Here is a 72,089-nt window from a genome sequence, read left to right as displayed (position 1 = left end):
GGTTATCTTGAGTCAAGGAACATTGAATTTGCAATTAGACAACTATCTCTGCAGATATGATCGATCTTTTTTTATTGATATTTATTGAGCTCTACAATTTTCTTTGCTTCACTCCCTGCCTCTCCACTCCCACATTCAACCCTCTTCCAAGGTCTCCATGTACCAAATTTACTCAGGAGATCTTGTCTTTTTCTACTTTATACTTCCCATATAGATTAGATGTGTGTAAGTCTCTCTTAGCATCCTCATTTTTGTCTAAGATCTGGGATTGTTGTTTGTAGGCTGGCTTTCTTTGCTTTATGCTTAAAAACCACCTATGAGTGAGTACATGTGATCATTATCTTTCTGTGTCTGGGTTACCACACTTAAAATAAAGTTTTCTAGATCCATCTATTTTCCTGCAAAATTTAAGATGTCATTATGTATAGCACTCCTTTCTGTAAATGTTCCACATATTTCTTTTTTTTTTTTTTTTTTTTTTTTTTTTGGTTTTTCGAGACAGGGTTTCTCTGTATCTTTGGAGCCTGTCCTGGAGCTAGCTCTTGTAGACCTGGATGTAACACATTTTTCTTATCCATTCTTCTATGGAGGGGCATTTAGGTTGTTTCCACATTCTGGCTATGACAAACCAAGATTCTATGAAGATAGTTCAGCACATGTCCTTGTGTTACGATTGAGCATCCTTTGGTTACATACCCAAAAGTGGTATTACTGGGTCTTGAGAAAGTTTGTTTCCTAATTTTCTGAGGAATTGCCACACTGACATCCAAAGGGACTATACCAGCTTGCATTCCCACCAGCAATGCAGAAGTGTTTCCATTTCCTCACCATCTCTCCAGCAGAAGTTGTCATCGGTGTTTTTAATCCTGGCCATTCTTTCAGGTGTTAGATGGAATCTCAGAGTTTTGATTTGCATTTCTCTGATTAACGATATTGAACATTTCCTTAAGTGTCTTTCAGCTACTTTAGATTCCTCTGTTGAGAGTTCTCTGTTTAGGTCTGTTTTTTTTTTTATTGGATTATGAGTTCTTCTGGTGTCCAATATCTTTTTTTTTTTGTTTTGTTTTTTTTGTTTTTGTTTTTCGAGACAGGTTTTCTCTGTGGTTTTGGAGCCTGTCCTGGAACTAGCTCTTGTAGACCAGGCTGGTCTTGAACTCACAGAGATCCTCCTGCCTCTGCCTCCCAAGTGCTGGGATTAAAGGCTTGCACCACCACCGCCCGGCAGGTGTTCAATATCTTGAGTTCTTTGTATATTTTGAAGATCAGACCTCTGTCTCATGTGGGGTTAGTGATGTTCTTTTCCCATTCTGTAGGCTGTCGTTTTGCCTTGTTAATCATGTCCTTTGCTTTACAGAAGCTTTTTAGTTTCAGGACGTCCCATTTAATTGTTTCTCTCAGTGTCTGTGCTACTGCGGTTATATTTAGGAAGTGGTTCCCTGTGCCAATGCCTTCAAGTGTACTTCTCAATTTTTCTTCTATAATTTTCAGTGTAGCTGGCTTTATGTTGAGGTCTTGGATCCATTTGTACTTGAGGTTTGTGCATGGTGATAGATATGGGTCTATTTTCATTTTTCTACATGGTGATATCCAGTTATGCCAGCACCACTAGTTAAATATGCTTTCTTTTATCCACTTGATATTTTTTGCTTTTTGGTCAAATATCAGGTGTTCAGAAATATGTGGATTGATATCCGTGTCTTCTATTCAGCTCCATTGGTCTTCCTGTCTGTTCTTATGACAATACCAGGCTGTTTTCAGTACTGATTGAAGTCAGGGATTGTGAGGCTTTCAGAAGTTCTTTTATTGTATAGAATTTTTTTGGCTATCCTGGGTTTTTTGTTTTTCATATGAATTTGAGTGGTGTTCTTTCAAAGTCTTTGAAGAATTTTGCTGGGATTTTGATGGGCATTGTATTCAATCTGTAGATTGATTTTGGTAAGAAATATGATGGATCTTGCTTGACAGAGTTATATCGGCTCAAATATTTGAAAAACAGGCCATTGACTAACTCTATGTGTCAGGTTATAGAGCTCAGCAGTCAACATATGTAAGGGCAAAATCAATCTGTCTCTTGTTAGTGACATCCCCTCTCCTAAGAAAGGGTCTACTCTTTTTTAAAGTCCATATAGAAAATTTTATTTAATCTTAAAAGTGCATTTTTTGGTGTATTGAGACAGGGTTTCTCTGTATTTTGGAGCCTGTCCTGGAACTAGCTCTTGTAGACAAGGCTGGCCTCAAACTCACAAATATCTGCTTTCTGCCTCCTGAGTGCTGTAATTAAAGGTATGCACCACCACCGCCCGGCTAAAAGTGCATTATTATCATCACTTTAAAGATCACTTTTTGGTATCAGTTTCAAATACTTTCTTTAAGTGTATTGCTGCTCTTATCTCTGTTTCTGTTCTCCAGTGTTTCTAAGTCATTGATAGTTTCATTTCATTTCTTTCAAGTTATGTTGATTTCTATGTAGAGAGAGCAATGTCTCCTATACATTAGGCTTGCCTCATGCTATGTAATTGAGAATTGTTTTGAACACCTACCTAATCCCGCCTCTGCTGCCCAGTTCTGGGAAGACAGTCCTGCAACTCCTTCCAGGTTTGTCCTTCACTAGTCAGTGAGAAAGGAAAATAGAGCAGTTAATGAGTGTCTGCTAGTCATTCTGGCTTTTATTGGGGACTTAGAAATGAAGAGGGATTGGTATAAGAATTGAACTCAATGATCAACTTTGAAGTTGGTGGAGACACAGTGCAGGAAGTGAGAGGTTGCACTGTGGTTAAGGGCTTTCCTCCTTCAACTGTGATTACTTATGTGGAATCAGTTAGTCAATTGTGATGCTGTATGATTGTCCTGATTGACCATTGTGTGCAGTCCATAGACAATGGCAATCTGGGTATGGGACTGACCTTATCTTGAAATCTAATTGCGATATATACAATATTTCATCAAAAATAGATGATCTGTGTAAAATGTTGTGTCCCTGCTTAACAGGACTGTTACTTTTCTGGATAAGATCTTCATCTTTAGGGAAAATACATGAGAAATATTTATTGTGCTCTAATACAAATCCTTAGTCTCTGGAGCACATGACCATATAGTGTGTTTCAAGTTTTCAAAATAATTTTTGAGATTAAAACTTCATCATGTCCACATTGTCTTTGCTCCCTCCAAGCCGTAACATATCCTGATTGTTTTCTAATTCATGGTCTGTTTTTGTTTAACAACAGTTACAAAATAAGCACAATTACACAGGAACAGTGATTCCTTTATGACTGTGACCTGTGTTTGTCTTCAGGATTTCCCATCTCTGAGGGAATGGGATGGCTGCACTGGAAAGTGAGTGTGCAATGCAATGTGCACACAAAGGACCCTGTGCTTTGGATGAAGAATAGGATGTGCTATAGGGGAGTGGAATAATGTGTGCTAAATACAAATGTTCTAATCTAGGCCCCTGTCTTCTGGGCTGGGAGGGCAGACTGGAAGGACTGTGCTGTCCGAGTCTTTTGATATCTGATCCTTCTATAGGGGAGCGGCTAATATTTTGAGGCCCAGCGATGTGGCCCTAACCATTAAGGAATTCTGGGAAGGGTTAGAAGTGGGGAGTACTAGTAGCAGACAGTTTGTGGGTTCTTTCCATGATTCTATTCTTCCTCTGTAGTAGGAGTTGGAAGGAAGATCACAAGCTATACCATGGCGAGTGTTGGGTGTTCAGGCTTGTTGAACTGTCATTTCTGCTGTGACATGGACTGATCATGAGCCAGCATGTAGTTATGTTGGTCCATGTGGTTCATGTTGGCAGTGGCCCTTGTTCTCTGAGCCTCCCCGTATATGAATTTATTGGGGCAGGGGAGTCTCTGGAAATTCAGGATATGATCGTGATTGTCCAGAGTACACATGTGGACACTGCTCTTGGTGTGCAGTGGGAAGAGAGATTAGAAAACTGAAGGTCTGAATTCCAGAATTTCTCAATATTGCATTCCAATTTCAGGTTTGTGTTATAAGGATTACAAATAGTTTAGGAACTGGTAGGAAATGATGATATTGACCTTCTAGCAATGCATGATCAGAATGCTTTTAATGTCATCCTGCCACTTGCTGCAATGGTGTGATCCAGTGAAGCTTTCTTCCAGGGGGAAAAGGAGTTTCTGATCTGAAGAGATTTCTCAGGTGTGCCTTGTATTGGACAGGTAGATAGAGCATAATCCACATCTTGGAGCATAATCCATGTAGCAGAAAATAAATTTAAACCATTTTTTTTGTTTTCCATAAACAACATTCTCCATGACACATTATTTTAAGAAACCCCATCCCTTTTAAATGAGTTTAAGAAAATAAACAAAATCCAGCTCCCACCTCCTTATTCCCACTTCTTCCCATTCCTTTTAAATAAAAGGGGGAAATGTAAAGATAAAATAAAACAAAACAAGAACACCTGATAAATAAATAAAAAAACACTGCAAAACTTTCCAAAACAAAGTACTGTATTTCTCTAAGGTAAGTAAAATTTACACTGAATCCACTGGGAGTGAGTTCTTTCTGGTAATAACTTGCAAAGAAAGACACTCAAGACAGAAAAATAAACAAAAAAGCAAACAAAATAGTTCACCAAAAAAACTGGAGAGGCTGGAGCTCTGAGGAAAGAAGGGTAGCGTGTGCCTAGACCTGGTAAATCAGAAGCAGGCAGGGACTGCAAAAGACAGAGAGAAGATGAAGGAAGAAAGTAAGCTGAACAGATTGGTGCCCTTCCAGAACTCTGTGTAAAAAGAGTTCTACTACCTGTACCCACCTACCCTTGAGCATTCCCAAAGAGAGTGAAGTGGAGCAGAGGAACAGGAAACAGTTTGCACATTTTTGAAGTGTCCATGTTGAATCTCCATAGGAAATATGTCACACCTGCCCCCAGAGCAGGTCCCTATAGTTAATTTTAGGATTCTCCCCCTTCCACAGCATAACTTTTTTTAAAGATTTATTTATTTTTTTATTGAAAAAAAAATTTCCGCCTCCTCCCAGCCTCCCACTCCTCCCTCCCTCCCCCCACTCCTCTCCCTCTCCCCCCACTCCTCTCCCCCTCCCTCTCAAGTCTGAAGAGCAGTCAGGGTTCCCTGCCCTGTGGAAAGTCCAAAGTCTAGGAAGGTGAACATCCAAACTGGCTAGGCTCCCACAAAGCCAGAACATATGGTAGGATCAAAACCCCGTGCCATTGTCCTTGGCTTCTCATCAGCCCTCATTGTCCGCCATATTCAGAGAGTCCGGTTTTATCCCCTGCTTTTTCAGTCCCAGTCCAGCTGGCCTTGGTGAGCTCCCAATAGATCAGCCCCACTGTCTCCGTGGGTGGGTGCACCCCTCTTGGTCCTGACTTCCTTGCTCATCTTCTCCCTCCTTCTGTTCCTCATTGGGACTTTGGGAGCTCAGTCCAGTGCTCCAGTGTGGGTCTCTGTTTCTATCTCCATCCATCGCCAGATGAAGGTTCTATGGTGATATGCAAAATATTCATCAGTATGGCTATAGGATTTCAGGTTCCCTATCTTCAGCTGCCCCAGGAACTAACTGGGGGCCTCGCCTTGGGCACCTGGAAGCCCCTCTAGGTCCAAGTCTTTTCCCAACCCTAAGATGGTTCCCTTAATTAAGATATGTGCTCCCCTGCTCCCCTATCCAACATTTATTTATTTATTTATTTATTTATTTATTTATTTATCCCTGCAGGCCAGCAGAGGGCACCAGATCTCATTATAATTGGTTGTGAGCCACCATGTGGTTGCTGGGAATTGAACTCAGGATCGCTTGAAGAACAGTCATTTCTTTTAAACTCTGAGCCATCTCTTAGCGCCCCAGTATATCTTTTTTATAAAACATTTTTTCCCATCGAGGTCATCGTTTGTTTTCTATCTTTTTAAATTCTTTTATTCCCTTCTTTCCTCTTTTTCCCTGTCTCTCCTTCTAATACTTTTTTAGTAAGGGGAATACCATGATATCACTCTAGCCTGGCCCTTGTAGACTTGATCCCAGGGCCTGCTGTTAAAACCACTATAGAATCGAGACAGGGAGATGTTGTAATTGGTAGTCTGGGCATGGTATTGGATTTGTGGGAAACCCCTGTCTGTTGTAGTGATGAGAATCATCTTGATTTGTCTCACTCTAAACAGGGACTCACCTAAAGCCAGGGAAGTCCTCACTGACTCTTTGTCTAAGAAGTCTACATCTTCAAACCCTTTGCCAAGGCCACTGAATTTGTCACAGACTGACAAATTAGTAACACGGTTGACTGAACCACAGCCACGAAAGTGAGCTTCCAACTCTTCTGCTGTTGCACCAAAGTCCACATTGCCAACATAGATGGAACTGGCATCAGCCTCCATCTTCTCCTCAAGAGATGACCACTGAGCCAGCATTGTCTGGGGTTGTACTCTTATTTTGGGGTTGTATTCTTATTCATCTGCTTCTTTACCTCATTTTGTAGCTCCTTTAATTTCTCATTCTCTTCCTCTATCTCCCTGACTCCCTGAAGCTTTGATCACTTCTATCTCTGGGTCCTCAATGATGCTGTCCTTGAAGTGCTCATTCTGGCTTCTGGGGACTCCCCAGCTGGTCCCAGAACCTGTAGCTGAAGGATCCTCATTCCCAGCCTCCCCAAAGGCCCCAGGCCCACTTCTCAGGCAGGGATCCCCAACCACCTGCTTCCCCCACTGTTCTTCAAATCATTTTTCTAGGTTGTTTGTGATTGGGCATCAGTGGAGCAGCATTTATCTAAAACAGAAGAAAGCACAAGGGCTTGGAGAGCCATCACAAGCAATCTCTTCTGTTTGCAAAGAGAACATCTATATCATGAGACTTCTGTCCTTAGAAGACAGATAAGTAATTAGAGGTCAGAAACAACAGTTTATGGGTCACTATGAGATCACTGCTTTTTCTGTTGGCTAACACAGATGTTACTCACTGCCATCAAGGTTCCTGGAAGAAGAACAGCAGGCATAATAAAATTCTGTATGATGTTAAAACCTACCTAACATGATTATACTTTCAACTGTAATAAGTAACAAACTACTAATATGCAGTACTTTGTATCTTAATTACTTGATAATAATAGCTTTCAAGGACTAAACATTTTCTTTTTTCTTTCTTTTTTTTTCTCGCAACAAAGTTTGTTCTCAGAATTAGGGATATCATTTAGGGGTTGATTATAATTGGTATAGGGTTGCAAGATGGAGAGAAAATTTGAGGCTGAGGGATCACTTTGAAAAAAATGGGAAAATTGGATGGGATAATAGATTAGTGTGAGCTTACTCACACTAATAATAATAGTGAGTTGGGGCTGGAGAGATGGCTCAGAGGTTCAGAGCATTGCCTGCTCTTCCAAAGGTCCTGAGTTCAATTCCCAGCAACCACATGGTGGCTCACAACCATCTGTAATAAGGTCTGGTGCCCTCTTCTGGCCTGCAGGCATATGCACAGACAGAATATTGTATACATAATTAATAAATAAATATTTAAAAAAAATTAAAAAAATAATAATAGTGAGTAAATAGAGTAAATATTGTGATTTATTATTTACAGCGAATTGCATTGGTATAGATTATTGTATATTGATATAATGTGAAATTATATTGAATATTGTATGCATTCATGCTTCTACCTCTGCTTAAAAACATTTTTATGGATTGATATATATTTATCATATTGCAACATACATTTCTACCTTTGATCAAGATACTTATACATTGTTTACATTTTGAAGTCATTGTCCTCATTTGTTTCAGTTGTTTATTGTATAATATTCCAATATTTATTTCTTTATTATGTATACAATATTCTGTCTGTGTGCATGTCTGCAGGCCAGAAAAGGGCATCTTTGCAGATGGTTGTGAACCACCATGTGGTTGCCGGGAATTGAACTCAGGACCTTTGGAAGAACAGGCAATGCTCTTAACCAGCGAGCCATCTCTCCAGCCCCCTTGTATAATATTCTAATATGAGCCTTAGTTTTTAAGTTTATAGGTATTAAGAACTATAGATCAATAGTCATTTATGGTTTTTATAGTTGGAATAATCAGGTTCTTTAGATACGTAGAGATTATATTCTTCATATATAGGTAATCTTCAACCACTTCAAAGAGCTGTAGATTATGGCATTTAAATAACTTTGAGTTATGTTTAAGTGAGACACAATTGCTCCTAGTAGCATCATTCTATTTCCGAGAGAATGTTGAACACCGGTCACTTCACTTGGAGCTTGTTTTCTTCTTGGCAAAACTGGCCTTTAGGCAAAGACATGTTCGTGTCTCAACTACTGACAAGATACATGATATCCAAAAATGGATAAGCAGGATTGTTAAATCTTGCCAAGATAGGATAAGATGGATTTTAAATTTTTCCTACCTCCTTAAGTGGTCAGTCAGTTATTCTAGGTCTTTGCCAAAGTGGGTTGCTTCAACATTGCAAATGAGACTTTGGATGATTGCCCAGGGAGCCAGTTGTCTCTGTAATTTGTTACACATTTTGAAAGTTGCTTGATTGCACTTCCTGCTTACTCAAGTAATATTATTTCCCTTCTTGGATCTTCGATGGGGTTGAAGACTAGATAGTTGAAGTTACTTTCCTCTCATGACTTGGCCAAGTTATTATACAAGACATAAACTAGTTAGGATAGGATAATTAATGAATATATTGTTCTTATTTATAGTATAGAATTGTGTATTGGGCTTAGAACTCTCTTATTTTTTTTAAAAAAAGGAGAAGGTGCTGTAGGAAATCTTACAGCCAGTGGTTTCCTGACCACTAAGGCATGGCCTCTTATATTATATATACCAGTATAGAGCATGAGTCCAGCCTCTTTCTGGCTGCATGATTCGGTTTCTGATCTCAGTTCGAACATAGGATTCTGATTTGTGAGTCTATCCCTAATAAATAAACATCTATTTCTCAATTCTGAGCTAGTATTGCATTTCTTCTAAGAGTCCTTCTTTAAGAATCATTAAATGTGAATCTTTTAAGTGATGAAATGATTTCCTTCATTTGTTGACCATGGACCAATAGTGACTGGGTTCAGAATGTACTTGATTAAATAAACAACCCACCAGAAAATATCATGTATTTGAAGAACTTTCTCTCCTTATTGGTTTTATTTCAATTTTCTGTGGATCCTTAGTAGGAGAAGCCTTTCTAGATGAAATTCCTCATTGTATGCTATGAATTTCAATAAACTAAAGTAATTTCCTGACATTTATATCTACTGTGTTGTGCTTGACATTAATCGGCAAATTTCGTATTTATACTAAAATGTGTTTACCATCATTATAGGTTCAATCTCTAAATCACAGAAGATATAGCAGAAACAGTTGTTATTCGGTGCTCAAGAGTTTGGTAACCTGCTGTTTTATCTGAGTCATTGTGTGGCTCTAAATTCCTGAAAGTAAAGGGAGGCATCATTCCTGGCTCTATTTGTTGTTATGTTATTGGATGATGGCCCTGGAATGCACGTATTTTTTATGTCAAGTATATGCTGCTGTGCTGAGCTTCATGCTTATCTTGAATTTTAAAATTTGACAGAGGGTATCTCTCTGATTCCCAGGATACCATCCCATGGATTGATAGTGTTAATACTGCCTGAGTATTTTGAGTCATTAAATTACAGTTGTATGAACATCTTTGAAGGTGTAAGTCACAAACAATGCCATACCAGTTTGGAATTATAATTAATAGAGTGGTATTTATTTCAAGGGGGAAAAACTTACAGATCACCGTCCCAGACAACAGCCCTCTGCACAGCCAGGAAGGGAGTCTAGTCACCTGCAGAGCAGGAAGTGAAGAGAGTGAGGAGAGGGAAGTGGCCGCGTTTTTAAAGGGAGAGAGACCACGCCCCAATGGGCTGGTTTCTCAGCAGCTATAGGCTGGAAGAGCAAGAGGACCTCCCGCAACACTTCCCCCTTTAGTTTAAATAAGAGAGTTTTAAACCTACTATGAAATTATATACAATAAGTACAAATATTCTATTCTAACTAGCTTAGGTCTTGTATAATAAATAACTTGGTCAAGTCATGAGAGAAAGTAACTACATTTATATAATCTTCAACCCCATCAAAGATCTGAGAAGGGAAATAATGTTACTTGGGTAATTAGGAAGTTCAGTAAAACAACTTCCAAAACATGCAACAAATCACAGAGACAATTAGCTACCTGGGCAATCAACCAAAGTCATGTTAGCAGCGTTGAAGTGACCAACTTTGGCTAAGGCCTAACATAACTGACATACCATTTTTAAAGGCAAGCAACTTTTCAAAACTATCTTACCCTGTCTTGGCAGGATATGACAGTCCTGTTTTATCCATTGATGCATGCTCTGTATCTCTGTCAGTGGTTGAGGTATGGGCATTTCTTTGCCCAAAGGCCAGTTCTGCCAAAAAGAAAGGCTCCAGGTGGAGTGTCTTTGGTGCTCAACATTCTCTCAGGACTAGAGCGGTGTTGCCTGGAGAAATTGTGTCTCACTACCACAAAACTCTGAGTTAGATTAAAGGCCATTTTCTACAGCTCTTTGAAGAAGTTGAAGATTATCTTTCTATACTGAGTATAATCTCTATATATCTAAAGAACCTGATTAGTCTAATTATAAATGACAAACATAGATGACTATTAATCTATATAATTTTCAATGTCTATCTAACTTAAAGACTAAGAAAATAAATGACTGTGAAACAAATGAGGACAATGACCTCCAAATATAAACAATGTACAAATATACATTGCAGTAGGTAAATATATATCAATACACAAACATCTTAATCAGAGGTAAAAATGTACACTGCAATATGGTAAATATATACTATATATATATCAATACAATATATGTCAATACATAAAAAAATGTTTTAAACAGAGGTAGAAACATGCTTGCATACAATAGTCAATATAATTTAACTTTGTATCAACATACAAGAATCTCTACCAATATATTTATCTAAAAACAGTAACTCACAATTACAAATCTATTATCCAATCATCCCTCTTTTTTTTTTTTTGAAAATTATCCCTGAACTTATAAAATTCCTCCCCCAACCCTCAATTGTATACTAATTATAATCAACCCCTAAATGATGTCCCTAAACCCAAGGGCAAACTTTACTGGGAGAGGGGACGTCGTCCTCTAGAATTATTTAAAGCTGTCATGGGGGCGACATTCTTTCTGGGGGATCCTGTGAAAGTAAAATGATGGTTAAATTTCAAGATCAATGTCTTTTAAAATTGCAAATAGTCTCTGAGTATTTTGTGCAGGTCTGGCCAAAATGTTGTATAAGATGTGCACCATTTCACTTAACCAAGTTGGAACTGTCTTGTGCAGCTGGTACCCAAAGCAGGTCTTGTAGTAGTGCTATCTATCAGTATCATGACGTCATATCAACCAGGTGGAGCTGTTGTTATGGGGCCTCATCTTCTTCCTGGAAACTTCAAATGTCACTTCAGGAAAAATTCACTGTTCATTGTGAAAAACTTAAACATTAATCATATATATATATATATATATACACATATATATATTTATATATTCAATGAAAGGCATGATAGATATATTCATTGAAAAGTATGATAGATATGAAGAAAAGCAAAGATGTTTCCTAAACTCATATTTCTTTTTGTCCCATATCATGACTCTTGACATGAGACAGAAACTCCAGAAACTTTGGGTTTTTCTCTTACTAACAGGCTTGGAATTGGAGAGGGACTGAGCCAGAGTCCAACTTCAAAACCAGCTCTATAAATTTAGAAATATGGTCTAATATTACTTACACAACCCATTCAGTTTTTTGATATTTCCTATTGGGCAGGTATTTTTCCATCTGTCAGTATCCAAACATCCAGGGTCCCTTGAATTTTTCAAAGATGAGTGTTTTCCTGTGCAGATAAGAACAGAACCCTGCCCCCATTTTATATGTTTTTCTCTTCACCTGTATGAATATCATCATTGTGAATGAGTTATCATTTCTCCTTTCCAAGAGGTTTCTCCTCTTCAAATCGAAACTTTATTAATTTTGATGGTATCCACAATTTTCCTTCTCCTGTGGAAACAAGAGCAGAACCCCTTCCCCAATGTAGCACATCTCCTGGCTTCCATTGAGAGGTCAGCATGTCTTTGAAATAAATCGGTTGATTTAGTTCAGCAGACTTTTCCATTATCCAATGTCTTTCTGCTGCTGTCATTCCTTTCTTATTAGCCTTAAGAGAATTCAAGGTTAATAAAGCATTATGTAATCTATTTCTGGGGGTATTTTAGGTCCCTTTCTGTTTGTTTAGCGTATCCTTTATAGTACGATTTGCTCTTTCTATAACTGCCTGACCTGTAGGGTTATTTGGTATACCTGTAATGTGTTTTATATTATAATAATCAAAAAAGCATTTCATTTTTTTAGATACATATGCTGGACCATTATCTGTCTTTATTTGTGCAGGTATACCCATGATGGCGATAACTTCCAATAAATGTGTGATTAATGAATCAGCCTTTTCTGAGCTCAGGGCAGTAGCCCATTGAAAACCTGAATACGTGTCTATGATGTGGTGTACATATTTTAATTTACCAAATTCCATAAAGTGGAACACATCCATCTGCCAGATTTCATTTCTCTTAGTACCCTTTGGGTTACTCCCTGCAGGCAACGGTGTTTGATTATAGAAAGAACATCTCTTTATAATGTCCTTAGCTTGTTGCCAAGTAATGGAAAATTCTTTCTTTAGGCCTTTACTATTGACATGATGCTTCTTATGAAATTCTGAGGCCTGCAACACACTTCCAATCAATAATTGATCAATCTCAGCGTTGCCTTGGGCTAGAGGACCAGGGTGACCTGTATGGGACCGGATGTGTGTTATGTACATTGGACAAAGCCTGTTCCTGATTATGTCTTGTACCTGGATAAACAATGAAGTCAACTCTGTGTCATCTGGTATAAATTCAGCGGTTTCAATATGCAAGATAACTCTTTCTGCATATTGTGAATCTGTAACTATATTAAGAGGTTCTTTAAAATCCCTTAGCACCATAAGAATGGCATATAATTCTGCCTTCTGGACAGAATTATAAGGGCTATGTTACACCTTACTCAATTCATCTGACTTGTAACCTGCTTTCCCTGATTTATTTGTATCAGTATAGAACGTACAGTTATTGGAGCATCACATACAATTCTAGGAAGAATCCAAGAAATTCTTTTTATGAGGTTAAGTCTACCACTTTTGGGATAGTTGCTATTAATTTCTCCCAAAAAATTAGCACAAGCTCTTTGCCACGGTTCATTGTCTTCCCATAACTTTTTTATTTCTTCAGTAGTAAAAGGCACTATAATTTCTGCTGGGTCTATACCTGCTAGTTGACGAAGTCTCAGCTTACCTTTTATAATTAATTCAGAGACTTTTTCCACATAAGTTTTTAATTTTTTACTTGGTTTGTTAGGTATGAATATCAACTCTAAAATAATATCTTCCCTCTGCATTAGAATCCCTGTAGGAGAAATTCTGGAAGGCAATATGACTAGGATGCAGCTCAACAAAGTAAATGTAATTAAATCAATTCCAGAGACGGAACCAGAAACCCAGAATCCAGGGGTAGAGAAGAGCAACATGGAAGCCGCTTATAGTCACCCTGAGGGGTTGCAGCTTTCAGCAACCTGCAACTGCGTGCTCTGGTTTGCGCCACTTAAGAGCTGTGCTTGCAAGGGAGATTTAAAAACGACTCAGAAAAGAGCAAACCACGCGGGCAGAGAATACACAGGCCTGTGGAGTTTAAATCCATGTGGGGAGGCAGATGATAGGGTGTGTGGGGGATGGAAGTCAATCTGAGGTGTCTAAAGGGAAAATATAAAGAACTGCAGCAAGAAAAGCCAGTGCGTGATGATTTATGTTAAGCTGCTGGCTCCACGCACAAGACACAGGCCACAAGGCCGCCACAAGGTCGCCGCCGAGGAAGGGAGGCTCACGCCAAGCTGAACTCGAGGCCGGCAGCCAAGAGGGGGAAGGAGGGGTCCTAACACCAAACTTTGGGTGCCAACTGAAGGCGTAATTCACAAACAATGCCACACCAGTTTGGAATTATGATTAATAGAGTGGTATTTATTTCAAGGGGAAAAAACTTACAGATCACCATCCCAGACAACAGCCCTCTGCACAACCAGGAAGGGAGTCTAGGAAGTGAAGAGAACTAGGAGAGGGAAGTGGCCACTTTTTTAAAGGGAGAGACACCACGCCCCAATGGGCTGGTGTCTCAGCGGCTATAGGCTGGAGGAGCCGAGGACCTCCCGCAACACATCTTCTTGCTTGTTATGCTTGCTTTGATTTTTTTAAATCAATATGACTGTTTTATATGCCTGCATGGATATGTACCATGAAAGTGATCAAAGGATATCAGAAATCCTTACCCTGGAAAATGGATAGTTATAATCCCCATGTAAGTACAGGCAAATTTGTCCATCTCCATTCCAGATCAGCAAGAGTGCTGAATTAATCTGCCCTCTCTCCAGGTCTGTGTTGATTATTTATGACCAACATTTATATTTCTACTGTTTTCATCTGTCCACTTGTAACTGTTTTATACAGGAAGTTCTTTTTGTTCAAAATGTTATTGGTATTGCAGTTTATATTAGGGTACTTCAGGGTCTGGAAGAAGACTACAGAACTGGAGTGAAAACAACTCTTTGTAGAAACTTCAATAAAAGCCTGTTAGTTTTTCTATCCCATTGTTTGTGTTATTGAGGTTTGTAATGGAGACAGAGTCTTAATGTGTACTGCCACCTATCCTGGATCTGATTATATTGACTTGCATGGCATTCATCTCAGAGACAAATATACCCACCTCTGTTTTCTGAGTGTTGTGGCCAAAGGCACAATACACCAATACACCCTTTTTTTCCTTTCTATAATGAGGAATTTTTCATACAATTTTCTCATGCATACAATTTACTGTTGAACTTTTTTCTTGTCTCACCCTGTTAATAGATACTGTTCTTAAAAGGTGAAATCCCATTCAACGTGTATAGAAATGATAGAATTGACTCTCCTTTTCAATTTATTTCTAAAGTAACTGACTATATCACAGAATAAGAATGGGGAGCACCAGAATCATACAACTGTACTTTCAAAGAAGTATGCATTTCCAATGATGTCACTGTCATGCTTACATTGTATACATGTGTGGTATATTTTTGAAGGCAGTGACCTATGATGATCTACATATCAACTTCACTCAGGAAGAGTGGGATTTGCTGAATCCTTCCCAGAAAAATCTCTACAAAGATGTGATGCTGGAGACCTACAGGAACCTCACTACTATAGGTAAAAATGAATTTCCTTCATGTTTCAAAATATGGAGACAACCTTTCCTTGCCTTATAATGTTGTTCTGTAATTTGATTTAGAAAGAAGAAAATGAGATGAATAACACAATCATAGTTCTTAGGTGCACTTAAGATAATGAGCTAATTGTTGTACAATATTAAATAATATAACATACATATTCTGGTACTGTATTTCAGGGTACATTTTGGAGGACTGTAACACTGAAGAACATAGTCAATGTTCTAGAAGACCTGCAAGGTAATTTTCCTGTGCAAGTTTATAACAATGTGCCTCTGATGAGTTTGTAATATGTCCTGGAACAATGAATCAAAAGCAGTAGTGTAAATAAGCACAGCTTTAAATGCATTGATGGTTATTAAATTCTCACAAATCCATATTCCTCAATTTCTCATATGTGAATTGCATTTGCAAGGCATTCGTTTAAGAAAAAGTCAAGGGATTGGGCTACCAGCGGCCCTGTTTAGTTGCTGAGGAATCCCATCAGGACGGGTGAGTGTGTGCTACCCAGGGGCGGGCGGACTGTCCAGGAAGAGAGTACAAACCCCCCTCCCCCAGCTCCTTCTGCAGGGCTGTCTTTCTTTTGCACGACCCAGCACCCCTCCCCAACCCTGCCCCGGTGTATGCTAGGACCAGTGCTCAACTACAGTCTTAAGCTCCTAAACTAAGGCGACCCACCCAGAGCGGTGAGTGCCTGCCAGCCGGGCAGGCCTCAGGGTCCCCTGTAAGGGAGCCGGGCACCTTCAGCTCCGGCGCCAGGCTTCCTGCGCGCTCCTGGATACCACCCCCCCCCACCCCCCCCACCCCCCCCACCCCCCGCTCCATTCATCCTGTTGGCCCTGGATCATTGGGCTACTGGCGGCCCTGTTTAGTTGCTGAGGAATCCCATCAGGACGGGTGAGTGTGTGCTACCCAGGGGCGGGCGGACTGTCCCGGAAGAGAGCACAAACCCCCTCCCCCAGCTCCTTCTGCAGGGCTGTCTTTCTTTCGCACGACCCAGCACCACCAGCACCCCTCCCCAACCCTGCCCTGCTGTATGCTAGGACAAGTGCTCAACTACAGTCTTAAGCTCCTAAACTAAGGCGACCCACCCAGAGCGGTGAGTGCCTGCCAGCCGGGCAGGCCTCAGGGTCCCCTGCAAGGGAGTCGGGCACCTTCAGCTCCAGCACCAGGCTTCCTGCGCTCTCCTGGATGCCACCCCCCCCTGCTCCATTCATCCTGTTGGCCCTGGATCATTGGGCTACCGGCGGCTCTGTTTAGTTGCTGAGGAATCCCATCAGGATGGGACGGTTCCGGAGGAATCCCATCTGGACGGGAACGGTTCCTGCTTCTACACTGAAGAGATATACGCTGAGAGTCAATCACAGCAAAGTCTGGACCAAGATACCAGGCCTCTCCTGGCTCCTTTTGAAGGAAGAGATGGGAAGGCGCCAATACAAGAATTCCTCCAACAATCTGAAAGGCAACATGACACCACCAGAAACCAGGGATCCCGAAATAAGAAGAATTGTACACCCTACTCCTGAAGAAATAGAAGAAATCGACTCAAAAGTAAACTATATGAAAATAATAGAGGACCTTAAACAGGAGGTGAAAAACTGCCATAAACAATTAGAGATTACAAACAAAAAGGTAGAGGAAATGAATAAATCGCTCAAAGACACGCAAGAAAACCAAGAGAAACAAGAAAAAGCAATCAAACAGGTTAGGGAAGCGGTTCAAGACATGAAGAATGAAATGGAAGCAATGAAGAAAGCACAAACCGAGGGAAGAATGGAGATGGAAAATCTGGGTAAACGAACAGGAATGACAGAAACAAGTACTAACAACAGATTACAAGAGATAGAAGAGAGAATATCAGACACTGAAGATACCATAGAAAAAATAAACACACTGATCAAAGAAAACAGCAAAACCAACAAATTCTCATCACAAAACATTCAGGAAATTTGGGACACAATAAAAAGACCAAACCTAAGAATAATTGGAGTAGAAGAAGGAGAAGAAGTGCAGCTCAACGGTACAGAAAATATACTTAATAAAATTATAGAAGAAAACTTTCCCAACCAGAAGAAAGAGGTACCTATGAAGGTTCAAGAAGCATACAGAACACCAAATAGGCTGGATCAAAAAAAAAAAAACATCCCCTCGCCATATAATAATCAAAACACAAAATACACAGAATAAAGAAAGAATATTAAGAGCCGCAAAGGAAAAAGGCCAAGTTACTTCTAAAGGTAAACCTATCAGACTTACACCTGACTTCTCTATGGAAACCATGAAAGCCAGAAGGTCCTGGATAGATGTACTGCAAAAACTAAGAGATCATGGATGCAAGCCCAGACTACTATATCCAGCCAAGCTTTCGTTCACTATAAATGGAGAAAACAAAATTTTCCAGGATAAAAACAAATTCAAACAATACGTAGCCACAAATCCAGCCTTACAGAAAATTATAGAAGGAAAATCACTAACCAAGGAGTCCAACAATGCCCACAATAACTCAGTCATCTAGAGACCTTTCACCAGCGCAACTCAAAGAAGGGAAACACACAAACCCTACTACTAAAAAAGTGACCGGAGTTAACAACCACTGGTCACTAATATCACTTAATGTCAATGGGCTCAACTCACCTATAAAAAGGCACAGGCTAAGGGATTGGATACGAAAACAGGATCCAACGTTCTGCTGTCTACAAGAAACACACCTCAACCACAAAGACAGGCACCTACTCAAAAGAGTAAAGGGCTGGGAAAAGGCTTATCAAGCAAATGGTCCTAAGAAACAAGCAGGTGTGGCCATAGTAATTTCTAACAAAGTTGACTTCAAACTTAAATCAATCAGAAGAGATGGAGAGGGACACTTTATACTCATAACAGGAACAATTCATCAGGATGAAGTCTCAATCCTGAATATTTATGCCCCGAATATAAAAGCGCCCATGTATGTAAAAGAAACATTACTAAAACTCAAGGCAGCCATCAAACCACACACACTAATAGTAGGAGACTTCAACACTCCTCTCTCACCAATGGACAGGTCAATCAAACAGAAACCTAACAGAGAAATTAGAGAATTAATGAAGGTAATGAAGCAAATGGACTTAACAGACATCTATAGATTATTCCACCCGAAGAGGAAAGAATATACCTTCTTCTCTGCAGCTCATGGAACCTTCTCGAAAATTGACCACATACTCAGTAACAAAGCTAACTTACACAGTTACAAAAAAATATTAGTAAACACCTGTGTCTTATCAGATCACCATGGATTAAAGTTAGAATTCAACAACAATGCTACCCCCAGAAAGCCTACAAACTCATGGAAACTGAACAGTCAACTTCTGAACCATACCTGGATTAAGGAAGAAATAAAGAAAGAAATTAAAGTCTTCCTTGAATTCAATGAAAATAAAGTAACAACATACTCGAACTTATGGGACACTATGAAAGCAGTCCTAAGAGGAAAGTTCATAGCACTAAGTGCCCACTTAAAGAAAACAGAGAAAGCACATATTGAAGACTTAACAGCCCACCTGAAAGCTCTAGAAAAAAAAGAAGCAGACTCACCTAGGAGGAGTAGAAGATTGGAAATAATCAAACTGAGGGCTGAAATCAACAAAATAGAAACACAGAAAACAATCCAAAGAATCAATGAAACAAAAAGCTGGTTCCTGGAGAAAATCAACAAGATTGATAAACCCCTTTCCAAACTAATCAAACGGCAGAGAGAGAATACGCAAATTAATAAGATCAGAAATGAAAAGGGGGACATAACCACAGACACAGAGGAAATTCAGAGAATCATCAGATTATATTACAAAAGCCTGTATGCCACAAAACTGGAAAATGTAAAAGAAATGGACACTTTTTTAGATAAATACCATATACCAAAGTTACACCAGGACCAGGTGAACAATCTAAACAGACCTGTTGGTCGCGAAGAATTAGAAGCTGTTATCAAAAACCTCCCTACCAAAAAAAGTCCAGGACCAGATGGTTTCAATGCGGAATTCTACCAGAACTTCCAAGAAGAGCTAATACCCATACTCCTTAATGTATTCCACAATATAGAAACAGAAGGGTCATTACCTAATTCCTTTTATGAAGCTACAGTTACTCTGATACCAAAACCACTCAAAGACTCAACCAGGAAAGAGAATTACAGGCCTATCTCACTCATGAACATCGACGCAAAAATCCTCAACAAAATACTGGCAAACCGAATCCAAGAACACATTAGGAAAATTATCCATTATGATCAAGTAGGCTTCATTCCTGAGACGCAGGGCTGGTTCAACATACGAAAATCTATCAATGTAATCCAGCATATAAATAAACTGAAGGAAAATAACCATATGATCATCTCATTAGATGCTGAAAAAGCATTCGACAAAATTCAACATCCATTTATGTTAAAAGTCTTGGAGAGATTAGGGATACAAGGGTCATACCTAAATATAATAAAAGCTATATACAGCAAGCAGACAGCTAACATCAAATTAAATGGAGAGAAACTCAAAGCCATCCCGCTTAACTCAGGAACACGACAAGGATGTCCACTCTCTCCATACCTCTTCAATATAGTACTTGAAGTTCTAGCAATAGCAATAAGACAACATAATGGGATCCAGGGGATTCGAATTGGAAAGGAAGAAGTGAAACTTTCGTTATTCGCAGATGATATGATAGTGTACTTAAGCGACCCCCAAAACTCCACCAAAGAACTTTTACAGCTGATAAACAGCTTTAGTAATGTGGCAGGATACAAGATCAACTCCAAAAAATCAGTCGCCCTCTTATACACAAAGGATAGGGAAGCAGAGAGGGAAATCAGAGAAGCTTCACCATTCACGATAGCCACAAACAGCATTAAATATCTTGGGGTAAATCTAACCAAGGAAGTGAAAGATCTATTTGACAAGAACTTTAAGGCATTGAAGAAAGAAATTGAAGAGGATACCAAAAAATGGATGGATCTACCTTGCTCTTGGATTGGGAGGATCAACATAGTAAAAATGGCAATTCTACCTAAGGCAATTTATAGATTCAATGCAATCCCCATCAAGATCCCATCAAAATTCTTCACAGATCTGGAGAGGACAATAATCAACTTTATATGGAAAAACAAAAAACCCAGGATAGCCAAAACAATCCTATACAATAAAGGATCTTCTGGAGGCATTACCATCCCTGACTTCAAACTCTATTACAGAGCTACAGTAATGAAAATAGTGTGGTACTGGCATAAAAACAGAGAAGTCGACCAATGGAATCATATAGAAGACCCGGATTTTAACCCACAAACCTATGAACACCTCATTTTTGATAAAGGAGCTAAAAGTATACAATGGAAGAAAGAAAGCATCTTCAACAAATGGTGCTGGCACAACTGGATGTCAACCTGTAAAAGAATGAAAATAGACCCACATCTTTCACCGTGCACAAAACTCAAGTCCAAATGGATTAAAGACCTCAATATCAGCCCAAACACACTGAAAAGGATAGAAGAGAAAGTGGGAAATACCCTACAACAGATGGGCACAGGAGATCGCTTCCTATGTATAACCCCAGAAGCACAGACATTAAGGGCAACATTGAATAAATGGGACCTACTAAAACTGAGAAGCTTCTGCAAAGCAAAGGACACTGTCACTAAGACACAAAGGCAACCTACTGACTGGGAGAAGATCTTCACCAACCCCGCAACAGACAAAGGTCTGATCTCCAAAATATATAGAGAACTCAAGAAACTAGACTTTAAAATGCTAATTAACCCAATTAAAAAATGGGGCACTGATCTGAACAGAGAATTCTCAACAGAAGAAATTCAAATGGCCAAAAGACACTTAAGGTCATGCTCAACTTCCTTAGCAATCAGGGAAATGCAAATCAAAACAACTTTGAGATATCATCTTACACCTGTGAGAATGGCTAAAGTCAAAAACACCAACGATAACCTTTGCTGGAGAGGCTGTGGAGGAAGCGGTACCCTCATCCATTGCTGGTGGGAATGCAATCTTGTGCAACCACTATGGAAGTCAGTGTTTCGGTTTCTTAGGAAATTCGGGATCAACCTACCCCTGGACCCAGCAATACCACTCTTGGGAATATACCCAAGAAATGCCCTATCATATGACAAAAGCATTTGTTCAACTATGTTCATAGCAGTATTATTTGTAATAGCCAGAACCTGGAAACAACCTAGATGCCCTTCAATGGAAGAATGGATGAAGAAAGTATGGAATATCTACACATTAGAGTACTACTCAGCAGTAAAAAACAATGACTTCTCGAATTTTGCATGCAAATGGATGGAAATAGAAAACACTATCCTGAGTGAGGTATCCCAGACCCAAAAAGATGAACATGGGATGTACTCACTCATAATTGGTTTCTAGCCATAAATAAGGGTCACGGAGTCTACAATAGGTGAATCTAAAGAAGCTAAGTAAGAAGGGGAACCCAAGGAAAAACATATAGTTATCCTCTTGGCTAAGGGAAGTAGACAAAATTGCCAGGGAGAAAATTGGGATCTTGGGGTGGGGTGGTTTGGGGGTAAGGGGAGATGGGGAGAGAAAAGTTAGAAGGGAAGGAGGACGGGCCTTGGGATAGCAGGAGGATTGGGATAAAGGAAGGTTGGACAGGGGAGCACGGAACCACAATTCTTAGTTAAGGGAACCACTTTAGGGTTGGCAAGAGACCTGACCCTAGAGGGGCTCCCAGGTGCCCAAGCTGAGGTCCCCAGTTAGTTCCTTGGGCAGTTGAGAATAGGGAACCTGAAATGACCCTATCCTTGAGCAATACTGACGAATATCTTGCATATCATCATAGAACCTTCATCTGGTGATGGATGGAGATAGAGACAGAGACCCACACTGGAGCACTGGACTGAGCTCCCAAAGTCCCAATGAGGAGCAGAAGGAGGGAGAACATGAGCAAAGAAGTCGGGACCACGAGGGATGCACCCACCCACTGAGACAGTGGAGCTGATCTATTGAGAGCTCACCAAGACCAGCTGGACTGTGACTGAAAAAGCATGGGATAAAACTGGACTCTCTGAACATGGCGAACTATGAGGGCTGATGAGACGCAAAGGACAATGGCACGGGTCCTACGTAATGTGATGGCTTTGTGGGAGCCCAGCCAGTTTAGATGTTCACCTTCCTAGATATGGTCGGAGGTGGGAGGTCCTAGGTCTTACCACAGGGCAGAAAACCCTGACTGCTCTTTGGACTGGAGAGGGAGGGGGAAAGGAGTGGGGGGGGAGGGGAGATGGGGGGAGGAGGGGGTGTAGGGGGGGAGGAGGGGGAGGGAAATGGGAGGCTGGGAGGAGGTGGAAACTTGTTTTTTTTTTTCGCCTTTTCTCAATAAAAAAAAAGACTGAGAAAAAAAACAGAGAAGTTGATCAATGGAATAGAGTAGAAGAGCTGGATTTTATCCCACAAATGTATGAACATCTGATATTTGATAAAGGAGCTAAAATTATTCAATGGAAGGAAGAAAGCATCTTCAACAAGTGGTGCTGGCAGATCTGGTCGTCAACCTGTAGAAAAATGAAAATAGATCTATATCTATCGCCATGGACAAAAATCAAGTGAGAATGGATTAAAGACCTCAATATCAGGCTGAACACACTGAACCTGATAGAAGAGAAAGTGGGAAGTACTCTACCACATATGGGCACAGGAGATCACTTCCTAGGCATATCCCCAGCAGCACAGACATTAAGGACAATATTGAATAAATGGAACCTCCTGAAACTGAGAGGCTTCGGTTAAGCAAAGGACACTGTCACTAAGACAAGAAGGCAACCCACTGACTGGGAGAAGATCTTCACCAAATGGCAACAGACAAATATCTGATATCCAAAATATATAAAGAAACTGAATATTAAAATGCTAATAAATACAATTCAAAATTAGGGCACTGAACTGAAAGGAGAATTCAAAACAAAAGAAGTTCAAATGACCAAAAGACACTTAAGGTCATGCTCGTCCTCCATGGTGATCTGGGAAATGCAAATTACAACAAATTAGAGATATCACCTTACACCAGTCAGAATGGCTAAAATCTAAAAGACAATGATAGACTTTGCTGGAGAGGTTGTGGAGTAAGGGGCACACTCATTCATTGTTGGTGGGAAGGCAAACTTGTGCAACCACTTTAGAAATCTGTGCCGTGATTTCTCAGGAAATTTGGGATCAACCTACCCCAAGATCCAGTAATACCACACTTGGGAATATACCCAAGAGATGCCATATCATATGTCAAAAGCATTTCTTTTTTTTTTTTTTTAAAAAACAACTTCTGATCCAGGCAGTGGTGGCGTACACTTTCTTTTATTTTATTTATTATTATGTATACAATATTTTGTCTGTGTGTATGTCTGCAGGCCAGAAGAAGAGGGCACCAGACCTCTTAACAGATGGTTGTGAGCCACCATGTGGTTGCCAGGAATTGAACTCAGGACCTCTGGAAGAGCAGGCAATGCTCTTAACCACTGAGCCATCTCTCCAGCCCAAAAGCATTTCTTCAATTATGTTCATAGCAGCATTATTTGTAATAGCCAGAACCTGGAAACAACCTAGATGCCATTCAATGGAAGAATGGATGATGAAAGTGTGGAGTATATACATATACTATTCAGCGGTTAAAAAAAAAATGACTTCGCGAATTTTGCCTGAGAATGGATGGTAATAGAGAACACTATCCTAAGTGAGGTATCCCTGACTGAAAAAGATGAGCATGGGATGTACTCACTCCTAATTGGTCTCTAGCCATAAATTAAGGACATTGAGCATATAATTGATGATTCTAGAGAAGCTAAATAAAAACGTGAACCCCCCCCCCCCCAAAAAAAAGACATATAGTCATCTGCCTGGATATGGGAAGTAGACAAGATTGCAGGGCAAAACCTGGGATCTCGGGGGTGAGGTGGCTTTTGGCTATGGGGAAATGGGGTGAGAAATGTGAGAAGGGGAGAATGGGAGCATCATGGGAAAATGGGATGTTTGGGATATAGGAAGGGTGGGCACAGTAGCAGAGAAATTTATATCCTAATTAAGGGAGCCATCTTAGAGTTGGCAAGAGACTTGTCTCTAGTGGGGCTCGCAGGTGTCCTGGAAGATGTCCCCAGATAGTACCTTTAGCAACTGAGGAGAGGGAACCTGAAATGACCCTATCCTATAGCCATACTGATGAAAATCTTTCATATCACCTTAGAGCCTTCATCTGGCGATGGATCGAGATATAGACAGAGACCCAAATTGGAGCACTTGACTTAGCTTAAGATCCCAAGGCCAGCTGGAATGTGACTGAAAAAGCATGGGATAAAACCGGACTCTCTGAATCTGGCGGACAAAGATGGGTGCTGGGAAGCCAAGAACAATGACACTGTCAATGATCCTACTTCATGTTCTGGCATTGTGGGATCCTAGCCAGGTTGGATGTTCACCTTCCTAGGTTAGGATGGGGGGGGAGGAGCACTTTGGACTTTCCACAGGGCAGGAACCCTGACTGCTCTTCTGTCTGGAGAAGGAAGGTAGAGCAGTGGGGGGAGGGGAAGAAGAGTGGGATGAGGAGGAGGGAAATGGGAGGCGGGAAGAAGGCAGAATTTTTTTTTCAATTAAAAAATTAGATCCAAATGAAGAGCAGAAGGAGGGAGAACATGAGCAAGGAAGTCAGGACAATGAGGGATGCACCCACCCACTATGATAGTGGAACTGATCTATTGGGAGCTCACTGTGGCCAGCGGGACTGGGACTGAAAAGCATGGAATGAAACCGTACTTTCTGAAACTGGTAGAGAAAGAAGGCTGATGAGAAGCCAAGGAAAATGGCACTAGGTTTCGATCCTAATACATGAACTGGCTTTGTGGGATGCTGTTTGGATGCTCACCTTCCTGGTCCTGGATAGAAGTGTGAGAACCTTGGACATCGGAGCGGGCAGAGAATCTGGACTGCTCTTCAGTCTTGAGAGAGAGGGGGAATGGAGTTGGGGGAGGGGAAAGGGTTACAGAAGTGAGGGAATGGGACACTGTGTGTGAGGATGGGGAGGGTAATGAGAAATGGGAAGGAGGTGGAAATTTTTTGCAATAACTAAAAAATAAAATAAACAAAAGAAAAAAGAAAAAGTCAAGGAAGCAATGACTAAACAGAAATCACCATTTGAATCATAGCAACGTGAGAGCTATGTAGTAGATCTGTCAGTCCATTTCTTTCTTGCTACTTATGACAATAACTGTATACACACTTCAGTGATGAGTGTAGCTGCAAACTTTCTCCTAAATCAATAGCCTATGGTAAGACTTGGATTACTCTTAGACTTTTTGTAACTTGCTAAGTTTAGTGAAAGTGGCAATTAGAGTCAAGGGTCAAGGGGCAGTTGTTGTGGAGAAACCTTAATATCTATACCACAAGTCTATGAGGAACAGAAAGTGAAACCATGAGGATTCAATGTGGAAATCTTTTATTTACTATTCTTCCTTTACTATGTATATCATATGTTCCTCTTGATACAAGCATATGAGAATATGGATATGGAAAGATGTAGCATACGTCTCATTAAGAACAATTAGAAGATAAACTGTACTTCCCATGGAGAATATACTTGTTCAGTTAAGTCCAAGTATACAGTAATTGGTTTTCTACCATCATTGTTAATACATAAACAACTTCACATTACAAAAAAGCCCCATGAGTTCTAAGTCTGCCTATACTTCTTGGTGTCTTTGTTCATTTAGCCAATGTATAAGGATTCATAGTAAAATTTATGAATGCAGTAAAGTTTGTAAGGCACTCAGTGTATGCAGTTCTTTTAAAAAACATGAAAAATATCATAGAAAAATATAGGGATAGGTATAGATGAAATGGTAAACCGTGACACAAAAGAATTGATCATCACAAATATTTTTCCAGATGCAAAATGACCCCTAATGAAAGAAGAAAACATGATTTTAAATGAAGTTATAAGACATTAATATTTTATTCATTTTTACAATTGGAACAAATTATGAAATTAATTCATACAGATCTGAGGTTCAACAGTGTATTGAATGTGGTAAAGCTTTGACATGTGTAAATTATCCTTGCAGGATTAAAACATCAAATTGGAGAGAAATTTTCAGGATGTTCTCACTGTGATAAAGCCTTGTCTTATGACACTCACCTTCTAAGGAATGAAAAAACACATACCAGAGAAAAATGCTGTGAAATTAAGTAATGTGGTAAAGCCTTTGATTATCACAGTCATCATCAAATGCATGAAAGTACACACACTGGAGAGAAACCCTATGAATATAGTCAAGATGATAGAGACTTAGTTCTTTATGAAACTCATCACAGTCATAAAAGAACACAAAATAAAGAAAAATCAAATGAATTTAATCTGCTTGGTAAGGCGTTTGCTGATCACAGTCATCTTCAAAGGCATAAAAGAACACATACTGGAGAGAAACCCTATGAATGTAGTCAGTGTGGTAAATACTTTGCATGTCTGGATTGTTTTCAATTGCATGAAAGAACACATACTGGAGAAAAACCCAATGAATGTAATCAGTGTGGTAAGGCATTTGCTCAACGTGGTAGTCTTCAAAAGCATAAAAAAACACATACTGGAGAGAAACCCTATGCATGTAATCAGTGTGGTAAGGACTTTGCTGAAAAGAGTACTCTTCAAAAGCATAAAAGAACACACACTGGAGAGAAACCCTATGAATGGAATCAGTGTGGTAAGGCATTTGCTCAACACAGTCATCTTCAAAGGCATAAAAAAAGACATACTGGAGGGAAACCCTATGCATGTAATCAGTGTGGTAAGGCCTTTGCTGAAAATAGTACTCTTCAAAAGCATAAAAGAGCACACACTGGAGAGAAACCCTATGGATGTAATCAGTGTGGTAAGGCCTTTGCTCAACGTCGTACTCTTCAAATGCATAAAAGAATACATACGGGAGAGAAACCCTATGAATGTAATCAGTGTGGTAAGGCCTTTTCACGTCATAGTTACCTTCAATACCATAAAAGAGCACATACTGGAAAGAAACCCTATGAATGTAATCAGTGTGGTAAGGCCTTTGCTCAACGTGGTAGTCTTCAAAAGCATAAAAGAACACATACTGGAGAGAAACCCTATGAATGTAATCAGTGTGCTAAGGCCTTTGCTGAAAATAGTACTCTTCAAAAGCATAAAAGAACACACACTGGAGAGAAACCCTATGAATGTAATCAGTGTGGTAAGGCCGTTGCACGTCATAGTTACTTTCAATACCATAAAAGAGCACATACTGGAGAGAAACCCTATGAATGTAATCAGTGTGGTAAGGCCTTTGCTCAACGTGGTACTCTTGAAATACATAAAAGAATACATACTGGAGAGGAACCCTATGAATGTAATCAGTGTGGTAAGGCCTTTGCACGTCACAGTCACCTTCAAAGGCATAAAAGAACACATACTGGAGAGAAACCCTATGAATGTAATCAGTGTGGTAAGGCCTTTGCACGTCACCGTCATCTTCAAAGGCATAAAAGAACACATACTGGAGAGAAACCCTATGAATGTAATCAGTGTGGTAAGGCCTTTGCACGTCACAGTCATCTTCAAAGGCATAAAAGAACACATACTGGAGAGAAACCCTTTGAATGTAATTAATGAGGTAAGGTCTTTTCTCACAACTGTGCTCTTCAAAATCATAAAAGAACACATAATGGAGAGAAACCCTATGAATGCCAGCAATGTGGTAAGGACTTTGCATGTCACAATCATCTTCAATTGCATAAAAGAACACATACTGGATAGATACATGTGAATGGAATCTGTCCTGAATCCTTTTTCCCAATCATCTCCAAATATGTAAAATAAGACATCCTATAGAGAAACTCTGAGTTTAATATGTGTGTTCTTTAAAAACATGAGAAAAATCATACTGTAGTGATACTCTTTGAAAATCAGTGTCAGAATGTTTGTGCTTCATATAGGAGTAAGACTTTTTGTGTGTAATCAATCTGATTAAGTTTGTGGTGCATATTACCATAATCTTTGGACCTGAGGAAAAAACTGAGGGCTTATTGTAAATTATTCTTTAAACAAAAACAGTTATTGTATAGAAAAGAATTTTATAGTGTCAAAAATTTGTTCAAGCATCATGATACCTCTTATTATTTTAGTTTGAAGTAGCAAACTAATGGACAAACATTTTATGAAGCATTATTGGTTGGAGAAAGGGTATTCAAAGAAACATACATTGGTCCTGAAACCAGAGCCAAAAGAAAGTACCTTGTCTCTGAATCTAGAAGTAGTTAAAGAAACAACATCTCTCTGAAAACAGCCCAGCATTAAAAGGGGCCAGTAAACACACACTATTTGGCTCTCAAATCAGATCCATAAAAACAAACTCTATCCTTGTCCAACTGAGCACAAAAGCAACGAATCCCTCGGCATAAAATCAAGCCATCCCTGAGCTTTTTCAGGATCAGGGATTGAAATCCAGCAAAATCCCACCATCAAAATCTCCTTTGCTCTCTGTTATTAAGAAGTCCTATTTGAGCCATATGCTCATTCAGTATGCAGCTGTCCCTTCCACACTTTGCAGAGGTATTCATACTCATGTTTTCTTCCTTCTCAAATAAATCTGATTCAAGATTTATGTGAATACCTCTTTTACTGGAATGTTTCAGAAACTCCTGGAGTTGAGCCAAGATGCAATTGATGCCTCTGTTTAGGAACTAGTTCAGAAGATGACAGAGGAATTGGACATATACTATGAAATATTCCCTTGGGAATGGAGGAGATCAGCACCAGATATTTCTACTGGGAAACTTTCTTTTTTTTGGTTTTTGTTTTTTTTTTCTTCTGTTTTTTGAGACTGGGTTTCTCTGTAGCTTTGGGGCCTGTCCTTGAACTAGCTCTTGTAGACCAGGCTGGTCTCTAACTCACAGAGATAGATCCACCTGCCTCTGCCTCCCAAGTGCTGGGATTAAAGCTGTACACCACCACTGCCCAGCCTGGAAAACTTTCTTAGAAGAATTAATTTCTTTTACTTCAAGTCAATGTTCACTTTTTCTTTACATGAACCAATTTATTGTGTAAGTAAGCTGTACAATGATTCTCAGCTCCTCTTTTACAGAAATGAATGAATGTTTACAGGAGGAAAGTGTTCATGAGTGAAAAACTGTCTTAAAAGTTGTGTTCATTTTAGTTATGTGATGTTTGTGTGTGTCTCTTGTGTGTATTTGAATGTGCATTCTGTATCCACATAAAGATAATACCTTGGATATGATTGCAGAAGAAATTACTGGAAGCTGTCAAACATCTGACATTAGTTCTCACCTAGGCATGACTCTAGTGCCTCATATATTTTTAGTCTATTTATATCTTTTTGAAATCTGGAAATAGGAACACACTCTTAGAAAAAAGAAAGTTCAATTCATGACAACAATTGGTTAATTTCTTTCACAGTTTTCTTTAGCTTTAAGTAAAAATTTTTTATCATAACCTTGAAGGAAGTAAATTACATACCATGGTTAATCAAGACTGGTGGAGATCATTGCATTGTGGTTTCTACATTGAAATATTTGAAGTATGTACTAAAGTGAGCTATTTGTGTGGCAAATCCATTTAGTGAATTCTATTTTGTAGTCTTTATATTACTTCTATGGATTTTGTTCATCTTTTATTGTGCCTTTACCAAGTGATGGGTATTTTTTTGCTATAATGTATAGAATGGTAAACCCATCATACTTGTTTCCCATTGGTTATTGAAGTGTCAGGCCATGTGGGAACATACTTTTTGAGTAAATCTTTTGGGTTGTTTCTGGATTAGATTTTTATCTTTTCAGGAATTCCCTTCAGCTTTTGTTTGTTATTAATCCTAGCTTGGATATCAGTAAAAATTTAGGGATAATTTGAACTCATGGTGCTCATATGTCTGCCCCCTGTATACAAGTCCAAGGGTCGATCATAAACTCCAAATGTGTGTGGTTTTTCAATAGAATTTGACAATATTCACATTAAAATGACTGATAAAATAAATAATAAGAAACATGAAATACCTTATGTGTATTCAAAGAAGTATTTTCATTCATGTTTTATAGATGTAATAAAGTAGTATAATCAGCAATCAACTGTTTATCTGACACCATAATTAATGTTCTTTTCTTTTAAATTTTTTTGATCTTTATTGAGCTCTACATTTTTTGCTGCTCCCCTCCTGCCTCCTCCCTTCCCTTCAATACTCTCACAAGGACCAATCCTCCCAATTTACTCTGGAGATCTTGTCTTTTTCTAATTCGCATGTTTATTAGAACTTTGTATGCCTCTTTAGTGTCCTCATGTTGTCTAAGTTCTCTGGTGCTGTGATTTGTAGGCTGGTTTTCTTTGCTTTATGATTAAAACCCACTTAATGACTAAGTACATGTGATAATTGTCTTCTGTGTCTGGGTCACCTCACTCAAAATGATGTTTTCTAGCTCCATCCATTTTTCTGGAAAGTTCAAGATGTAATCGAGGTTGGGATTCTAGTCTTGCCCATAAGAGTCCTTTCCCACTGAGTCATCTCATTGGTGCTCAAATTCTTCTAATTGAAGTTGAGTCTTATTTTCTTTTCAAATTGTAAATGCAATTTCATACAAGAATAGAGGACCATGGGAAAATTTGAATAGTCAGTCTGCTATGCATGTGAAAATATTCTTACCAGCACAGATTTTTTTAATTTCTTCACTCTGAGAACAAGACATGTATTTATATTTTCTCAAAACCAAAATTACATGCCAAAAAGTTGCATCATTTATTAAAGTTCATTGCCTCTAAGTCTGATAACCTGGCTTCCATATCTTGTTTACCCTAATACTCTTACAAATTTTTTCATATTTGCTGACTTCATCAGTTTTTATACACACTCCTACATCATCTCATTCACAAACAATTTTTAAACGAAAGGAAGTGTCTTTCAGTGTATTTGCAGTCAAATGACTCCCTAGGTTTAAGGACTAAAACTCACAAAGTGGAAGTAGATCATAGACCCCTGTTAATTTTCCTATCTGTGCTACATGCACATCATGTTGCAGGTGTATTCACAAAAACACACTTCAAATATTTTTTTAAAATATTTATTTATTTATTATGTATACAATATTCTGTCTGTATGCCTGAAGGCCAGAAGAGGGCGCCAGACCTCTTTACAGATGGTCGTGAGCCACCATGTGGTTGCTGGGAATTGAACTCAGGACCTTTGGAAGAGCAGGCAATGCTCTTAACCACTGAGCAATCTCTCCAGCACCACTTCAAACATTTTTAAATGGATGGAATTGACAATGCAATAACAATGACTCATTTTGAACATATGAAATTATTTGGCCATTTAAATTATACAATTTGAAGAAATACTGTTATTTATCAATACAATGATGTTCCCTTTTAAGTCTTTCATTATGTTTTTTTTTTTTTACTCAATAAGTCCTTTACAAACATTTCAGCTCAACATAGAGGTGCATGGCTCTAATCACAGAACACAGGAGTGTGGGTGGGTCCAATCTCAGTGAGTTTGACGCCAGCTTGTTCCACATAATGCATACCTGGCATCAATGGCTATGTGGACATATCCTATCTCAAAAAGATCACAAAAGACAAAGACTCCCAAAATATGGAAGTTCTCCTAATAAAATCTGCCTGGAGTCAGACTGATTTCAACCAACCTTTTAAATATTCCCTCACCTAACGAGAACTGTCTTAACAATGAAAATATGAAGCAATATACAAATTTCATTCACATTCCATCCATTGAATCTTTGACAACCATCTCGAGTGGACTTTATCCTTCAAGTGATGAGAGACAGAAGGAACAGTGTGACTACTCTCCCTTAAGAATTATGACACATGTGGGACCTGGAGAGTTGTCTCAGGAGTACTGCTCCTCTTGGGTACCCAAGTTTGACTCATAGCACCATATCTGATTGGACAGAACTCCCTGTAATTGGAGGTCCTGGAAATGGGTGCATTCTTCTGGCCTCTTAGGGTACAAAATGTACAAATACTGAAAAGATAGATCTGTATTTGATTCTATATTTTAAATAGGTTTTCTTCATGTGTCTGTTACCTTAAAAAGGAATGAAATTCAATCTAGATGTAGGAATTTGACCAGTGAGTGTAGCAAGTGTATCTCAGGTACTAGTGATGACCAGAAGACAGTGTCTACTCTCCTGGGACTGGAGGTACAGACAGTTGTGAGCTGTCTTATGGATGCTGAGTATCAAAGATTCTCTGGATGAGTCGCCAATGATCTAAGAGCTGAGCCTTCTTTTCAGCCTCCTGAACATGTCATTTATAACAGTAAGGTATAAAAGGCTGATCTAAGTTCATCTTAACTCATCCTTGGCCCAGAAGAAATAAAGGACTGATAGTATTGGAAACTAACTTAGTCTTTGTTCTTTTTTTGTCTTTGTTCTTAAAGAATTCCTGAGCCCAAATGTTACTCAACTGAGGGAAAAATACAAAACAAATAATCAGGAAACAAGCTGAAAATGTAAGTCTTTAAAAGATAGTTGGTGGCTGGGCGATGGTGGCACACTCCTTTAATCCCAGCAGTCGGGAGGCAGAGGCAGGCAGATCTCTGTGAGTTCGAGACCAGCTTGGTCTACAGAGCTAGTTCCAGGACAGGCTCCAAAGCTACAGAGAAACCCTGCCTCGAAAAAAAATCAAAAATAAATAAATAAATAAATAAAAATAGTTGGCTATTTAACCAAAGCAATTGGCCATAATTGGAACATAAAGACTGACTTCTCAGGTGTACTTTTGCTTGAGTTCATTCTACAAGGTTGTGAATGAATCATTCTTGGCTGGCCAGAAAAAGCAATCATGTTGTTATTTATTGGTGGCACCTACTAATGACAGTAAACACATCAATTTTATATTCAAAGTTCAAAATTTTCTCTTATCCTGATTTTTGTTTATAGACCATAATCAATCATCATGCATTTAAATAACTCAAAATTCTGAACTATCAAGAAAGAACTAAAAATGGGGAAAATACCATTCTGCAGTAGAAGTCAGCAATCATATCTCTGAACTCAGAACATTATGGTAAATTTCTGTATGATATAGTGCACAATAGCAAAGGAGATCAGTGTACTGACTAAGAAAGGACATTTCTGTGAAGGTGTTGAAGATAATTCCCAATAATGCTGTCTAGAAATTATTCAAGATGCAGTCATGTCGAGTTAAAGACCAAAGGTGGTCTTCAGCCACAAACACATGACCTTAACACCTGAGCGTGTCTGTCCTGGAGAATCAAGTCAGGGCTCCACACATTGTTTGATTTTTTTTTTTTTTTGCAGAAATACAGGTGTATAACCAGCAGGTTCATAACCTAGGCTCTCAGGTCAGCAAGAGAAAGAAGATACCGTATGAGTAAACTTGATGTCTCTTTATTTATTTATTTATTTATTTATTTATTTATTTATTTATTTATTTGGGATTTTCGAGACAGGGTTTCTCTGTGTCTTTGGAGCCTGTCCTGGAACTAGCTCTGTAGACCAGGCTGGTCTCGAACTCACAGAGATCTGCCTGCCTCGGCCTCCCAAGTTGATGTCTCTTTAAAGAACTCCCTGTTTTCTGCAAATGCTGATTTAGAAAGCCATCTGTAATAGGAGGCGAGCCTCTGATCACAGATCTCCAGCATAGCCCACCAAATAAAGGCAGTTACCGAGAAGCTGCATTTGTCTATGTAGTTTTGTGTTTAGATTCCTTTTCCAAGGTATTTCAGATTTTATCTGAAAATTTTGGCCACACATTGGAATGCCATTTTTATTTTTTTTACTTTAAAAATTATACCTTTAATTATAGAATATTGTTAGGATAATACAGCCATAGACAAGACACTAGGATAACTTACCAATACCAAAGGGATCCGCTCTCCACAACCACAGAACACAGGCACAGAGTGTCTGGGTATGTGCAGGAACAGCCAGGGGCCTGCAAACAGCAGGCATGCAAACAGCATTGGTGAAGTGTGACAGAGGCATGACTTCCACAGAGCTCAGCACTGGGAGTGGGCCGCGGATGACTGCAGGAGGGAGGGCACTCAGCTGGTGCAGACAGGTATGGGGAGATGGGAAGGCAATCAGAGACCCTCCCTGAGCCTTTCATCTACAAGGCAAAAGCAGCAAATGGCACACTAGCAAAACCTTTAGGCTGGAGGTGGTGTTGCAGGGCTGGGGGGATGGGGACCGGGTAGAGAAAGGGGTAAAATGAAGTTGGATCAGAGGTGCTGTCTTCTAAAAGCTACTCCCAAGCAGACACTTACAATGACTCAACCAAGTCATTGGCTACATACAGATGCCATATCTGAGTTTAGTTACCAAGAATACATAAGTCACCTAACGGTTAAAATGTGAATACCCACAGCAGGCTAGATGTCGTACAGAATAGAAACCACGTGCCTGCCCCAAGTTCATGCTCAAATGGGAGGGGCCAATCGGAGTGCTTTTCATTTGGTTGCTTTTGAGGCTGTCACTAGTGAATGACACGGTAGGTGTCACCCAGCTTCACTCACAATGACTCTGTAGTGAAAGCACTAAATGCCAAATCCCAAAGAACTTCAACAAAAAATTTTTTTGTTTTTTCCAAGACAAGGACTCTCTGTGTAGCCCTGGCTGTCCTGGAACTCTATCCTGTAAACCAGGCTGGCCTTGAACTCACAGAGATCTGCCAGCCTCTGCCTTCCAAGTGCTGGGATTAAAGGCATGTGCCACCCCCAATCCCCACCCCTGCAAAAAGAAAAAAAGGTTTCTTGAAAAAAAAAACATGTTAACATTTGCAAGTCTGCACTAAGCACCATAAAATGCACTGGGCCCCATCCCCTTCCATCCCCACGGGACGGAGTAAGCACCAATATCCGGGCTCCTCATAATTCCTGCCTGGGCTGAGATAAAGAGAACTGAGGTACTGGGCGACACTGGGCAACTCTCACTGTAACTCTTTGTACCTGGAGGCGGGAAACACACTCCTCTTTAGGCTTATTCATTTCTTCTGATGAGGCCAAAGAGGTTTCATCACAGGAGAAGATAACTCAGTCTGAGAAAGGGCAAAGGACCTAACTGTCCAGTCATTGTCTCACAACTGATGGACACATACGAGCAAGAGTTTAGTTCTGTACAAAACCAAGCCTTACAGGAGAGTGCACGCCTGCGCACCAGTGTTCAAATTCTTTCCCATAACACAAGAAAAGTAAAGGAATTCTCTCACATGGAGTATGCCTACAGTTCTATCTTATGGTCTACATCACGTAAGAACATGCTGATTCTTAGGAATTCGGTCTCTGCTATTAGAATACACACTTCACTATACATACACATTCCTTTAAGCGAGCTATGATAAAGACTGGGGCGTGGCCCTATCAAACCCTAGAGTTAGCAGTACAAGGGCGAGTGACCTAACTGTTAAAGTTAGATGGCAAAGGACACAGAAATGACTGTCGCTCCCTGGGAAGGGCTCGGTGCTCCCTTCCCTGAAGGAGTCAACCCACTTCTACTCCTTCCATCATCACCTGCGGTCCTGTCCTTTCCTAAAGGCAGTTTCCACACTGCGATCTCTAAAGTGATTTCTGAAGACAATTCATAAACCTGATTAATGACAGCATCAATGGGTATCTCTTGCTAAGGTCACCACCATCCAAGGGCCCTTGGTCCTCAACCTTGTACCCTTCTCCTTTCACACTGTGTCTTCGGGTAGCTTTCAAAAGCGTGCAAGCTATATACAAGTGAGAAACAAGGGAAGTGATTCAGTCACTGCTTTCAGCGTGCAGAATCCTGTGCACAAGAAGGCAAGGTACCAATATGAGCTACTCAAGGAAAAAGCCCTTTGGAAGGGAAGTGCATGAGCCCGGCCACTGCGGTGTGTGAACAGTGGCTACCCAGGACAAGTCCGCATGCCTTCTTCCAGAGCAGCTGCGGCCACCCTAGTCCAGTTCTACATTCCCACTACAGTCTTTTGGGGCCAAAGATACGAGAGGAAAAAACAACTTTTTAAAAACCTACTCCATTTCCAGGACTAAGCATCCACCAGCATCTTGTCCTATGGTCTTCAGCTTTCAAGTTACTAGGAACGGGGGCTGCTTCTGATGAAGCGATTCTTGTAATAAAACCAGTGAAGAAAACTAACTATTTTGGAGAAGGGGAAAACTTCCCCAACGCTGTGGGTCGGAATTTCAAAGGGGTCGTATTCTACCATGTTTGAAAACGTGGCCAACAATAAGGAAAGTCAATCTAAAGGAAGCTCACTGATATCAAATCAAATATAACTACCTCCACGAGTCATTTCTTACTCAGGAATATAGGACTTAGTCGGTATGGACTCTGTTGTGTTTAATAAGAGCTGAGCTCCGGCTGAAACTCTTGTCACACTTGGTACATTCGTAAGGCTTCACTCCCCTGTGAATTCTTTGATGGGTGATGAGGTTGGAGCTTTGTGTAAACCCCTTTCCACACTGCACACACTCGTAGGGCTTTTCTCCCGTGTGAGTCCTCTGGTGCTTAATGAGATCTGACCTCTCCCCGAAGCTTCGCCAGCACTCGTTACACTCATAGGGCTTCTCCCCGGTGTGAATTTTCTGGTGTGTGATCAGATGGGAGCTGTGGCTGAAGCTTTTCCCACAGGCCATGCACTCGTAGGGCTTCTCTCCCCTGTGCCTCTGCTGGTGCTGGACCAAGTGCGAGATGCGGCTGAAGTTCTCCCCGCACTCGTTGCAGTGGTACGGCTTTTCCCCGGTGTGGATTGTCTGGTGCTGAATGAGGTGAGAGCTCCTTCCAAAGCTCTTCCCCCACTCGTTGCCGTCATAGGGTCGCTCGCCCGTGTGTGTTCTCTGATGCTGGATAAGGTGGGAGCTGCGGCTGAAGCCCTTGCCGCATTTGTAACACTTGTAGGGTCTGTGTCCCGTGTGCGCTTTTGGTGTCGATTGAGGTCTGAAATCTGACTGAAGGCCTCCCCACACTGAAAACTGTAGTAAAAAGAGCAGCGGGGCTGCGTTCCCAGCACCCCGGCAGCCTGATTGGTTAGCTTATGCCCCGAAATAATTACACGGACACTGTATTCTTTTAATCACTGCTTGGCCCATTTCTAGCTAGCCTCTTCTAGGCTAACTCTCGCACCTGGACTAGCCCATTTCTAATATTCTATGTAGCACAGCTAGGTGCGCTTACCGGGAAGATTCTAGCCTTCGTCCATCCTGGGTCTGAGCTTCATCACATCCATCTTCCCGGGAGCTGGGAGCATGGCGTCTCTCTGAGGCGTCTGCTCTTGAGAGGAGAGCTGTGGAGTCTGAGCTCACTTCCTCTTACTCCCTGCGTTCTGTTATGTTTACTCCTCTCACCTATCTTCTAACCAATGAGAGCCAAGCAGTTTCTTTTTATTTAACCAATGACCTTCCTCCATCAGAGAACATATGTGATAGCGGATGCCTGTGTGAACTTCTTTGTGGGCCAGCAGGTCAGTGACCTGCTGGAGAGGGTAGCTGACCCACTCCTCTGCGGTCAGCTCTCCCCACTGTCTTTCGGACCTGTCCCCACTTTCAAAGACTTCTTCGCTTTCCGGGTTCTTCTCAGCATCCCCAATAGGCTCTTCGGACATGGTCACAAACTCCACATCTTCACTAAGCTCTTCTTTCGGGTTGTTTCGTTCTCGTTCCTGATCTGACAGTCCAGTGAGACAACATTTCCTTAATTCTCCTGCATCACGTCCCTGTAAAGGTCTCTTTGTGTAGGATCCAGAGGTCTCCATTCTTCCTGAGTGAAGTACATGGCCATATCTTCAAATGTCACAGGGGCCTGAAATCACACAATGCTTCCTCACTACTTAGCATCTAGGAGTTTAGTCCCAGCCTTTCTTCTTGAAATTAGAGACATGGTTAGAAATGTCGAGAAGGCATTGGCATTAAGTCTGATCTGGGACCCAGCCATGAGCAGGGTGGCTGCCATCTCAGGCTCAAACGTTCGTCTCCTGGGACAGAGAGCAGGAAAAGTAGCTAGTAGACAATGCTGAAGGAGAGGAAAAGCAGGGAGCGAGGCGTGGCTAGAGGTCCTGCCCACTCCCCAGGGCTGGAGTTCAGGTCGCCACCAGGTATGCAGGAAGGGCCCAGGACTGGTCACTCTCCTCCTTCTCTGACCCCCGAGCGAGACCCGCTCTCCACGTCTAGGTTAATACCAAGTACATGCAAGGCTAGAGTAAGGGAGGACAGCCCCTGGCTAGGTGCCCCCCAACTGGGGGTCAGGCGGATGCTATTGGACAGAGGCTTTCAACCCAGCCCTACAGAACGCCTCTGCTCTTCCCGAATGCCATTTTTAAACAGTCTTGTTGCGGGAGGTCCTCCCACTCCTCCAGCCTATCACCGCTGAGGTACCAGCCCACTGGGGCGTGGTTTCTCTCCCTTTAAAAAAGCGGCCACTTCCCTCTCCTCTCTCTCTTCACTTCCTGCTCCGCCTGTGACTAGACTCCTTTCCTGGTTGCGTAGAGGGCTGTTGCCTGGGACAGTGATCTGTAAGTTTTTTCCCCTTTAAATAAATACCACCCTAATAATCATAACCCCGAATTGGTGTGGCATTGTTTGTGACTTACGCCTTCACAGTCTTTTCTTTCCTACATACCAGTTCAAAGTAACTACATCAAGGCTTTTAATAATTGAAAATTCTTGACCAATATATCAGGCTTATTGCTAACTACCTGTCACATTTTTAAGTTAACACATATTCTCCACATAGTAAAACATTTATTAGCATGACACAATCTAGACATGCTCCCTCTGTCTCAGGCCTATCTGCTGGACAGTCATTGTTTTATTTAAGCAAATTGAGTGACAATTCTTCAGAGTATACAACAGAATAATCACCCCACCACAGATGTTCCTTGTACATGAGATTTGCTTTGCAAAATATTCAAAACCTGTCACGAAGCTGATATCTTTTTTACATCCGACCTACTCAATAGCTGAGAATGTGTGCGTTACAAATACAAACCAGCATAAATAACCATAGAAAGACACAATCAAAGCTAGCAATGAATTGTATGTACTATTGTATGAATTTCTATGTGCTATTGTACATCTCTGTGTGTGTTTGGGCATTCTGTGTGTATATACTTGTGGAAATATAAGTATGTGATTGTATATATGTGTGTGTATATATTTGGAAGACAGAAGTGAATCTCTGGTTTCAGGCCTTTGATTTGATCAACTTTTATTTTCTATTTCTTTTCAGATAGGGTCTCTGATTGCTTTGTAACTTTCCAAGTAGACTAGGCTAGCTGACCAACAAGCCCCAGGTACTCATTTGTCTCCATGTCCCTTTCCCATTACTAGTGTTAAAAGTCCTTGTGACTTTTTTCGTTTTCTCTTCAGCATGGATTCTTGGGCTCAAACTGAGTTCCTTCTTCTTACAAGAAAATCTCACCTGTCTTCTCAGGCCTCTCAACTACAGATATTCTGTCAGCATTGTTTAGTTTTGGTTTAGTTTGTCAGATAGTTCCATGTAGCCGTGAGATTGGACTCCAAGTGCTTTATCTCCCTACCTATCTATGTACCTATCAATCTGTCTTTCTAATTTTTTTGAGACAGTATCTCAAAGTGGAGCGCTCAAATTCTCCTACTCTAATTAATCAATAAATTCCAGGAATCTTCTTGTCTGCTTCTTCCCCTGACCTGGAATTACAGGCATAGGCATCCAGAACCTGACATTTTATGGGGGTGCTGGGAACCCAAAATCAGGTATCTAATTCTTGCACTAAGGACTTTAACATCCCCCATGCCCCACTGCCATCTCCTTGAAAGCAGGTTATGAAAAGAGTGTGAACAGATGGATAGATGTTAGATATACAGATGACACAGAATGGCTAGCAATTGTGAAGTCTAGCTTTAGTGCTTAGGAGTTCATTGCCATGGTTAGAGTTTGAAATTGAATTGAGCCCATAGTTCACATGCTTATTGACTTGTTTTTCCCAGATGGTGGTACCATTTGGGGTTAGTGTGATCTTTAGAGTATAGTTGGAGGAAGTAGGTCACTGGAGATGTGCCGTGCAAGTTATACATTTTGCTGGCCTTTCGTGTATTCCTTCTCTCTGCTTTCTAGTCCCCATGACATAAAGAAACTTCTCGGTAACCTTTCCAGTCATTGTGAATTTCTGCCTAATGGCACAGGACTAAACAACTGTGAACAGTTGTTCCCAGAAGAATGCCACACCTACACTGGGCCTTCTGCAAGAATAATCAATTGATTAGAACTTTTGTGATTCTGGAGAGGTTTGGATGATGTAGGTTTAGAGCATAATTATAGTTTATCTTAGATTATCTTTAGTCCCTTTAATAGTTATTTGTCTTAGCGTTCTATTTTCTGTACTAAGGGATTTTAAAGGACTTCTCAACAAAGTTATTGATTTGCAATATGCAGAAAAAGTAACTTTGGATATTGAAACCACATAATTAATACCAGATGATGTAGAATTGACTCCATTGTTTTTTCAGGTTCAAGATATAATCAGGAATAGGCTTTGTCTTATATATATATAGCACACATTAGATCCCATATGGGTCTGTCAGGTCCTCTAGCATAAGGAAATGTAGAAACTAAATAATTATTGTTTGGAAATGTGATGATGACATCAGAATTCATAAAAATATCATGTCAATAGCAGGATTGAAAAAGTTCTTTTCCAGGAGCTGGAGAGATGGCTCAGAGGTTAAGAGCATTGCCTGCTCTTCCAAAGGTCGTGATTTCAATTCCCAGCAACCACATGGTGGCTCACAACCATCTGGAATGAGGTCTGGTGCCCTCTTCTGGCCTGCCGGCATACACACAGACAGAACATTGTATACATAATAAATAAATAAATATTAAAAAAAGAAAAAGTTCTTTTCTATTGCGTGGGAACAAGCTGTATAACAAACACCACTGTGTTTGAGAACTAACAGATGTCATGACTTTGTCTTTTTCTACTTCCCCTGTATATTAGATTCATGTATGCCTCTTTAGGGTCCTCATGTTGTCTAGGTTCTCTGGAATTGTGAATTTTAGGCTGGTGTTTCTTCGCTTTATGTCTAAATGTTACTTATGAGTGAATACATACAATATTTCTTTCTGGGTCTGGGTTACCTCAATCAATATAGTGTGTTCTAGATCCATCCATTTGCCTGCAAATTTCAAGATGTCATTATTTTACTGTGAAGTACTCAGTTATGTAAATGTAGCCCCCTTTCCTTGTTCATTCTTGGGTCAAGGGACATATAAGTATTTTTCACTACCTGCTGCCTGGTGATTTGGATGTAGCGCTCTCAGCTCTTTCTTTAGTACCAAGTCTGCGTGCACACCACCATGCTACCTATTGAAGTGAGAAACCACAAAAGTGTATTTAACTATTCAGGGTTCAAAGGAAAAATAAACTCAGAAATAGAGAACTAGGTAGATGCCACTGTTCTAGACGCTCCTGTCCTGTAATTCTCCCAAGAGCTATGATGACCAACAGCCAGGATTGCACCAGTTCTGACTAACAAAGAGAGAACATAAACTTCTACTCCCTTTTTTTGGTCATATTTACAGAGAAAAACATACCCATGGTAAGTCATGCCCAATTGTCATAGACTATCTAAAATATATCTCAGCTTGACCTTGAAAATATACCTAATATAACTACAAGATGGATTATAATTGATGACTACTAATTTATATTTCATGATATTCTAATTAGTTGATATAATAACTTTAAAGGCCTACACATTTGCATTGAATTGTTATATAAGGTATATAGGTACAATACTTTGATTGAGATTAAAAACAAATATATGTATATATATATAATTTTCTAACAAAACAACTGTAAATTTGTATCAATTTACAAAAATCTATATCAATATAAACTGAGATTACCCAAGCACCACCCAAAAATAGACCATCCAAAGGAAATGCTTAACATTCCAACCATTTTAGATAGGATCACCTGCCAGCACACACTCACCAGGACACCCCTAGGCAAATGTCAACCAATCAGGGGTCCTGAACCTTAGAAACTCCTCACCCCCACCTTGACTACTATAAAAACCAAACTCTAACTCAGTTCAGAGCTCTCCAGTTATTCCAATACACAGGACATGCAGAGAGACCGAGTTTGCAAACTTGCATAAAATAAAGGCTCTTTGCTTTTATGTATAGGACGTGATCTCCTTGTTGGCTTTTTGGAGACTTTGCAGATTTGGGTATAACATATTTATGTATTTCAGCATACATATTTACCCACACTTAACAAGGATGAAGTTGGAAGGGAATTGTGGCAGGGATGGAATAAGGAAATAAAAAAATGATGTATTTTCTTTTGATTAACAAATTGTAAAGATTAATTTTAAATTAAAAAGAGGGGCTAGATAGATGGCTCATCACTGGGTGTTTTCACAGAGGACCCTGATTCCATTCCTGGACCCTGCATGCTAGCACACCATTTGTTCTGATTCAAGTCCCAGGTATCTCATCCCTTCTTCTGCCCTCTGTAGGTACTGTGCAGAGGCACATGCAAGCAAAACACTGTATAACTAAAGATTTTTTTAAGGTTAGAGAAAAGAAAAAAATGAAATTCTCTACAGTGATGTCCTGACCCCGAGACAGACAGCAAGCCAGGTCTAGTTAAAATGGACTCCTTCTTACCTTGCATGGAAGCAGCTGTGGCCTTCTGTCTTGCCACCCTGCTCAGAGCAAAACCAGCTTTGCTCTGAAAGTAACAGAGATCATCATAACCATTCATCCAGGAGCACTGTATAGAGGGCTTTTAGGTGACTTTTCCTTGAAGTTTTCTGGTTTTGTGTTCTCTATCTTTTGTGTCTGTGAGATATACGGTGTTGGTACAGTTATCTTTTAGATTGATCATCAAGATTGACAATCTACTTTTCACAATGTCATCTACTTGATTTTCAACTAAGACCTTATGGTAAAATATAAACATGCCAGAGACAGTTCTTTCCATCATTTGTCTAATTTACGTATGTTCCTACAAGACTTCGTGGTAAGATTTCCTAAATATCTGTTTTTACATTGGAATCATGTTCACTAGTGGATTTGTTAATTTAGCATGCTTAAGAAAAGGGAGAACATATCATGAGTGTGTTCAGACATCCTAAGGAAAATCCCCATTCTTCCTTTGTTGAGGAAAAACACTGTTTTGAAAATAACTCCCTTGCACTTTGTGCCTCCAGCAAGAATAATTTTGTTTTCATTTCTTTTGTCTTGGCTGTAGAAATGGCTATTTTTGGTGGTCAAACTGACTACCTCTGGAATTAATCAATACACAAAGAATTAATTATACCTGAGGGAGATTTTACTTAAAGATTTTGGAATGGGAAAATCCTCCACTAATCTGGATAGCTTGAAATAATAGGACCCACCTTTAGCTGCTTGGTGGGCATGCACACCTTTAACACCTTGACACAGGAGCAAGAGGTGTGGGACCCTCACCCCTTCTTATCAAAGGGAAGAGAAGAAATTTCCTAGCAGAATGTTTTCTCAGGAAGATAGTGGAATTCCCCTCTCCCACCTGCAAGATTCCAAGCAGAAGGTCACCTAGGTCAGCCGAGCCAGCCACCTGGTACAGGCTGTTAAAGATGGCCTATCTCAAGGACAGTGGCCTTGCTCTAAGAACAAGGAGAAAGCTGACTTTACAGAATGGGAGGAAGCAAAAGTCCTTGTACCCATGCTAAGGCAACATCAAAGATTCTCTTTGTAGTTAAGGCTTTAAAAGCTTACCCCACAGAGGAGATACAACTCCTCTCTACCTTGCTGTAATGGGGGTGGAGATGAGTTCCAAACATGTTTGCATTATGCTGATTAAACCTTGCTTATTACAGACTGGACCTATCTGGTGGTCTCTCTCTGGTGGTCATAATCTGGGCACAACAAGAGGCACTGGGATTTTCTGAGTTTGAGACCAGTCTGGCCTACCGAATGAGTTCCACACCTACACAGAAAAATCCTGTCTTGCGGGCTGGAGAGATGGCTCAGCCGTTAAAGGCTAGGCTCACAACCATAAATATAAAGAGTTCGGTTCCCAGCACCCACGGCTGTCTCTCCAGCCACTTAATAAAAAATAAAAAATAAAAAAAAAAAAAAAAAAAAAAAAAAAAAAAAAAAGAAAAATCCTGTCTTGAAATCACAAAAGCAAGAAAATCTGAATCAGCTGGGCGGTGGTGGCACACGCCTTTAATCCCAGCACTTGGGAGGCAGAGGCAGGCGGATCTCTGCGAGTTCTAGACCAGCCTGGTCTACAAGAGCTAGTTCCAGGAAAGGCTCCAAAACCACAGAGAAACCCTGTCTCGAAAAACCAAAAAAAAAAAAAAAAGAAAATCTGAATCAAACAAGATTATGATCTAATTTTAACCTTCTCACATTCTGGTAGCAGCAATTGCATATAAAGTATATTGAAGTAGAAAAGTCTCTTTTTTATCAACTTGCACTGGCTACCAAGCTCATTCCTTTAGTAGTACTAGAGACTACTTCTTTGAAATTTCGGTGAATACTTAAAATCATTTGAGACATCAAGCCTCATGGGCTGAACAACTACTGGATTCTTCACTTGATTTTTGGGAAAAGGCTGAGAAGCAATCTACGGAATTCTTTAATTGTCATTTTTAAGTAGCTATTTTTAGACAACCTGAAACACAGCTTGTGAAACATTCTACTAAGCCCACTTTTTTTTTTTTTTTTTTTTGGTTTTTTCGAGACAAGGTTTCTCTGTGGTTTTGGAGCCTGTCCTGGAACTAGCTCTGCAGACCAGGCTGGTCTCGAACTCACAGAGATCCGCCTGCCTCTGCCTCCCGAGTGCTGGGATTAAAGGCGTGCGCCACCACCGCCCGGCTAAATACATTTTTTAAAAAATGAATATTCCTAACATTTTGGAGGGTCCCGCCAAGCTAGGCCAGGCCCTTTCCACTTCACAGGCCATGTGTTGGAAGGCCCCTACTCTATAGTTTGAGCTCTCTACACCATGCTGACAACTGGCTTCTGGGCCACAGTGGCTGTGTCTTGATGAGTCCCTTTTCTTATCTATGCTATAGAGTTCTGGGGGACCCATTCATACTTATTTTTGTCGTTTTCGGATTCCCGCTGAAGTCATGAACTCACACCGGGAATTCGAGTCAGGTGGCAGTCAATCCCGTGGGATCAGGCTTGGCTGAGTTGGAGATCTGTCTGTCCTGGGACACCAGGCATCCAATATACAGTTGAGGACATGCTAAAATGGACGTAGGCCACGTGGTTGGGCATAGACTCTAAAATGGACACTTACAGTTCAAAGCCAGGTCTGTTGTTGCCCCTATGAGCCTCTTTCAAAGATCTTTTTAAATTGAGCTTGTCTGATACAAATAAACAGAGCTTACATATATATGTCCATGATTTTTGGCTTCTGCACTCTTGCCCCCCCTCCCCCACTTAGTAGCCAGTGTCTCTCAGCACCACAGTGCCAGAGGCACTGGCCCCTCTCCAACTCCCTGAAACCCACACTTCCCAACCCCTCCTGTGGAGCAACATTCTTTCCCCCTCCCTTTCCCAAGTCAGAGGTTCAAGGTCAATTTCAACCTTCCCCTCCCCCTCCCACCTCTCTGCACTCCTGGATCCCTTATGCACACTGGGCTAGTCTCTCCCCTGTTCCCTTTTCTCTTCCAAATCTATCAGGTAGAAAAGTAGCTGCTTTCCTTTTCTACTAATAATTCTGCTTCCTCAGTCAGAACCAGATATTAGGGAAAAAAAAGTTGAGGATGGTCCCCAAACTCCTATATGGGAATTGGTGAAAATGGCCTTTAAAGTTTTTAATGCCTGAGAGGAATCAGCTGAGTCTTCCCGACAGACAAAGCTACAACAATCTACAGGCCCAGGCCTTAGCAGCTGCCCTAAGATCACAGGAAGGGGGACAAGGGAAGCCAATCATAGGGCTGTATCAAGTGTGGCCTAAATGGTCTCGTGGCACGATATTGCACTACACCTGCTCCGAGGTTCTGCCCTATCTGCTAGCAACCTGGACACTGGAAATCACAATGCCACAATACAGACTTGTCCTTTATGCCAAGCCATGGAGGTCCGGCCTCATCACTCACTATCGGCAAGTGAAGCTGTGCCAGCCTTCAAATGTCTCAGCCTTGCAGAGGCTGCCCAGATTTGGTTTATCCCGTAACCTTCGCCTAGCCTAGGGTCATGATACAAGTCGCGGGTGAGTCCATTACTTTTATTCTCACTTGGGCCTTAAGTTTCCCTTACCAATTTTACGCTTTTACAGGATGGATAGGAGTGTTTTCAGTCTCCAGGGAAACAGCAGATGCGGTGGCTCAGGGTCATGGAGCTAGTGTCAGAAGCTCTCAACATCTCCTGGACAATGGGACTCATCAAACAACAACTAACCAAGCTCTTCACTGAACTCAGGTTATCTTGGCTCTCGCCTCAGGGCCACCCCACATTCCCCTACGGACCTGAGCTTTTTTGAGTTGCTTCATGGCAAGCCCTTTCTCCTTAACCATCACCTCCCAGTTCAAACTCCTCCACTGGTGGGGTACCTACTCTAAGGTACCTTCTCCATTCACATACTGGAAACAAACTAAATATCCCCCAACCAAAAAATGGACAAGGAAAATGTGGTACATTTATACAATGGAGTACTACACAGCAGAAAATAACAATGTCTTGAATTTTGTGAGCAAATGCATCAAACTAGAAAACATCATTTTGAGTGAGGTAACCCAGATCCAGAAATAAAATTATCACACGCACTCACTCATAAGTGGTTTTTATGCATAAAACAAAGAAACACAGTCTACAAATCATAATTCCAGAGAGCCTCAACAACAATGAGGACCCTAAGAGAAATATACATGAGAAGTAGAAAAAGACAAATTCTGAGTAAATTGGGAGCATGGGGGTCTTGGGAGAGAGTCGAAGGGGAGGGGAGCAGAGAAAAATGCAGGGCTCAATAAAAATAGATTTAAAAAATGACCCTTCAATGCGTAGGCAAAATTTTCACATAAAATCTGAAATAACTTGGGAAAAGATTCTAAACACCCAAAAAGCATAGTCAAACACAGCTTCTTTGTAACTGCCTTTTTTGGTGGGCTGTGTTTGATAGCAGTGACCAGAGGCTTGTCCCCTTTAACAGAGGGCTTCCTGTCTCAGCATTGGTGACAGATAAGGCAGCTCTTTTAAGAGATCCTAATTTGGTGATTATGTGTCCTCTTTCTACGCCTGACCTGAGGGCCCAGGCTATGATCCTGCTGGCTGCTCTCCCTGTATTTCTGTAATTGAAAGAATGTGTGGAGCCTGATTTGATTCTCTAAGACAGACTCTCTCTGGTGTGAAGGCCATTAATTTACAAGTGGCTGCTCTCCCTCTCTGGTCTTTTGTTCAATATGGCTGCCTCTTGAATAGTTTCTGGGCACCATTATGGGGAAGTACCTTCAAATCCTTTCCAGAAATGTCTTTTCTTAGTCAGTACACCGATCTATTTGGTTACATTCAGTATAACCTATTAAAATTTACCACAAAGTTCTGGGGCCAAAGATAGGATTGCTGACTTCTACTGTGGAATAGTATTTCTTTTTTTCTTTTTTTAAAAAATATTTATTTATTATGTATACAATATTCTGTCTGTATGCCTGAAGGCCAGAAGAGGGTGCCAGACCTCTTTACAGATGGTTGTGAGCCACCATGTGGTTGCTGGGAATTGAACTCAGGACCTTTGGAAGAGCAGGCAATGCTCTTAACCGCTGAGCCATCTCTCCAGCCCCTGGAATAGTATTTCTTGCACTTCTAATTTTGTGTCCAATTTATTGATAGTTCAAAATGATGAGTTAGTTAAATGCATGATGGATAAATAGTCTATAAATAAAAGAAAGGATAAAAGAAATTTTTGGCCGGGTGGTGGTGGCGCACGCCTTTAATCCCAGCACTCGGGAGGCAGAGGCAGGCGGATCTCTGTGGGTTCGAGGCCAGCCTGGTCTACAAGAGCTAGTGCCAGGACAGGCTCCAAAGCTACAGAGAAACCCTGTCTCAAAAAACTAAAAAAAAAAAAAAAAGAAAGAAATTTTTGATGTGTCAGCCTACAAAAGTGATTTCTTTACTGACACCGCAAGGTGGTGCCACCAATAAATGAAAACAATGTGGCTGTTCAGACTGGCCAATTATCAACCACCTACAACCTAGTGTGGCACATGAATGAATACGTGCATATATCCAAGAATATGTGCACATGAAAGAAATGATCTCACTGGTCTTCACAATGTGACATAAAGTGTACTTGTGCAGATAAAGACCTTCATTAAATTGAGGGAAGGGATTGAAGTAAGACAGCAAGATCTCCCAAAGGCTTACAAATCAGTTGGTAGTCTGAAATGACTGCATAAGAAAGCTTCCTTTGGAGTACTGCAGATGATTTAAAAGCAATCAGCTGGAACTTATTTGTTTCTTAAACATGTACCACCGGCAAATGTAATATCTTTGTACAAGTTCAGCAATGTGAGGGTTAAATCATGTCGGAACCAAACCCAAGGCCATTTTCTTGTGTTATCTTCTACTCGTTTGAATTGTGGAATATTATAGAGGTCACTGTTCATTTAATTCCAAAAGAATACTCTTGCTTCCCTCTAAGGAGAAATACTATTTGAGTAACTATTTAAGTAATATAAAAGCATGTGTAATGGTATTATGTATTGCTAGGCTAATTATATTTTAATCATTTATTAACTGATACATTAAAATATTAATTGTTTAAACAGTATACAAAGCATAAATGAAAGGATTACTGTTTAAGGTGGGTTATTTCAACAAAAGAAAACAAAGACTCAATGTATAAGATTAGCATATTTTTGTCAAACTATAATTATTGTCATTATTTAAATTCAAACAAAACAGGCATTCTGTTTCTTAACTTTGTTTTTACTTCATGTATAGTATAAATCATTGGCAAAAATTTCTCAAACTAACAAAATTAAGCAATTCCCTGCATTTTTACATTACAATAGCACATTTGCAGCTCATCTTTATAACAAACCTTGGGGGCTGGAGAGATGGCTCAGCGGTTAAGAGCATTGCCTGCTCTTCCAGAGGTCCTGAGTTCAATTCCCAGCAACCACATGGTGGCTCACAACCATCTGTAATGAGGTCTGGTGCCCTCTTCTGGTCTGTAGGCATACACACAGACAGAATATTGTATACATAATAAATAAATAAATAAATATTTAAAAAAAAAGAAACAAACCTTTCTACAAAAATCTTGATACTTTTGTTCTCCACATACTGACTAAATGAACATTAGAAAACTATTTAAAAGTGATTGCCGCAGCTAGATTTATTTTTTTCTGCCCCTCATTTTTCATTGCTGAAGCTCTCACTTCCATCTGATTTATGAGACTGCACTAGTTGATTAAAAGCAGATGGAAGAAATAGGTGGTTTGACATAGCCTAAGCTGTAATTACATTTTGTTTTATGATGAACGCAATACAGACTGTGACAGTACTTTAGGAGTGCCTGAGCTTTTTGACCATTGTTGTCATCATTCATTTTGGTTTAGCACAGTGACCTCATGCACAGCACTGTTCCTCTATATGCGAACATTTAGGTCATTTGTACATTTAAGCCACCACAGAAATACCTGCCATAAACATGAGAAGTATAGGAATACTTCTTCATTCTAATTTCAATAATATGCATAATATGCTGAGGAGATTGCTGTGATCTACAGTAATTTATGTCATTTTATGAGTACTCTGTATATTATGAAGACACATAAACACAGGAATATAAAGAGAATGTCTAGGCATTACAAGTCACTGTGTTTCCTATGGTAAAGGTGCTGGCCATGGGGGTGTATGTCCAAAAGCTCCAGAATACACACACTAAATATGTGTAATTTTCATCAACTCTAACAATACAACATGATGTCACTTAATTTTAGTTGATATCTGTGGGAAATCCCAACCTCCTGCTATCAGAGTCTATTTCCCATGATATTACACAATCTCATGTCACATTCAGATTCATTGTTAAATTGTGGAACGTGCATTATTTTCACTGTTTGTTTTCTCCATTACATAATACTGACTGTAGAATCTTTTAGATGAAAATAAGAATGTATTCTTTGTCACTATCTTATACTGCAGTCTTCGTTCTATGTCTCTTTACACTATTTTCCAAATCCACACGCAAGAATGTTTAGAGTCCAGGGTGCATGATCAGCACATGAATGAACAGAACCACACTGTCTTATGAGCCATCAAACTCCCAGATCTGGCAGCTCAGCCAACCTGCTTTTCCTGTTCAGAAGGCAATGCACCACTACTTACCATGGCATGACTTATGGTCTCCCTCACATTTCCCCCAGAGCATCATAACTAGAGCACCATAAGAGGAGAAAGCAAGAATACCAAAATCTACTTCCCAATGGTGCCTCTTACAATCACCCTTCTGGGCCTCAGGAAAATAGCAGCTCCCCTACTAGATGAGCAGAGATCAAATGATTAGACTGCACAGGCTTTCCAGCTATGGCCTTAGACCCTAGGGGAAGACAGGAGTCTCATCAAGAAAGTTTGTATTTTAGTAGAAACTCTTGTCAGTCTCTCAGTGCACTTCCTGTTATTTTTCAAGATACAGTGTTCCTTGTGTGCATAATCTACTACACACTCAATGTTCAGTGCAGAATATCCTCTGCATAGTAACTCCTAAATCCTGATGCCAAACAAAGGTCATATTTAAACAGTAACTTCTGTTAAAGCAAAAAGAGGCCATGAATTAGAAAACAATGAAGAAGTTATGGAAGGGCTTAGAAGAAGGATGAAGCAGAGGGAAACTAAGCAATTGTTATCTCCAAAAACTTATTTTAAAAAGTTGAAATAGGGGGGCTGGAGAGATGGCTCAGTGGTTAAGAGCATTGCCTGCTCTTCCAAAGGTCCTGAGTTCAATTCCCGGCAACTACATGGTGGCTCACAACCATTTGTAATGAGGTCTGATGCCCTCTTCTGGCCAGCAGACATAAACACAGACAGAATATTGTATACATAGCAAATAAATAAATAAATAAATAAATATTTTTTTAAAAAAAAGTTGAAATAGGTTTTATGGCCATGTGCCCTAGAGTTGAAAGATTCATATTAGAGCACAAGTTTTAGCCATACATTTTCTCTCAAAATGTTCATCTTAAACCTGTAATATAAGAGTTCTTTTAGGCAGGCTCACAGCATTTTATCCAGGTCTATTTTGTTCACACTAGTGGACCTTCTGAAATTTGGTTCCATAATAAGTTCCATTCTTTACCTAAACTCTCAAGTCCCTGGTCTGTGTAATCTAGAAATGACAAGTCAGAACATTTATCAATTACAATATATTTTGTGTTTGTTCTAATAAATAAAGCTTGCCTGGAGATTAGAGGCTGGAGGTAACCACTATTGGATGACAGGATCTGACAGAAAGTGGCTCATGCTATTAATTCTAGCATTTGGGAGATAAAGACAGGAATATAAGGTGGGTGGAGACAGGATCTCATCCCCCATTTGGTCTGATGATTTGGAGAGGTAGAAAGTGAATTTGACTGCTGGTTGCTTCTCTCTTCTGACAGCTGTTCCCCAATATCTTCTCTGGGATTTTATTAACAATACTAATTAGGGCCATGCATCAAGCAATCATCTTAACTACTTATTTCTAAAGTGTACTACTTTCAAAAGATGGAAATATTTGTGCTCCTTTCTGTCTATAACTTTTTGTGCTTGGACTGCACATGGTTTAAAGTTGACCTTTAAATTCAGTTCTTACACAAGGGGGCACTCATTTACTGGTATATATTTTTTTCTAACTGACCAGATGAGGCACAGTGTTGAAGCAGTTGAAGGACTTTCTATCCGGTGCTGGGGAGCAGAAGGATAGTGAGTTCAATAAAATTCTCAACTGCATAGTGTAAGGCAAGCCTACTCTACAGGAGGCATTGCTCTAAACAGAAATAAATAATCAACATAACTTGTAAACACAAGAAAGAAATTCTTAATGACCTGGAAACAATGGGGGACAGAAAGAAATAAGAGATTAGAGCAAGGATAAATTTAAAGGAATTCAAATTTAAAAATTAAAACTCACAATTGTTTTTTTAAAAAAATATATAATTAAAAAAACATAGCTCTATTGACTTTCCAAAAGTTAAAATAATCCCTGCACTGAGGGAACGGCAGTAATAAGCCATTACTTCAGCCTGTGCTCATGTGTACCGTCAGCTGCTGAGACCTGTCAGCTGACACATGCAGTTACAGCGAATGGATGGAACAATGACAGCAAGGTTGAACACATCTGTATGAGAGTTCCTTCTTGCAAATTCCATATTCTTTGGCTCAATAAACCTTCCCACAATGTATACAGAAATCTGGCCTGACTTCATTGACATGCCGTGGATCAATACATGCTGGAAAATAACAAAATCACATATCCATCATAATCATGTCTTCTTTCATAATGGTGACTCCACAACTGTTTGACTTCAGTGTTTCCCCTATAGTGTACACAGTAAACTATTCCACCTATTATGGTATGAAGGCAAAAATCATGCTCCACACACAAATCCTTTTTCTATTACTGAAATGGAAAGTTGACCATATGACTCAAATTTTTAATTGTATGACTAAGTGGTGAATGAGTTGTTTAATCTAAAAATTTAGTTGGTTTAATCATGAGAACAAGGTCATTTCGCTGGGGAAAAATGGAGTGGGATCAAGGGAACTTGATCCAAAATAAGAACTTTTGATTCAGAAACATTATTCTACAAACTGGAGATACTTATGTTCTAAAATTAATGCACCTTCCTCTGGATAAATTATTCCACAAAATTAAGTTTAATAAAAAAAAATCTCTTTAAAAACTGCATGCACCTGGGGTGGTTAATTTTTAAAAGAGGAGCCAGCCTGGAAAAAAAATTTTGCATACCATATAAAATGTCATTTTTAAGTCTCTTTTGTGTTCAGACCCAAGGTTATACCCTGAACAATTTAAAAAGGAACAAGAGAACTTAGGCAGTGGTTGCACATGCCTTACTTCCAGCACTTTGGAAGCAGAGGCAGGTGGATCTCTGTGACTTCAAGGCCAGCCTGGTCTATAAGAGCTAGATCAGGACAGGATCTAAAGCTACAGAGAAATCCTGTCTTGAAAAACAAAACAAAACAAAAAACTAACAACAACAAAGAAAAAGGCACATCTAACCACTTAGGCAGATGGAGATTTACAGAGCAAAACTATCTTTTTGATCATGCATAATGATCAGAAATTCTAAAAGAACCAAGTCTAAGTTAGATTCTGGGACTGTCAATCTTTAGTTCTTCTGGGTCATGAAGGGTGATGAAAAGATAAAATTATATCAGCCTTTCCCACCTCACTATTATTAATGACATGCTCATGAGGCTGAAGACTCAGCATTTAGAACACTGGATACTCATCCACAGGGCCTAACATTGATACTACGTACCCACAGCTGTCTGTAACTCCAGACAGAGCATTAGACACCACCTTTTTATCACCACTGGTACCTGGGTTGTGGGGCTATAAACCAAACTCGGGTACCCAAGAGGAGCAGTACTTTGAGACAACTGTCCAGTTACCACATATGTCATTATAATGTGGAAGGTGAAGGTGTCCCACTGTTCCTTCTGTGTCTTAGCACATAAATGCCCTCTAGATGGTTGTCAAAAGATTCAATGGATTGAATGTGAATGGAATATCTATATGCTTATGTTATTGTTATCAGTTTTTTTATGTGAGTAAAGATACTAAAAAGTTGGTTGAAATCAGTCTGAGTCCAGCCAGATTTTATTAGCAAAAGGTTATATTATTTGAGATAGGCTCTTTCTTTTAGAATTTTTGAGACAGGATACTTCCTCATAGCCATGGATGGCATGAATTTATGATGGGGAAGAAGCTGGCCTCACTATGATCAGGCCCACCAACACTCTGGTGTGCTATAATTATAGCCATACACCTGTAAGTCCAGTTGAAATATGTGTTTCTAAAGGACTTATCATTGAGTCAGAGAAAAAAATAATAAAATAAGATTTAAAAAGGAGCATCATTGTTTTGATGGATAGTAACTTTTCGCAAAATTCTATAATTTAAATGACCAAATCATTTCATATGTTCTCAATAACAGGTTATTTTCTTTGCATTGTTAATTACACCCATTTATAAATGTTTGAAGTGTGACTGTGTGAATACACCCGTGCCATGATGTGTATGTAGCACTGACAGGAACACCAACAGGGGTCTATGATCTACTTCTGCTTTGTGAGTTCTCGTGATTAAACCTTTGGAGTTATTTGACTGCACATGACCTCAATGGCACTTCTTGTGAAGTGAAGAAATATGAGAAAATTTGTTGAAGTATGGTGCATAACGCAGAGATAGAACCCAGGTCAGACATAGCAGCAATGAACTTTACTAAATGTGGCAATTTTCTGGTGTATAATTTTGGTTCTAAGAGTGTTATAAATAAATGCATAGTCCTCAAAACGAACAAATTTTCTTGTTGTAATATTTCTTCAAATTGAAATTGAGCACCACTGAAATGGCTCAGGGGGAAAGGACTGTTGTGTGTAAGACTAGAAACCTATCCTCAATTTCTATAGAACATCAAGCTGTGGTATTAGATACACAGTTGTTTGCTGATTCTCATACATTAGTACATCCATATCAGATAAATGAAAATCTTTGAATACACACATGAATTATTTAATGTTTCTTATAATTTCTTTTGTTAGTCATTTTAACATATACATTGTTAAATTCTCTTGAAAACCCAGCACATTGAAAGTTCATCATCTACCTCTGGACTAGTACTCAAGCAGAAGACAAATGAGCATCCTGAGTTCAAATGTATCCCTGAGTCATTACTGACATCCAAGGTAAGATGAACAACAAATAACAAAATCTCAAGGGAATTTGTGAAAAGATGAAAATCAAAACCAGAAACACAAACCACCACCCTTATGAGTAAATCATGATCAAACATGGCCTGGTATTTCATTAACCAATGGGAAAAATTATATGATGGAGGCTCCATTATATACATTACAGTAGAAAAATACCTATCACTAGGTACAGACAGAATAGAAGATAAACTAAACTCATAGAAGTAATATAAGGGCTACAAAATAAACTTCACTAAATGGATTTGCCACATATACAGCACATGTTAGTGACTCCCTCAAATACTTTAAAATAGAAACCACAATACAATGATCTCCTCCATCTGTCTTGACTGAACGTGGTATGTAATTTACTTCTTTCAATGCTATGATAAAAAATATTTTTTCATGAAGCTGAAGAAATCGGTGATGTTTAATGTCATTAAAATTTTTTCATGAATAGGAATTTCTTCATGACTTCTTTCCTATTGCAGACTTAAAAGTGTTCTAAATAGAATTTAAACATTTATAGCACTAAGTCATGGTGAGGTGACTAAGAAATATTCATTCCCAAGACTAAGATCAGATTTTTAAAAGTTTGCTGTAATTCCTGGTATAAGAAGACCCAAAGTCTTAATTTTTTTTTTTCGAGACAGGGTTTCTCTGTGGTTTTGGAGCCTGTCCTGGAACTAGCTCTTGTAGACCAGGCTGGTCTTGAACTCACAGAGATTCGCCTGCCTCTGCCTCCCAAGTGCTGGGATTAAAGGCGTGCGCCACCACCACCCGGCCCAAAGTCTTAATTTTCTAAAGATACAAAATATCAATCCAAAAATTCTCTCTCTCATTCTCTCTCTCTCTCTCTCTCTCTCTCTCTCTCTCTCACACACACACACACACACACACACACACACACACACCACATAAAAACAATTAAAATATTTTTTTATATTTTTTCGAGACAGGGTTTGTCTGTAGCTTTTTTTTTTTTTGGTTCCTGTCCTGGAACTAGCTCTTCTAGACCAAGCTGGCATCGAACTCACAGAGATCCGCCTGCCTCTGCCTCCCAAGTGCTGGGATTAAAGGCGTGCGCGACCATCGCCCGGCTTCATATAGGGTTTCTTAAAACCAGATCTCTTCTAAGGAGATTTTGAAGGTGGGAACTGGTCAGATTTCAATCCCTCTGCTTGAACAACCAGAGAGTTGGGCTGGATTTTGTGCTCAGAGATTGGTTGCTTTGGTGCTCATTTGAACAAGGGAAGAGTGTGTTTCTTTGGCTCTGGTTTGAGAGCCAAAGTGTGTTTCCTTCACTGGCTCTTTTTAACTTTTTGGCTCTGTTTTAGGGTGATGTTCTTATAACTAGCTCTAGATTCAGGGACAAAGTGTTTTCTCTTGGATCTCATTTCAATAACAGGGTGTGATTCTTTGACTGGCTGATTTTCCTGCCTGTAGGACTTCATAACTCCAAATAATATGTTTTTTCCATTAGTTTGCTGGTGCAAATAAACTAAAGTGTTATCATATTGAACAGATTATTGACACTATCAGCTTTTTTTCTACAGAATGAATGCTGTTAGTTATCTGACTGTAAATGTATAGGCTTAGGATCTTGAAAAACAATTTAGAATAAGCCCTCGGGTTGTTCTTCAGGTATCCAAAGGATATTGTAATTTGCAAAAGCTTTATCAGATTGATTACACACAAAAAGTTTTACTCCTGTATAAATTACAAAATATCACATTGAATTTATTCATAGAGTTTCACTGGAGTATGATTTTTGTAATGTTTTTGAAGTCTACATTCATCAAATTCACAGTTTCTATCCTGAATGGTTTAATGTATTTGGAGATTATTGTGACAAAGGATTTACCACACAGATCCAATTCATGGTTATTCTTCTGTATGTGTACAATCCTGCATTTGAAGATGAATAAGACATGAAAGGGCTTTATCACAGTGATTTCATTAATACTATTTCTTTTACTTTTAAGCCTTTGAAGATTACTGCAAAGGCATTACTACACTGAATACATCCATGGAGTTTCTCTCTTTTGTAGATTTGTTTATGTTTTTGAAGATCACTGTGCTGTGCAAAGCTCTTACCCCACTGATTACATTCAAAGAGTTCCTACCTAGGGTGAGATCTTTTATGCCTTTTAAGATTACTTAAAGCTGAAAATGCCTTACCACACTGATTACATTCATATGGTTTCTCTCCAGAATGTGTTCTTTTATGTTTTTGAAGACTACTGTGTTGGGCAAAGGCCTTACCACACTGACTACATTTACAGGGTTTATCTCCAGTATGTGTTCTTCCATGGGATTTAAGAGTATTATACTGAGCAAAGGTCTTACCACACTGATTACATTCATAGGGTTTCTCTCCAGTATGTGTTCTTTTATGGTTTTGAAGATTACTCTGATCTACAAATGTCTTACCACAATAATTACAATCATATGGTTTCTCTCCAGTATGTGATCTTTTATGTGTTTGAAGATTACTGTGTTGAGCAAAGGCCTTACCACACTGATTACATTCATAGGGTTTCTCTCCAGTATGTGTTCTTTCATGGTATTGAAGAGCAGTGTGCCATGCAAAGGCCTTACCACACTGATTACATTGATAGGGTTTCTCTCCAGTATGTGTTCTTTTATGGATTTGAACATTACTCTGACCTGCAAAGGCCTTACCACACTGATTACATTCATATGGTTTCTCTCCAGTGTGTGTTCTTCCATGGTATTGAAGAGCAGTGTACCATGCAAAGGCCTTACCACACTGATTACATTGATAGGGTTTCTCTCCAGTATGTGTTCTTTTATGGATTTGAACATAACTCTGAACTGCAAAGGCCTTACCACACTGATTACATTCATAGGGTTTCTCTCCAGTGTGTGTTCTTTTATGGTTTTGAAGATGACTCTGAGCTGCAAAGGCATTCCCACACTGATTACATTCATGGGATTTCTCTCCAGTATGTGTTCTTTCATTCCATTTAAGGTGACTGGCATGTGTGAAGGCTTCAGAACATTGAATATCTACTGAAAGTTTTTCTCCAGCTTGAATTCTTTCAATCCTGCAAAGATAATTGGCACATATAAAAACTTCACCATATTCAATACGCTGTTGTGGCTACACATTTGTATGAATTAATTTTATAATATGTTCCAATTATAAAGAGGATTCAGATACTAAGTTTTTATAACTGTGTCTAAACTCATGTTTTGCTCTTTAATTAGGCACTGTTTTGCCACTTGGAAGATACCTCCAATGGTCAATTCCTTTCTTTTATGGCTTACCTTTATACCTTCACAGAATCCAGAATCTTTTTTCTATATGATAATATATATATATATATATATATATATATATATATATATATGAAGAGAACTGGATAAACCCAGAGCTTTTATTTTCATAACTTCTCCTATACTGTGAATCATATTGCATATGCTATGTGGACTAGAACACTCAGAATTATTTGCACATTTCTAGAACTTATAGGGCTTTTTTGCAGTTTGAATTTGTTCATGTATTAACAATGAGGGTGGAAAACCAGTTACTTGTATACTTAATTAAAATTCAACAAGTATACTCAACATGGGGACTACCAGTTATCTAATTGTTCTTAGAGAGTGGTATCCTACATCTCTCCATATCCCTGTGCTAATACACTTGTATCAAGAGCAATGTATGGTATCCATAGTAAAGAAGAATTACAAATAAGAGATTTCCACATTGAATTCTCAGGGTTTGACCTGCTGTTCCTCACAATCTTGTGGTATAGATATCAAGGTTACTCGAAAACAACTGCCACTTGACTCAGCTCTAACTGCTTCTCTCACTAAAGTTAGTACAGTCACAAGAAATTACAAGTAATAAAAGATTTACTATGGGCTATTGGCTTAGTACAAAGTTTTACAGATATACTTATAATCTCTTCAATGTGTATACTTTTGTATTATGAGTAGCAAGAAAGAAATTTATTTGCAGATCTACAACAAAGCTCTCATGGTGCTATGCCTCAAAAGATGTTATCTTTTTAGCTATTGTTTTCTTGACTTCTTTCTTAAAAGAATGTCATTCAAATGCAATTCACATATATGAAATAGGGATTTGTGAGAATTTGATAAAACTGTACATGTTATCAGTATTGCTTTAAACTAAAACTTTTAAGACACATAAAAATTTCATCAGAGGCACATTGTTATCTGCTTGTATATGAAAATTACCTTTCAGGTCTTCTAGAAAATTGACAATGCTCTTCACTGTTAGGGTCTTCCCAATTACATCCTAAAATATAATGCCAGTAAATGTATGTTATATTATTGAAAATTGTGCAGTATTTAAGCTGTTATATGAAGGGACCCTTAGAACTATGTCTGCTCTATTCAACTAATTCTTATTCTTTCTAAATAAAATTACAGAAGAACATCATTAACCAAGAAAAAATTATCCCCTTATTTTGAATCATGAAGGAAATTTAATTTCACCTATAGTAGCGAGGTTCCTGTAGGTCTCCAGCATCACATCTTTGTAGAGATTCTTCTGGGCAGGATCCAGCAAATTCCACTCTTCCTGACTGAAGCTGATATGCACATCATCATAGGTCACTGCCCTCTAAAATATTACATTCATGTGTATAAGAGAAGCATGATGGTGACAACATTGTAAATGCATACTTCTTTAACACTATAGTCATAAAATTCTGATGTTCCCCACTATTATTCCATGACAGAGACAGACACTTTTTTTAAAAAAAATATTTATTTACTTATTATGTATACAACATTCTGTCTATGTGTATGCCTGCAGGCCAGAAGAGGGCACCAGACCTCATTACAGATGGTTGTGATCCACCATGTTGTTGCTGGGAATTGAACTCAGTACCATTTGGAAGAACAGGCAATGCTCTTAACCTCTGAGCCATCTCTCCAGCTCCGAAGCAGACACTTTAGAAGGAAATTGAATAGAAGAGTCATGTCTGTTATTTTTGTACCCTTTGAATGGGATATCACCAACAAAAGAACTGTCTATTAATAAAGATAGTCAAGGAAACGGATCAACAGGAATCACGCAGAAAAATTGTATGAAGAAAATTGTATGAAGAAATACTAATTACAAAATAGAAAAAAATACGGTGGACAAACTGGGTATGTTGACTCATGCCTTTAAGCAAAACACTCATAAAGCAGAGGTGTGTAGATTTGTCTCTGAGATGAGTGCCAGCCAAGTCTATGAAATCATGTCCAGGACAGGTGGAAGTACACATTAAGACCCTGTCTCCATTGCAAAAATCAGTGAAACAGGGCTGTAAAGATGGCTTGGCAGTTTGGAGCACTGATCCTTCTTGCAGAGGTCCTGGGTTCAGTTCCCAGCAACCATATGGTGGCTCACAACCATCTGCAATGAGATCTGGTGCCCTCTTCTGGCCTGCAGGCAGACATATAGGCAGAACATTGTATATATATAATAATTAAATAAACCTTAAAAAATCAGTGAAATAAACAAATCACACAGAAAGAATTTAGAGCTGTGTTCTGAAGTTCCTACAAAGAATTATACATTCACTCCAGTTCTGTGTTCATCTTCCAGACAGCTGAAGTGTCCTATTTTAAACTGCAATACCACAAACATTTTATGAAAAGGTACTTTATGTTTAAAATAATTATAAATGGAGAGATGAAAACATTAGCAATATAAATGTTGGGCATAACAAATTAACATAGTTCTGGAAATATGGCTGAGTACTACTGAGCTCTTCCTGGTCTTGAAAGAGGTGGGCACAATTGTCAGTACTTACATGGGGACCACAATTATTTATTATTCTAAGTTCAGGATTTCTGAGAAGCTTTGATCACTCTGATGACCAAGTACCCATATGGTACATATCCATGCAGACCCATAAAATAGTCAAATTGAGTGAAAAATTAAAAGCAAGCTAATCAAGCAGGAAGAAGTTCATGCACCGGCAATTCACTGACTCAGGATGCTCAGGCAGTATTAATGTCATGAATACATGGCATCCTGGGGATCAGAATGAAACCCTCTGTCAAATATAAAATTTAAGATATGTAAGAAGCTGAGCACAGCAGCATATGCTTGACATTTAAAAAGCCTACATTCAGGGTCATCATCCAACAACATAAAAACAAAGCCATGAATGAAGCCCCCCTCATTTTACTTTGAGGAATTTGGAGCCACACATCAAAGGTTACTCAGACAAGCAAACAAAACAATTAAAACTACAGGCTACAAAACTCCTTAGCCCTGAACAGCAACTGTTTCTTCTTTATTTTCTGTGATTTACAGATCAAGCCTATAATGATGATAAAAGCATTTCAGTGTAAGTGGGAAGTTGGCTGATTAATTCCAACTACAACACAGTAGACATAAAAGTCAGAAAATTAGTTAAGGATATTGAGACTCATCACATACAATGAGGAATTTCATCTTGAAAAGCCTTTTTTACTGAAGGTTTATAGGAAATTGAAAGGCCAGCAAGGAGAGAAACATGATCTTTTCTGGGAAATGTTCATTAAATTAAATGCACAGACTGGACCAAGAGAGTGACCCAGGAGAGCAGACCAAAAGAGCAGGCCAAGACAGAGGGCAAAGACACACCTCAGAGGTGTGGCTTTCTGAAACACAGAGTAGGCCAAGAACAGGTCTCAAAAACAAACTGGGTGGTGGCGCACGCCTTTAATCCCAGGCAGAGGCAGGCGGATCTCTGTGAGTTTGAGACCAGCTTGGTCTACAAGAGCTAGTTCCAAGACAGGCTCCAAAACCACAGTAAAACCCTGTCTCAAAAAAACCAAAAAAAAAAAAAAGAAAGAAAATGATTTCTAGTGTAACTTTGTGAGGATGATGAGGAAATGAAAATCCCCTTAAAGAAATTGAGGAAAACATAAGCAAAAGAATGGAAGACATCAATAAATTTCTCAAAGCGGCTGGAGAGATGGCTCAGAGGTTAAGAGCATTGCCTGCTCTTCCAAAGGACCCGAGTTCGATTCCCAGCAACCACATGGTGGCTCACAACCATCTGTAATGAGGGCTGGTGTCCTCTTCTGTCCTACAGACATATATGCAAACAGAATAGTGTGTCCATAATAAATAAATAAATAAATAAATAAATAAATTTCTCAAAGAAACCCAAGAAACCAAGAAAAAAAAAAAACAATATTTGATTGAAACAAGCAAATCTAGACTTGAAGACTGAAATAGAAGCAATAAAGAAACCACAGACAAAGGGAATGCTGTATATGGAAAATCTGGGTAAACAAATGGGATCCACAGTGAGAAGTGTAACAAACAGAATACAAGAGATAGAAGAGAGAATGTCAGGTGCTGAAGATTCTATAGAAGAAATCAAATCATTGGTCAAAGAAAACAATAAATCCAAAAATTCCTTACACAAAACATTATTTCTGGGACACCATGAAAAATCCAAACCTAAGAATAATAGGAATAGAAGAAAGAGAAGAACACTAACTCCAAAGCACAGAAAATATATTTAACAACAAAAAAAAATCATAGAAGGAAATGTTTCCAGCCCAAAAAAGGATACACCTATGACGGTATAAGAAGCTTAGGGAATACCAGATAGACTGGACAAAAAAAGTACCCCCAACATATAATGATCAAAATGCAAAACAGAAAATGAAGAAAGACTATTAAGAGCTGCAAAGCATAATGGCCAAGTACAATATGAAGCAGACATATCAGAATAACACCCAAATTCTTCATGGAAACTTTGAAAGCATGAAGGCCCTGGACAGATGTGCTGAGGACACTAAGAGACCATGGACACTACTCTACCCACCAAAGCTTCCAACCAGACTACTATACCCAGCAAAGCTTTCAACCACAATCAATGGAGAAAACAATGTATTCCATGACAAAACCAGATTTAAACAATACTTATCCTAACAAGTCCAGTCATACAGAAAGTACTAGAGGGACTTACCAAGGAAGCTAACTGTAAACACAGGAAACAGATAACCTTACATCTGCAAACACCAAAGAAGGCAAACATACAAACACTACTACTGAAACATAGCTGGAACTAGCAATCACTGGTCATTTATATCTCTTACTATCAATAGACCCAATTTGACTATAAAAAGGCACAAGCTGGGTTGGAGAGTTGGCTCAGAGGTTAAGAGCATTGCCTGCTCTTCCAAAGGTCCTGAGTTCAATTCCCAGCAACAACAGGGTGGCTTACAACCATCTGTAATGAGGTCTGGTGCCCTCTTCTAGCCTGCAGGCATACACACAGACAGAATATTGTATACATAATAAATAAATAAATATTTTTTTTAAAGGCACAAGCTTAGAGAATGGATCCGAAAGCAGGATCCATCACTTTGCTATATAAAGAAAACAAACCTAACCCTCAAAGACAAACATTGCCTAAGAGTAAAGTGTTGAGAAAAGTTTTTCAAATCATATGGACATAAGCAACACACAAGTATAGGTATCATAATAGTGAACAAAACAGACTGCAAAGTAAAGTCAATCAGAAAGATGGACACTTCATATTCATAACAGGAACCATCCTGAGCATCTATGCCCCGAATATAAGAACACCCACACATGTAAAAGAAACATTCCTAAAGCTTAAAATGCACATCAAATCCCACATCTTACTAGTAGGAGACTTCAACAACCTACTCTCCCCAATGAACAGGTCAATTAAACAGAAACATAACAGAAAAATGAGACAACTAACAGATTTCTTGACTTAAATGGACTCAACAGACATCTACAGAATATTCCACCCAAGCGCAAAATATAATTTCTTCTCAGCACCTCGTAGTATCTTCTCTAAAACGGACCACGATCATGGTAACAAGGCAACCCTTGACACACACACACACACAAAATTGGAATAACCCCCTGGGTTTTATCAGATCACTTTGTTTTAATGTTATAATTTAACAACAACACTAATCACAAAATTGAATAGTGGAAATTGAATAGTGCTCTATTAAACTACCCCTGGGTCAAGGAAGAAATAAACATATACTACAAAAAAAAAAAAAAAGCTGGGGCTGGAGATATGGCTCAGTGGTTAAGAGCACTGACTGCTCTTCCAGAGGACCCGGGTTCAATTCCCAGCACCCACATGTCAGCTCACAACTGTCTGAAGATCCAGTTGAAGGGGATCTGACACCGTCACACCAATGCACATAAAATAAAGTTAAATAAAGCATAAAAATAAAAAATAAAAAAAAAAAGCTGTTCTCCACAAAATTGAAAAGGTTAAACACATTTGGACAGGGTTAGTCAGCAAAATAAAATCAACCTAATGACAGCAGACAACTTATCCATCTGCTTTTGGCCAACTTTGATGAGACCTGATTTTGAAAATCGGGAGTTCCTGTCTACCACTATAATCCATCAATCTGTCCTTGAAACAATGTCAGTTTTTCTTTTGCAATGGAGAAATTGTAGAAACTATGAACACTGTGGCTCCTGCCCCACTCACAAATCCAGGACAATTGGTGGAGTCAATGGTACCACTTCAGTTGCCACCACCATTGCAACCTCAGCTCATTCAACCACAATTGTGACAGATCCTCTTGCTATTATATAAACAGAATGTGATTGCAAACGGCCTGAAATTGGACAAAAGCAAATCTAGACATGCATGTTTCAGGGTTTAGTAGTATATTTCATTTTTCATAGAGATAATCCACATTCAAAATGATGAGACATTTTCTCTTTGAACAATGTGTATTACCTGTTAACTTACACTGCAAACCTAAAAATGTGGGAAGCATGACTGGAGAGGCCTAATTTTTATAAACAAATAATAGTTATAAAAATGCAAAGCTGCTGCTGCATACAGTACTATTGCAATCAGTCTATCAATCCTGTGATGATTTCTGTCATATTATATTGTGAATAAAATTGTTCTATAGAAATTAAATGATTTAAAACTCATATATGAAATGTTTAATGTTTCTGCCTGCTTTGTGGCTGGTTTTGTTATTTGATGTGCTAATTTGGGAACTTAATTCACATTCATGCAGTCTGTATAGATAACTAAAGCCCAGTTAAGTATTTTGTAATTTCAGGCTCCTATGTGGTTTGAAAGAAAGAAAGAAAATACATGTAACATATTTCACATTTCTGCACTTTCACCTTCTATGTAAATCTGTGGAAGATTTGATGAGGAGTAAATGAACCTATTTCTTCTACTCACATACCAAGGACACACTTGTGGTTAAAGTGAGTTGATAATGTGGTGTAAGGATGATTGTCCCCAACTCATTTCTTTGTGATCTCTAATGAAAAATACATTTTGTATATGGTTAATTCTGTAAACAGATGCATGTTTACAAGATCTATAATGGTCTTGTAATCTTAATCTAGTATATTTTAGATATTTTAACTTTTCCCTCTTGGGAAATACATTTAGTATAGTGTAGAAAAATACTTCATGACATTTTCATATAAGGTTAGGTAACTTTTCATACATAAACATGAAATTTGTTGTAGATAATTCTTTAAATGAAACATTTAATCTAGAAATCCAATTTAATATATTCCCCGAATCTATTTTTATATGACCAGTGAGAATATATCCCCAAAAATTCATTGCTAATCCAGCAATAAAAATAATTTGAGTACTGATAAATTTCTTGGAGTACATATATATAAAATCACAAAACTTGTATTCATTCTCTTCTGTGATATGTTGTTCTATAGTCCAGAATAGCTTTTGCACCATTTTTTAAACCAGTTTTCCCCTTTGATGTTGGTACCAGAGTTGCTATAAATGACTACTGCTTTAGGGGTTAAATATTTTGTTAGTGGAGATACAACCAAAACACTAAATTATGATAAAACTTTCTGACTGGATAATAGGTATATGTCACCTGGTGGCATATTGCAAATGTGGAAAAACTGTGTTTTCCTCAAATAGAAAACTGGAAGGTTAAGCGACATCAGGCCTTAAAGTAGGTTAGGAACCTGTAGAGCCTCCTTGAAAAGCTTGTTAGAGGTTTTTTTTTTTTTTTTCATATGGGGATGTGCCTGGTGTCTGGTTTTAAATCAGTGGTGGCGTGGTGGCTTCTCTGTAGTAGTTTGGAGCTAAATATCTGGACAATCCAGTTGAACAAAGTGTGCCCTAGCATCCTAATCTCTAACAGCCCTGATTAAAACACATTTATTTTCTGGGTGATTTAGAGGCAGTCCTCCCTCAGCTAATTCTACTTTGTGAGACTGAACTATTTCCAAGGCATTGGAAACTCTTCTACGTTGCGGCTTAGAAGTGCAGCGCTACCCAACAGGTGAGATGCCTTGATACCGTCCACATAGTTAAACACAAATGGAGATTGTGTGCAAAGGTTAATGGCAAAGTGCTCAATTTCAAGAAGATACTGGAGAAACTAGGCTTCTCTAAGTATGACATATTGAAGTTGACAAGAAAAAACATTTGTACACACAGTGCCCTGCTTCCAATTCTCTAAACAAATCAAGCCCAAGGAGCAAAGTTATACAGAGGCCTGTTCCTAGGTCTAAGAATTAACAAAGACCGCATGGGACTTCACAGCACAGGGAATCTGGCGGCAGGTACCCACACAGATCCCAGGAGGACGCACCATGCTGTCTCCCGCACCTCACCCTCTGCTCCTCCCCATCTGGAGACAGCATTCCCTCGCTCACCATGTTGTGGTTCCTCAGGTCGCCAAAGCTCTCAGCTCATCAATTTCCAGCACACGAAACCACTGAAAACAGCGTCTCTGCGAAGCCGACTTGGAACTTGGCTTCCCGGAAGAGCCCTGCACTGTTGCTGACTGGCAGGTCACCTGGACGGCCTGATTGGCTAGTGCAGTCTGAGTGACAAGCACACTGTCCACAGGGCTACAGTGTGCTTAAATACTCAGTACAGTGGTTCCTGACCATTCCTCTCACCCCATTCAAAGATCTTTTCTAGATAGGCCAAGGTAAGCATTTCAATAGCACTAGCCCTTGGCTACAAAACCAGACAATGTCACAATCTTTTTTTTTTTTTGTTTTTTTTTTTGTTTTGTTTTGTTTTGTTTTGTTTTTTCCAGACAGGGTTTCTCTGAGGCTTTGGAGCCTGTCCTGGAACTAGCTCTTGTAGACCAGGCTGGTCTCAAACTCACAGAGATCCACCTGCCTCTGCTTCCCGAGTACTGGGATTAAAGGCGTGCGCCACCATTGCCTGGCTGACAATGTCACAATCATGTACTCCATAGGAACTTTCCCTTTTTCCTCCAGGACACAATGTGGCTAGCTGGCTTGTACTATGCACTGTGCTTATCTAGGTTGGTGGAGTGATTTCCTGTCCCAGAGTGAAAAATATTAACAGCTGAAGAGAATTTTAAGGTCACGAAAGAAGATGATTGTCATGGTGTTGAAAGTGAGCACTGCCACCAAGCAGCTAAAGGTGGTCCTATCATCTCAAATTATACAGATTAATGGAGGTTTTCCCATTTAAAACCCTTTAGTAAAATCTCTCTCAGGCATAATCAATTTTTAGGTAATCCCAGAGGTAGTCAGTTTTACTACCCAAAATCACGATCTCAACAGCCAAGAGAGAAGAAATGAGAAAATATACTTGCCTGCAGGAGGCACAAAGTGCATGGGAGTTATTTTCAAAACAGTGTTTTTCGCCGGGCGGTGGTGGCGCACGCCTTTAATCCCAGCACTCGGGAGGCAGAGGCAGGCGGATCTCTGTGAGTTCGAGACCAGCCTGGTCTACAGAGCGTGTTCCAGGACAGGCTCCAAAGCCACAGAGAAACCCTGTCTCGAAAAAAAAAAAAAACAGTGTTTTTCCTCAACAAAGGAAGCATCGGGATTTTACTTAGGGAGTCTGAACATGCTCATGTAATGTTCTCTCTTTCTTTAAGCATGCTCACTTAACAAATCCACTTCTGAACATGATCACATTGTAAAAACAGATATTTTGGGGGCATTCTTACCTCAAAGTCATGTAGGAACATAAGTTATCACTGGTGCTTTAAATCTTAGCCATTCTGACTATTCTAAGATGCTATGTCAGAGTCATTTTGATTTACATTTTCATGATTACTAAGGATGTGGAACATTTCCTTAAGTGTCTCTTAGACTCTTGAGATTCTGCTGTTGAAATTTCTCTATTTAGATTTGTATCCTACTTTTATTTGGAATATTTGGAATTTGATGTCTAATATCTTGAGTAGTTTATATATTTTGGAGATCAGTCTTTTGTCTGCTCTGGGGTTGGGAAGATCTTTACCCATTCATTGTGATGCCTTTTTATCTTATTGACTGTGTCCTTTGCATTACAGAATTTTCTCAGTTTCAGAAGGTCCCGTTTGTTTATTGGTACTCTCAGTGTCTGTGCAATTGATGCTATATTTAGACAGTAGTTTCCTATGCCCATGCTCTGAAGGCTACTTCTTGCCAGAAGCAAAGGCCTGTATTTTGAGATCTGCGTTTTTGTTACAGCCATCTTAAGCTCACAAATTAAGAAAAATATCTACCTCTATCCCCTCTGCAGGGTCCAGGAAATCAACCTGGTATCTTATCTCCTAGCAGAGACCTGCAGGCACCAGGCTCTGGAACCTATTAGCATTTTCCTTGGTTAGTCAACAATCACAGACCCTCAGTATATACTTATCAGCTAGGGATGTCTCCAGACATGAATTCCAGCAGACCTGAGTTTCCTGACACCCTTCCCTTCCCCCTTTGCCTGTTTGCTATATAACAGCATCTGAGAAAGAATAAACAGAATGGCTTGATCAAAAAATCCTGTCTTGCTGTCATTTCTCATGTCTCTTGTCTCCTTTCATTCCTCTCCACTAGGTTTATCAGGGACCCCCGTTCGTATCCCGCAGGCTGGGATAACTTCCCACTTTCTCCTCTACTGTATTCACCGTGGCCAGATCCGTATTGAGTTATTTAATCCATTTGGACTTGAGTTTGTGCGTGGGGAGAGATATGGATCTACTTGCATTCTTTTTCATTTTGATATCCACTTATTCCAGCACCATTTGTTGAAGATGCTTTCATTTTTCCATTGTATAGTTTTAGCTTCTTTGTCAAAAATTAAGTGTTCAGGGCTGGAGAGATGGCTCAGTGGTTAAGAGCACTGCCTGCTCTTCCAAAGGTCCTGAGTTCAATCCCCAGCAACCACATGGTGGCTCACAACCACCTGTAATGAGATCTGGTGCCCTCTTCTGGCCTGTATACTTAATAAATAAATAAATCTTTAAAAAAAATCAGGTGTTCATAGGTCTGTGGATTCATATCTGAACCTTTGTTTTGATTCCATTGGTCAACCTGTCTACTTCTATGCCAATACAATCTGTTTTCATTACTGTAGCTCTATAATCCAGGTTTATGTTAGGAATGGTGATACTTCCAGAAGTTCCATTACTGTACAGGATATTTTGGTTATCTTTGGTGTTTTATTTTACACTGTTTTGTTTTCTGATTTGAATTTGAGTAGTGTGCTTTCAAGGTCTGTGAAGAATCATGTTGAAATGTTTTAAATTATTTGTGGCTATTGTAAATGGTGATGCTCCTCTGATTTCTTTCTCAGCGTCTTTATTATTTGTTTTTTGTTGTTGTTGTTGTTGTTGTTGTTTTTGTTTTGGGGTTTTTTTTTGAGACATGCTTTCTCTGTGGCTTTGGAGCCTGTCCTGGAACTAGCTCTGTAGACCAGGCTGGTCTCGAACTCACAGAGATCCAGCTGCCTCTGCCTACTGAGTGCTGGGATTAAGGGCGTGTGCCACCATCGCCCGGCTCTTCTATATTATTTGTATATAGGAGGGCTACTCATTTTTTGAGCTCATCTTGTTTCCTGTCACCTTACTTAAGTTATTTATGGGTTGTAGGAATTCCCTGATAGAGTTTCTGGCATCACTTATGTATACTATCATATCATCTGTGAATAGCAAAAGCTCAACGTTTTCCTTTCCAGTTTGGATTCCCATGATCTTCTTTAGTTTTCTTTTGCATATGTAGTATCCATATCAAACTCCTGTGTGCATACACTAGGCAGCTTTTTTTTGGGGGGGAGGGAGGGTTTCGAGACAGCGTTTCTCCATAGCTTTTTTGTTCCTGTCCTGGAACTAGCTCTTGTAGACCAGAATGGCCTCGAACTCACAGAGATCCGCCTGTCTCTGCCTCCCGAGTGCTGGGATTAAAGGCGTGTGCCACCACTGCCCGGCTCTAGGCCCATTTTAAAAGCTGGATGAGCCATCTTCCTCCCTCTCTCTACACACTGACTTCTTTTTTTTTTTTTTTTTTTTTTTTTTTTTTTTTTTTTTTTTTTTTTGATTTTTCGAGACAGGGTTTCTCCGTAGCTTTTGGTTCCTGTCCTGGAACTAGCTCTTGTAGACCAGGCTGGCCTCGAACTCACAGAGATCCGCCTGCCTCTGCCTCCCTAGTGCTGGGATTAAAGGCGTGCGCCACCACTGCCCGGCTACACACTGACTTCTGAGGCCTGTGCACACCCCTTCTAATAAACTCCGAAGAGTGTTCGCTGTGTGTTCTCTGTTTCTTTCTTGTTAAGAAAAAAACCCAAGAAGGCGCAGCTCTGCCAGCACAAAGAAGTCCAATTAAGTGAAATGAAACAAAATCAAAATGCCCATTATTTTATTAAATACAGTGCTCTCCGGTGGCTGAGCACATGTGGGGGAGACAGGACAACGGGGAGCCCATGCAAACCCAGAACAATGTGTTTCTCCTCTAGGAACCCACCTAAAGGCACTGTGGGAGTGGTCCCGACCTCTCCACAGGGACAGGTCAGGACCTGGAATGCTGGGATTTAGAGTCCAGGATAATGCAATTCCCAGACCAGAGGGGCTGGGATGGATGCCAGGGGCTGGAGGCTAAGGTCCAGACTTAACACTTCTCACTTGTACCAAGTAATTTCTGTGACCCACTGTCAAATGTTCAGTTTTTCTCAGTGAATTGAATTAATGGCATGTGCTTGCATATTTTTGATTGATATTTATTGAGCTCTACATTTTTCTCTGCTCCTCTTCCTGTCTCTCCCCTCCCCCCTTCAGTCGTCCCCTAAGATCCTCATGCTCCTAATTTACTCAGGAGATCTTGTCTTTTTCTACTTTCTAATTCCCATGTAGATTAGATCTATGTAAGGCACTCTTCGCATCCATATTGTTGTCTAAGTTCTCTGAATTTGTGGTTTGTAGGCTGGATTTCTTTGCTTTATGTTTGAAAACCACCTATGAGTGAGTACATGTGATAATTGTCTTCCTGTACCTGGGTATGTTATTCAGGTTTCTTCTTTTCCTGGGTTGTGTAATTTTTTTGTTTGTAGACTATATAGCAGCTGTGGCCTTCTGCCTAGTCAGACTGCTCAGAGCAAAAACAGCTTTCTCTGAGATTAATAGAGATCATCATAACTGTTCCTCCAGAAGCATTGTATATAGGGCTGTTAGGTAACTTTTCCTTGAAGTTTTCTGGTTTTGTGTCCCCTTCTTTTGTGTTTGTGAAAATTATGGTGTTGGCAAAGTTATATTTTAGAATAAGCATCAAGATTGATAGTCGACTTTTCACAGTGTCATCCTCTTGATTTTCAAGCGAGACCTTAATGGTACAGTATGAACATGCCAGAGACATTTCTTTCCATCATTTGTCTAATATACATTTGTTCCTACATAATATTGAGGTTAGAATATCCCTAAATGTCTTTGCTATTACACTGTGATAAGTGGATTTGTTAACTGAGCATGCTTAAGGAAAGGGAGAACATTGCATGAGCATATTCAGACTCCCTAAGTAAAATCTCCATGTTTTATTTGTTGAGGAAAAACACTGTTTGATAACAACTCCCAAGCTCTTTGTGCCTACCGCAGGCAA

The 72,089-nt window shown here is 39.5% G+C and overlaps 2 protein-coding genes and 2 pseudogenes across 2 annotated transcripts; 1 reads left to right on the top strand and 3 right to left on the bottom strand.

Annotated features, from left to right (window-relative positions):
- Positions 1–5,945: 5,945 nt before the first annotated feature.
- Positions 5,946–7,004, bottom strand: LOC121458791 (annotated as a pseudogene).
- Positions 7,005–14,359: 7,355 nt separating this feature from the next.
- Positions 14,360–27,977, top strand: LOC121458790 (zinc finger protein 431-like). Its single transcript, XM_041668143.1, has 4 exons — positions 14,360–14,422; positions 15,183–15,306; positions 15,506–15,566; positions 26,672–27,977. Exons 1-4 carry the CDS (start codon positions 14,360–14,362, stop codon positions 27,975–27,977), a joined length of 1,554 nt encoding a protein of 517 aa, XP_041524077.1.
- An 8,680-nt stretch (positions 27,978–36,657) lies between these two features.
- LOC121458711 lies at positions 36,658–37,969 on the bottom strand (annotated as a pseudogene).
- Positions 37,970–38,164: 195 nt separating this feature from the next.
- On the bottom strand, positions 38,165–66,921 carry LOC121458788 (zinc finger protein 120-like). Its single transcript, XM_041668142.1, has 7 exons — positions 66,915–66,921; positions 59,732–59,858; positions 59,471–59,531; positions 58,268–58,276; positions 57,509–58,221; positions 42,992–43,055; positions 38,165–38,312 (listed from the first exon to the last, which is right to left on the bottom strand). Exons 1-7 carry the CDS (start codon positions 66,915–66,917, stop codon positions 38,165–38,167), a joined length of 1,125 nt encoding a protein of 374 aa, XP_041524076.1. The 5' UTR covers positions 66,918–66,921.
- Between the last annotated feature and the right edge of the window lie 5,168 nt (positions 66,922–72,089).

Source organism: Microtus oregoni, unplaced genomic scaffold, assembly GCF_018167655.1.
Source record: "Microtus oregoni isolate MIOR12 unplaced genomic scaffold, Mior012 000018F_ref0000195, whole genome shotgun sequence".
Taxonomy (NCBI): domain Eukaryota; kingdom Metazoa; phylum Chordata; class Mammalia; order Rodentia; family Cricetidae; genus Microtus; species Microtus oregoni.
This window is presented reverse-complemented; position numbering and strand designations above follow the sequence as displayed.

Coding starts and splice junctions, on each gene's coding strand:
- LOC121458790 (XM_041668143.1), top strand. CDS start 14,360: ATGAAAGTGATCAAAGGATATCAGAAATCCTTACCCTGGAAAATGGAT. Junction 15,307..15,505: donor CAGGAACCTCACTACTATAG/GTAAAAATGAAT, acceptor ACTGTATTTCAG/GGTACATTTTGGAGGACTGT. Junction 15,567..26,671: donor TGTTCTAGAAGACCTGCAAG/GTAATTTTCCTG, acceptor AACTCATCACAG/TCATAAAAGAACACAAAATA.
- LOC121458788 (XM_041668142.1), bottom strand. Junction 43,056..57,508: donor CTGTAAATGTAGTCAGTGTG/GTAAGGCCTTTG, acceptor TGTTACTTTCAG/AGCAAAGCTGGTTTTGCTCT. Junction 38,313..42,991: donor CACAGCTGCTTCCATGCAAG/GTAAGAAGGAGT, acceptor TCTCTGTCCCAG/GAGACGAACGTTTGAGCCTG.